Source organism: Gossypium raimondii, chromosome 5 (assembly GCF_025698545.1).
Source record: "Gossypium raimondii isolate GPD5lz chromosome 5, ASM2569854v1, whole genome shotgun sequence".
In the NCBI taxonomy this organism is placed as follows: domain Eukaryota; kingdom Viridiplantae; phylum Streptophyta; class Magnoliopsida; order Malvales; family Malvaceae; genus Gossypium; species Gossypium raimondii.
This window is the reverse complement of record NC_068569.1, coordinates 39,120,600-39,192,688: the sequence shown is the minus strand read 5'-3', so window position 1 is coordinate 39,192,688 and position 72,089 is coordinate 39,120,600. Positions and strand designations below refer to the sequence as shown.

Here is a 72,089-nt window from a genome sequence, read left to right as displayed (position 1 = left end):
ATGCTACTTTGACCATTTACAACAAAACATAACATTTCAATCGAACTAAACCATAAGAAAATAAGCGATTCTTGTATAGCTATTCATTACATATAACATCAAAGTACAACCTTCAAAATATTATCCAGCCTATACATGCCATAAGCTAAAATCTAAACATTTCATTACCGAGACAGTTGATAAGTGATGATTTTTCTAACGATCCTCGAGCTTGTAGCTTGATCTTTAAAACTATAAAACAACAGGACATAAACAAACGAAGTAAGCTTTTACAGCTTAGTATGTCTATAGCATAACTAAAAATTTATATAAAAAGAACATAACGCTTTAGTTTATTACACTAAGATTTCAATTAACACAATTAACTAATAGTTATACATTTGCTGAACTTAGACCATTTTATTTATGGTCAAATATATGTACTGTCGAATGTGAACAAATGAATATATATATAATTCAGCAAATATATATTTTCCATACACATATCATAACCGATTGTATAAGTATACTCATAATAAACTTAAATCAAATACAAATCTAATGTTTATGAAAGAATGCAACCATTTCCATCAAATTCTTATACATACAGATATACACATCTCGAATGCATATGTAGTTACTTATTAGATATATATTTATATACCAAATACTCATACATACACATTTATCAACTACATAATCCAAAAGCTTGTACGCATATTTTGTTAATGCATAGACTGAATATCTATAAAACTTCATTAAACACACTTAGCCGAATGTGTATATATATATATCAATTAAGAATAACCAAAATCATGTAATCGTACACTCAATCACATACTTAAAAACAGATTCACCGGCACTTAGCCTGCTAGGCATAAAGCCTGAAAATCTCAATTTCTCATATACAGAATAATTCCTCAAATATTTATTAATAGCAAACACATATTCACCGTAGTCCATTCTCAAGCATAAATGAGTTTGCAAATCATATTTTCAATCCAATTCAAGTACTCATAACTTATAATCATATAAATATTTATTCGAACCTCATTTATAGAAAACATAAACTTTTATGTCTTTAATTCAATCTAAAACTTGTACACAAATATACATATAGATATATTCAAACTCGGGTATACATGTTTAATATTTATACCTTTTAAATAAAAATTAAAAGCCTATACAAGTATGTTTATTTATATTCGAACCTATATGAATTTATATATAATCACATTCTTGCCTTTACTAGGTTCACAACTTATTCATGTATATGTAAATATACTTAACTAAATTTAATACAAATAATTTACATGTACTTATGTGTACACACCAATTCGAACATAACATATATATAATTTTATATTTAAGCTCAATATGGAAACATATTTATGTACATCCATACATATTCAAAACTATACATACATGCTTAACATTCATATCTTAAAATAATCAATACTTAATTATATATATATATATTCCATCTCACATATAATCATCTTATTTAAAAAAATTACCTATACAATTACAATATACATATCACTAATCAAACCCAAAATTTTTACATATATATGTATATTCAAAACCCAAGTATACATGAGTATAATCGTACCTTTAATCAAAGCAAGAATTTATACATGTATTTATTTTCTCATATTCGAATCTTATGTATATATATATAACCTTCATACAATCAATTAAATTCGAACATATTCATATAGATACATATATAAATATTAATACATTATATATTTATATATATATGCTTTATAGCATTCCTATTTTAACTTAATTCAAAAATTTATATAAGCATATATATATTTGAACACTTTATACACATATATATACCATTTATAATTCTAATTTATTCAATCAAACTACTTCAAATTAAAGCTCAACAACAACTACAATCGATATACATACATATATACTAATTTAATAACATTAAATAGCTAATAGACTTATCTCGGACAGTGAAAAATTGAAATCAGATAATTAGTCGATGATTTTTGTTTTTCCCCGATCTAGCTCCGATTTCTTTGGTTCTTAATCTTTAATTGAGCTTGACCATGGCCGAATATCACAAGCTTTAAACTTTCTTTTTCTTTTCTAGTTTTGATGGAAAAAAGATAAGTATGGCTTTATAAATTTTATGTTCGTTTATTTATTTACTTATTATAAATATATTATAATATAATATATATTATAACCTTTATAAAATATAAATAATATAAAAAAACTATACATTATACTCATAATGTCGTCCACTATCTTTTTAATGGTCAAGTTGCAACTTAAAACCTCCATATTAAAAGAACAACCACTATTCGGCCCTTTTAGAAATAATCACTAAATTTTCATTTTACGCGATTAAGCCCTTTTCTTAAATTGAGCACACAAATAATCAAATTTTCGGACGAAATTTTCACAAATAGTAATTCACATACTGAAAATGCCAAAAATAATTTTAAAATATTTTTTTGACTCAAATTTTTGGTCCCGAAATAACTTTGTCCGATTAGGGTCAAAATCGAGTTGTTACACATGAAAATTGTAATCTGTACCATTGTCAATTCTAAAAAAACTGTATCTTAGCATCGAATTGAGTACACACCATTTTATGAAAATATTGGAAGCATTTAAACATATCATTTCTGAATTTTACCAAAAACACCAAAGTCATCCTAGTGCAGCAATTAATAAAAGTAACAAACCATCGGTTACTAGATAATGGCGTATGTCAATTTGGTCTCGAAACATCAAAATGAATAGTCATAAAAGGAGTATCACTTCTATTATTTCTCAAAGGATAAGAATTTTTAGTGTGTTTAGCAAACTCACAAGCTTCACAAAAAAATGAATCAAACCAAGTCTTTGAAAATAATCTGAGATATAACTTTTCCATAATAAAAAATAATGGGTGTCCTAATCGCTTATGCCACTACATTATGTTTTGGTTGATAACTTTATTACCTCCAAAAAAGGCTTGAACAGATTTACTACTGCTCTCCAACATATATAAGGTATCATGTAATCTACCATTGTTAATCTTCTTCCTTGTTGAAGGTCCTGGAATACAAAATGATCATGAAAAAACTTAATTTTTTAGTTTAATGTATTTGTGATGACACTAACACATAAAAGGTTAACCGAAAAACGTGGAACATGTAGTACATAGGATAGTTTAATATTGGGTGTATTTGACAGAACCTGATCTAGTTAGAGGAGTAGTTTAAAAGAGTATTAAAGGCATTACTTGATTTACAAAATTGGATGTTGGATTCGAGGGGTTACCATAAAAAATATTTTTTTTTAATTTCTCCATTTTTTTGTCTAAAAAAAATACACCACAAGAGCCAATAATAGCAATGAAGACTAGATAAACACCAACAAAGCCAATGGTGGTGGTCAGAGAATCAAACTCAACGGATGCGAGTTGCACGCGCCGACATGTAAGCAAGTATGCTGAAGTTGTGGGTGTCACATGAGAGCCGTGCGCAGGGAGTTTGGTTACTAGATTTTGAAGTTTCGTTAGAGATGAGACTGTTGTTGCAATTGCAAAGAACCTTATCTTCCATGGCAAGAGAAAACACTTTAAAATCAATTATCACTTTGTGAGAGAAGTTGAACAAATGAATGAAGTGAAGCAGGTTCATTGCAGTTCTAAAGATCAACTTGCAAACATCTTGACCAAGTCTTTTGGAGCTAACAAATTTGAGAACTTAAGGAACAATATTGGTGTTTGCATAATAGAGGCTAAGGAGGAGTGTTGAATGATGGCCAACTTTGTTGGTGCAACTTGGTTACATGTTTATTTGGTTTTGTTTCAATGTATTTTAATTCTGATTAAGTTTGAACTAACGTTGTAACAACCCGTTTTTTAGTGGTGTCAGAAACAGTGGTTTTGGGGCCACAAATTCGACGAGTAAGTTCGTAAATATTATTATTTAAAATTTACGAGTCAAATATGATTTTAAAAAGGTTTTTGATATGGTAATTTAAGTTATATAAATGATTAATTAAGTTCAAGTGGTAAGGCCCTAAAGTCAAGTGGTTTTACAAAAAAGGTATCAGGACCTCGTTTCCATAAACTGAGCCATAAAATTTTTATAAATATTTATGGGGTGTCATTAAGGTTGTATTAAAGTTTCGTTAAGAAATTTTAATTTTCGATAGTTAATTAATTAAAAAGGACTAAACTGAAAAAAGTATAAAATTTAGTGAATCTTGAATTTCCATCGATTTGATAGTTAATTTTGTAATAAAAAGGGGCTTAAATAATAATTAGCCCATTTTTATATTAATGGACCATAATGGGTTTTTAAATTGTGGTTTTAAAAGGTTTTAATTAAGGGTAATTAGGTAATTTAGTAAATAAATTAAAGTTTAATAAATCAAAAGCCAAATTCATCATCTTTTCCATGTTCTTGCCAAAAACCTAAGGCATTTTTCACCATTTTTGGAAGCTTCCCATTCGGCTAGGATTGGAAGCTTGCATGTAAGTTCGTTTCAATTTCGTTTATTGTAATTTTTATGTTTTTGAGATTGTTGCAACTAGGTTCAGCTAGCTCGTACCTCCGTTTTTGATTCTGTTAAAAATTTTGAATGTTTCCATTGATGAATTTTTTTTATTTTAGATGTTAATGGATGAATTTGAAGTATTATTTGATATTTAAAAGTATTTTGTTAAGTGATTTTGATGAATTTATCGATTAGGGACTAAATTATTAAAATAGTAAAATTTTAAGGATTTATTATGAAATTGTTACATAAATGGGCTGAATTGGATGCCATCAATATTTTGCTATTATTAATTTGTAATAAAAATGGTTAATTTTCATGTTTTAGGCTCGGGGACTAAATTGAATAAAATGAAAAGTTGAGGGCAATTTTGTAAAATTCAAAATGACTAAATCGCATAAAATAAATTCTTGTACTATTTAAATTAATAAATTGAATGAATTTATTAATTTAGATCAAGATCGAGTGGAAAATCGAGGAAAATAGAAAATTACTAGAAAGCCCTTGTACTTTGATATTTCTGCAATTTAGTCAAGTAAGTTCATTATACGATTATTCTTAATTGTATTGAATATTTCATACTATTTCATTATTTGTTAAATCTTAAATGTCATTTTGCTATGTTTTAAGAAATTGAAACATAACATTAATTCGGGCTTTATGCCGGTATAATTCGGGCTTCGTGCCTAGCAAGCTTTGTGCCGGTGATATTCGGGCTTTGACCCTAGCAGGCTTTGTGCCAGTGATATTTAGGCTTTGTGCTTAGCAGGCTTTGTGCCGGTGATATTTGAGCTTTGTTCCTAGTAGGCTTTGTGTCTAGTAGGCTTTGTGCCGGTGATATTTGGGCTCTGTGCTTAGTAGGCTTTGTACTAGTGTAATTGTATCAGGTCTCGAGCCTAGCAGGCTTTTTTTTGGTGGGTTATATGGATAACTGGTACGATAAATATTGTTTCAATTATCTGATGTTGTTCTATTTGGTTTAATTGGCATGAAAAGGGAAAAGTAAGGTATGTGCCTTAAATGAACTATGTCATGAAATTATGAAAAGGATTGAAGCAGTAAGTTTATAATTGGAATGTAAATAGAATGGTTTATAATCTTATGAAAATATTGATGATTATGTATTACGACTTATAAATCTCGGTATGTTATATATGAAAAGTATATATGATCTTATTGAATATACTCAATTGTGAGTTGAATGGTGTTTAATAGGTTTACACTAAGTTTAAAGTATTAGTGTTGGATCATGTTTAATCTATGTATTGTAGTATTGAAGTGATAAGTTATGTTTCTTGTTCTACGAGCTTATTAAGCATTCATTGCTTACGCAGTTGTCTTTCTCTTACTTTATAGATTATCAGAAGCTCGATCGGGTTGGAAGCTCATCGGAGATCTATCACACTATCCAGTGATTATGTTGGTAGATTATGATGTTTTGATCAAGGTTATAATGGCATGTATAGGTGGATTTGTGTATAAATAATCTAGTGGTTGTTTTGGTATGTATAAGTATCATTATGGTTAATGAACTTATGGTATATGGATGGTTGGTGTTAATATGGTTAAGTTGATGCACGATTTTATGACCAAAGAGGTAAGTTTGGCATGTTTGCAATATGGTTAATTAAGGTATGCTTGAAAATGAAATTTAGTTAATTGTGTTTGTATGAAAAATGACCAATTGGGTATATGTTAGTGTAGTTCAATGTGGTCGATTATGGTATAACTTGGTATGGAATGAAGCTAAAAAGTATATGGATGAGTTATGATCAAATATGTATAAGTTTAGGTATATATGTGTTTGAGATGCATGAGAATAATGATTCAAATGGTAAGTTATATTGACATAGTATAAGTCAATTATGGTATGTTTTAAAAAGGTAGCAAGGGGACCAATTATGCATATGTTTGGTTAAGTTGAACGCTTGCTTTTGAGGTGCCTTATATGGCATATTGGTTCAATGAAAATTGGTCATTCGAATTGGTCTTATTATGCATGTTTTAGGTATGTTTTAATGCTTGATTGTGTGTACAAATGACTTGTAGGTGTGTACTTGAATTTGGTGAAAGAAATGGCTTGAATTTGGCCTATTTCTTGTCCACACGGCCTAAGACTCGGGTGTGTGTCTCAGTCGTATGTGACACACAGCCATGCAATACAATTGTGTGTCCCCCGTAAGTTTCAAAGAGTAGCAAGTCAGGCAATTACACGGCCTGGCCACACGGTCATGTGACCCCTGCAGTTTAAATTTTTCTAAGTTTTTCCTTAAGGTTTCATATGTTTCTAATTTAGTCTTGAATTATTTTAAAGTGTTTCTAAAGCCTCGAGGGCTTAAATAAGGGATGTTATGAATGTTTTTGAATGAAATTAGAATATGTATTGCATTGTTGTATGAATTAAATAGTTTACTATTATGTTTGTTCAGTAATGCTATGCAACCATGTTCCTGCGACGGATACGGGTTAGGGGTGTTACAAAGGCACTGATATTGTAAGTGTTGATTTAACATGTTTAGTTGTATTAACTTTAGTTCAAGTTATGTATTTTCAAGTTACATGAAAGGTTAGTGGTTGTAGTTGGAATTTGGTAAAGTTTTTGACCTAAAACTTTTAATGTTTTCTTATGGAAATGCAATCAAACTTGTTTTGCTTCTTCTCTATTTTTCTCTCTCTTTGAAACACCAACATTTAAATCATGGAGAAACATTTGAAGCTTCATATCAAACAATATCAGAAGGTAGGACTTGACCTAAACTCACTCCAGCTAAAAGAAAAGAAAAGACAAGACAAAGTGATTACAAGTATAGGTAAAAGCGCAAGGTATAAGATAATCGAATTGTCTTTCTCTCTAGAATTTAGCCTTTAACGTAATTAGTTACAATTAAAATATTTACTTTAAATGCCCTTTTTAACCAATCATATTGATATGATCATTTTTTTATGCTAGAGAGGGTGTTTTAAGAAAAAATAGCTTGTCAAGTGGTGTTAATTGGAATTAACTAATGGAATTATTAAATTACAAGACAAAATTATGTAAATTGATTTCTTAGATTCGTCTTGTTTGATATTAACATTTTTTGGTGTAGGTAACAGTAGATGAACAAATTCGTGAGATGAAATGCTTAAAAGAGGAAATTCAACGGTTCAATGTTGAGAATGGTATGTTGAAAGAACAAGTTGGATCGCTACTCTTTAATATGCAATTCCAAGCAATAACTCAATAGAAACAAAATGGTTACATTACCCAGTCAACCAACAAGCAGCTTCACCCTCAAATTGTTACACCTATGGAACAAACTCTGAACCTGTTGACAAGGTATGTCATATTAATTGTTCTACATGTATGAAAAATCTAATGCATGAACTGGAATTTATGTTTAGAATTCAATACCTTGGATTAACCCATATTAAGTTTCTAATAAATCTTCAAATTCTAGAATCCTGATTTGTTTTCCCTCGCAATTCATTGCCTCAACTCTACAATTTGGAGATGAATGAGATGCAAAATTTGCAAGGAACAATTCTTGTAAATGTAGTTAATGGTAATGATGGTATAACAAAAAATAAGACGAGTTTTGAAGCTGGAACATGCAGTAATAATGAAGCAGCCATTACCGACATTCTTATGAAACTTGAAGCTGATGATGAGAGCAAAGTGAAGTTCTCTCACTTCACTGGCTTACACGGTGAGCGCATAGTTGTAGGCAAATATAGTTTGGCACCAACCCTACTTACGATTGTAAACAACATCATCAAACTCACAGTAATTTTTCAGCAAAAAGTAAGATGAACCCTAGTACTATCGAGACCGTTTATATCATGTTTTGTGCTTTTGTCAAAGAGATAACAAATCTATGACATGAGCAAGTCACCGAGGGTCTGATGTTGAAGTGGAGGGATGCAATCAAAAATGTTTTATGCATCAATTTCAAGGTGGATTTTGAAATGGAACATTTGAAGAAAATTTCTTGTGCATACATTAGTTTAATGGAACGTCAAAAACTAGAAAATGTGGGATTAAGGATATCCAAGTTAGAGGCTAAGTTGACTGCTATGAAAGTGGAACATTCAAAGATAAGTGAGCGGTCCAAAGTGTTTATTGATGCTGCAGAAGAGTTTAACTGGAACCCTGTCCGCTTTGGTATGTTTAAAAGAACTGGCCAGATCAACGTTGAGCTAGAGCTAACAAATGAGTCGGATTCAAGTATCTTAATACTTTGATTTGAGTAACTATCAAGTCCAATCGAGTTTTGTTCTTTGTTAATATATATTTGTAACACCCCACACCCGGCCTAGACGTTATGGTCAGATTATGAAGGTTACTACTTTCATAAAAACATTGTCTATTAACTTACATGAAAACTTAGTTTTATTTCTAGAGTAATAAAGTCATTTAATTTAATTTATCAAAAACACAAGTCTTCAGAAGGGCGTGTGTGAGGACTTTCACAGAAACCTTTTTTTTATTAATTTTATAAAAACAATACAAATTTATTTAACCGACCGAGTTGTAAAGCGTTGTAATAAATTTCAAAACCTTGCAGCGGAAAAATACTTTAAAAATTATTATCTCTTAAAACCATAGGATTCAACCAGTTATGTCATCTTAGGTGAGTTTATGAGTTATAAATAGCACGTCCGCAAAAATAAATACCAAAACCAAAATTTAATGTTCCAAATTAAAATCTGAAAGACCGTAAAGTTTGGTATTAAAATCCAAAATATACTTAAATCACATTGTGAGAACCAAGCTCCAAAATCAGCGTCAGTCTTAAGTCTAAAGGTCACCTGAAACATATTAAACAAACTAGTGAGCTACAAGCCTAGTGTGTGACTCAGCCCACAAACATAATATTTTTTTTCCTTATAACATACACAAATGTAAATACCAACACAGAATTTTACTTATATTGTACGCATCTTACTAGAAACACTTATCAGATCAGAATGTCATATTTTCATAACTATATATCATAACAGAATTCATAATTTTAGAATAAAAAATCTCAAACACGTTCTCTTATATAGAATCAGATGTATTTCATCATCGGATACAAATGCACATTTAGATTTAGACTCATAATCATATTCAGATATAAATGCAAACGTAAATTCTGATACAGATGCAATCATAGATCCTAACCCTATCCGCTACACATTAATTCGGTCCAACCAATCACACTAGGTTGTGATGGTATGCCACTCATAATAGTGTAGCTGAGCTGCCAGATAGATATTGTTATTTAACCACCAAAATTGTAGTAAAACTGCCAGAAACCACTTCCTCCATCATATCCAAAACCCACTCAATGCGCATGCACAACCATAATAACATACGTACATATCACATAAATGGTACGATATGCATACCTAATCATATTTCTTATAGATCCTACATATCGAATTGCTTATACTAAAGTTATTCTACATACAAATGTTATACATATTTTTACACATAAATGTGCTTTCAAAGTTATGAAAACACAGATCATATATAGGTTTTTTACTTACCTTAGTCATATCACATACTTATAGATATCACATTTCGACGGTTCATAGTGTTAATTGGGAGCTTAGGAATAACCTAAACTCCTATCCTAAGTTCCAAGTGTAATCTTTCTATTTCCCTTGTTTTATTTTGGCGAAATGTATGATTATGTGAAAAATTATGGATTGATTATTACAATACGACATTGTGTCATGAGACATGTGTGATGACTATTGTGAATTGTGTTGAGTTGTAACCATGATACACATGCCAAATGACAGTTATAATGATATGCTAATAATGCAAATATGAAGCGGAAGTGAGCGGAATTTCAGTAAGTACATATGTGTTGAATTGTGGAATATGATATTATTATGATAGGTAATATTTGAGAATACTTGTATGTGTTATATGATGTACTAATTTTAATGCACACATATGTGGTAAGATATGTGATGGCTCAATAAGCATTGCCGTGGCACTTAAAGTGCAATTAAATTTGAATCCGATAAGCATGCATTGTGTACAAGTTTGTGATGTAAATTGATGAATATGAATAGAGATGATGTGCATTAAATTTGTAATTAAAATTGTGTAATTGTGGATATTTTGGCCTTATGATCTCTTGAAACCGTTGGATATAGTTGGCATGCCATAGGATTCTGAGTACTCTCCCTTGTGTTTTGTGATTTGGACATTGAGGCCCGGAGACAGTTTGGAAAGATAAGGGAATGTGAGCCAAGCTCTATTCACCGAGATATGTTGGTGTGTTGGAGAGTGTTAGCTAAATGCTACATTTTTTAGATAAGTTCGACTCTAAGAGACTTTTAGTGTGTTGGAGATTCGTGTATCCGATGTGTTGTGATGGAACCCACTTTTATGTTTCATAGCCTCAAGTGCCAAATTATCGTTTAAATGTGATCTTATATATTATGAAAATACAATGCGAGATGGATGCATAAACAAGTGAATAATATGCTAAATGAGTTTATTTAAGTTTCATAAAGATGTTAGTATGTTCTCATAGTATTTGTTTATGTAATTGTGGTTTGGGTAATTTTCATTTAACTTGTGAATGCATGTGAATATATAAGCTAGACTTGTGAGTTATTGTTAAATGAATTATATAGCAGGAAGTTAGTAATGTAGTTTGGTATTGATATCATATCACGAGTATCAATACTCGGGGTAATAAAACCGATACATTTTGAAATGTATCGATATTTTCTTATGTTTTGATTATAGACGGGAAACAAAATGTTGTTTTGGTACCGATTTTTCAATCGGTATCAATACCATATATGGAAATTATCGATACCATTGAATGAGTATCAATACTTGCGTGAATAACTCAAAATTTTCTGTATAATGGTTTAAAAGCATGTTTAGCTATGTTTTAAGTTTGCTTGATGAATGTTCAGCATGATTTTATGATGATCAGAATATGTATGACTTAAAAATTTTTATAAATGCTAAAATGGAAGATGTTTGCTTAATAATAAGATAATTTGTGTTGCGCATGATGTGTGACGGTGGTGTGGCATCCTAATATTCGGGCTCAGCAACTGGGTAGGGTATAGGGTGTTAAAATTGAGACATTTCCATATGTTACTGATAGTACAAGAAAGAACATATGTTTTCTCCCTACTTATTGGTTAATTTGTCCCCATTTAGTTATCTTTAGCACATATTTTAGCATTTTCAATTCAGTAAACTGCATTTTATAACTCAGTGGATCTTAGCTTATTTATCCTTACTTTTGTCATGTTTTGGTACTGATGTCGCTGCATGAGTATTTCCAGATTGCGCCTAGAATTATTGTCGTACCTAACAGCTGTCTGGATAAGAACAAAAGTGTGTGAGCTGTCCAGTCTAGTACAACCAACTTGTATGTACAAGGGCAGCATGATTCTGATGAAAGGACACCTGTGCTATTTGGATAAATATTAATATTCACGTGAAAACGAAAAAAAAGGGAGGCGTTTTTAGGGGTATTATCTTATTCAACCTATCTTCTGAAGCTTTTGGCTATGGTGGCATAAGTCTCCTACGGGTGAACCAACGTGAAAGGGACGCAGATCAGCTCCTGATGAGGAGCCCTGAGTACGCCACAGGAGGGAATGGAGAGATTCAAGTTGAGATTGTCTAGGAATAGTATTCTCCACTTGTTTCTTTAATATTTTTTTTTCTAAACGATGGAGATTACTTTCTGTTTCATGTTTGTAAGGAAGTACACATGATTTTTGGGTTGAATGTTATTTTATTCAATCTTGCTTCTATTGTTTAATCTTTAGGCTTGAGTGTTTTTAGCATAGAAGTGTTATTGCGGTCACTGACACTGGAAAGTGCAGCGACAGTTAAAGCTAACAAGCATGACAATAAAAGTTGCTTGAGGATTAGAGGAATTTAATCCACTTGTTCTTAATAGTGTTCCATTGCCATTATCGGAAGGTGTGGTTAATGTGCATTTTTAAGTCTTAAATTAAATATAGAAGTTAAGCTTGGTAAGATATTCATTGCAATTTAATCCATTGACAATCACCTATCCTTTTATACTTTGAAAGCACTTAGTATTCTATTGAATATTCACGTTAGGGATCCCAGTTTATCAGTATCATATTTTATCTTGTTGTTTTCAAGTTATTGCTTCGACAAATACTCTCACAATTTATCTTGTTTCTATCTATTTATTGCACTGACATTGATAGACAAAAGACAACCAACCTTATGGGATCGATATCCGACTGACTCATATCTATCTACTATACTTGCATCGACACTGTACACTTGCAGATTATTACTGTAACATTAAACAGTCGATGTCTTGGCGTCATTGCTGGGGATGGCATTTCTTTGATATTTTTTTTTTGCACTTTGTTTTTTATTATATAATATTTAGTTGTCACTAACTTGTTTTCTTTTTGCCGCTTACATTTTATTTTAGGTGTTTGATAACCCAAAGCAATTCAGAGTTTATTTCTAATTTTGATCTAGAAATTGAAAGAATCTTTTAGAGGAGACTTCAAGAACAAAGGAATATGGCTTTACCAAGAAACAATGAAGCCATACCCCAAGTGCAGCACCAAAATGCTAATGACCCACCGTTGCCACAAGATGCTCAAATACAAAACAAGACTATACGAGACTTTGTAGTACCTGTGTTGTTAGGCTAGCAATCCAAGATGGGAATTTTGAACTCAAGCCAGAAATGTTTCAAAAGTTGAATACTAATGGGCAATATGCTGGACTACTACATGAAGATGCACTAGAACATCTTAAATCATTTTTATTGATTTTTGCTTCCTTTAGTCAATAAGGAGTTCTTGATGACGCTTTGAAGATGCATTTATTTCCTTATTCCTTGCAGGGAAGAGCTCATACTTGGTTCCTTGGGCTACCTACTAGATCAATTACTTCTTGGAATGCACTAGCAACACAGTTTGTTTTACGCTTTAACCCGCCGACAATGAATGGTTGTCTCCAAAACGATATTACAACTTATCATCAGCTGGATGGTGAGAATATTCACACTTGATGGGAATGTTATAAATCTTTGCTTCGATGTTGCCCCATGCACGACATTCGACAGGAAATACAAATTGAAATTTTCTATAATAGGCTGAATTCACACACACGATGAATCTTGTTGACGCATTAGCCAATGGTCCTTTGTTGGGTTGTACTTATAATGATGATGTTGGAATTCTTGAGAGAATTGCTCAGAATGATTATCAATATCCTATCTCTAGAGTTGCACAAGGAAAAGCTACTCCGGGAGTTATTGAATTGGATGCAATATCTGCACTTAGTGCTCAAGTTTCTTCTCTTGTAAATATGATAAAAAATATGCAAGGGACTAGTGACGTTGCACCTATACAAGTCGCTCAACTAGTTGATGTTCCTACCTTTTGTTGTGAGATTTACAGGGACAACCATAGCTATGAAGATTGCCCACGACATGCAGAGAACACCTTTTATGTCAGTAACATCCGCAACAATTCTTATGGCAACTCTTATAATAATTCTGCACGTAATCAACAATCTTGGGAAACTCAGACTGCTAGACAAAATGTAGCGACATCAGTACCAAAACATGACAAAATTAATGATAAATAGGCTAAGATCCACTGAGTTATAAAATTCAATTTACTAAACTAAAAATGCTAAAATATGTGCTAAAGATAACTAAATGCGGACAAATTAACCAATAAGTATGAAGAAAACATATGTTCTTTCTAGTACTATCACACCCCCAAACTTGAGTTTTTACTTGTCCTCAAGTAAAATGGAAACTAGCAAGGCTACACAAGAATTCACTAAAGAAAATGATCATTCTAGCAACTTGAATCACCTAAAATCCCAATGAATGAGTCACATTCAGATGACAGAATATTGCACCGACAATACATAAGTATGAATGAATAATATTGCAACTTCATCAAAACCAGCATCATGCTTCAATCCTAAATTCTATCTACCAATACAACATTTATTGTACAATACTAAGTATATATGAAGATCATAAATATATGTATTTCATTTTTTTACAGAATAATTAGGTACCATTGTCAATGCACTTGGGTTTTATTGTCAACACAGTTCGTACTATTTTACAGTCATTTATGACTCATCAAGAATGAGGGCATATCAGAAATTTTAGATCTCACTGTTTGATAAAAAGTGACCTAACCAGAACCTTAGAAGCGATCTGAGGACCGTGCGAAGCCCAAAAGAAGAAGAGAAAGTGCTCCAAAGACAAAAAGCGCAAGAAGGAGGAGAAAATGTGGAGGAAGAAGAAAGATCATGTAGCCACATCTGTGGCTGAGGAAATTTGAATTAGTTTTTTTAGTTTTTTTTAGCTGTAGTGTTCATGCATTGCACATAGCTGTAATTTTTATTTTGTTAGTGCACATGGTTGTTGCATTCCTATTGTCATTGCATTTTAATTTTAGTGCATAGAGGACAATGTTAAAGAGACTCCAAAGTGGGTGTATTGTGAAATGTTAAAGAGGGAACACTCCAATGCAAGCGTTAGAAAGATGAATTTGGCCGAAGACTGTCACTACATGAGTGTGTGTCGACGCAATTACGTACTCCCTGAGGGGTTGTTGCACTCCATCGTTACTTCTCAGGACCAAGGGTACCGTAATGCAATGATTTCGCTTATTCACAAAGAAAGAAAGACATATTTATGATCTTCATAGATACCTAGTATTGTACAATAAATGTTGTATTGGTATATAGAATTTAGGATTTGAAGCATGATGCTGGTTTTGATGAAGTTGCAATCTTATTCATTCATACTTATGTATTGTCGATGCAATATTCTATCATCTGAATGTGACTTATTCATTGGGATTTTAGGTGATTCAAGTTGCTAGAATGATCATTTACCTTACTGAATTCTTGTGTAGCCCTGCTAGTTTCCGTTTTACTTGAGGACAAGCAAAAACTCAAGTTTAGGGGTGTGATAGTACTGGAAAGAATATATGTTTTCTCCCTACTTATTGGTTAATTTGTCTCCATTTAGTTATCTTTAGCACATATTTTAGCATTTTCAGTTCAGTAAACTGCATTTTATAACTCAGTGGATTTTAGCCTATTTATCCTTAATTTTGTCATGTTTTGGTATTGATATCGCTGCATGAGTATTTCCAGATTCTGCCCAGAATTGTTGCCACATCTAATAGTTGTCTGGATAAGAACAAAAATGTATGAGCTGTCCAGTCTTGTACAACCAACTTGTACGTTCACAGGTAGCGTGATTTTGATGAAAGGACACCTTGCTATTTGGATAAATATTAATATTCACATGAAAAGGAGAAAAGGGAGGCTTTTTAGGGGGTATTATTTTCTTCAACTCATCTTTTGAAGCTTTTCAGCTACGGCAACATAAGTCTTCTATGGGTGAACCAGCGTGAAAGGGACGCAGATTAGCTCCTGACGAGGAGCCCTGAGTGCGACACAAGAGGGAATGGAGAGATTCATGTCGAGATTGTTTAGGAATAGTATTCTCCACTTGATTCTTTAATATTTCTTTTCTAAACGATGGTGATTTCTTTCTATTTCATGTTTGTATGGAAGTACACATGATTTTTGGGTTAAATGTTATTTTATTCAATATTGCTTCTACTGTTTAATATTTTTGTTTGAATTATTTCAGTATGGAAGTATTATTGCAGTCACTGACACTGGAAAGTGCAGTGATAGTTCAAGCTAACAATAATGACAATGGAAGTTGCTTGAGGATTAGAGGAATTTAATCCACTTGTTCTTAATAGTGTTCTATTGCCATCATCGAAAGGTGTGGTTAATGTTCTTGTTTATGTCTTAGATTAAATATAGAAGTTAATCTTGGTAAGATATTCATTTCAATTTAATGCATCGACAATTACCTATCCTTTTATACCTTGTAAGAACTTAGTATTCTGTTGAATATTCACGTTGGGGATCCTAGTTTATCATTATCATATTTTATCTTATTGTTTTCAAGTTATTGCATTAAAAACTACTCTTACAATTTATCTCGTTTCTATCTATTTATTACATTGACATTGATAGAAAAAAGACAACCATCCTCGTGGGATCAATATCCGATAGACTCATATCTGTCTACTATACTTGCATCGATAGTGTATGCTTGCACATTATTGCTATGACGTTAAACAGTCGATCAGTTACTAAGTACAAACATGGTAAGGATAATGTTGTTGCTGATGCTTTATCTCGTCGATATTCTTTAATCATTACATTGAATGCTAATGTCTTGGGGTTTGAACACATCAAGGATTTGCATTTGAATGATTCTTATTTTTCATATATTTATAGTACTTGTGGGAATGACGCCATTGACAAATTTTATGTTGTAAATGGTTTCTTGTTTCGATTAAACAGGTTATGTGTGTCTCAATGTTCCATGCAGGAATTGTTGATTCGTGAGGCACATAGTGAAGGATTAATGGGACACTTTGGTGTCACCAAAACCTTCTACACATTGGGTAGATTTATCCATTAATTTTATACTTGGTTTGTAACACCCTAAAATTTGGGGCTTAGAAGTTTTGAGATTTGTGTTTAGGGTCAGTGAGTAGGTTGAGCAATTGGGTTGATTTCCGCGTTTTAATGTCAAAATGAGCCTGCTGGTTTGGTGATTGGATGTGTGTTAGTTTAACTCTGGGTTTTGAGTTCGAATCTTCATGTGTGTTTTAGGAATTAATTTTATTTGAGTTTTGTTTTTAATTTTTTTACTATATATTTATTTATGTTATTTATTTTATTGTATTTTTATTTTTGAAAAAATGAAGCTATTTTTAAAATTCTTTTGCACGTTCTCTTTCCCCATTTTTTTGTTTCCTCTCTTTTTCCACGTTATAGCGATATTTTTTTTGGTTTTTCTCCCTTTATCTCTTTCGCTATTGGCGAATTAATTATTGTCGTATTTTTGTTCTCCAAATGAATTCTGGGTATTAAATGTTGTTGGCTAATTTTCCTTTTGTGTTACGTTTGATTGGGTGTGAAATTGGGTTTCCGAATAGTTTGGTGGAGTGAATCAAGTAGTTCTCGATGCTTGTTATCACGTTCTAAGGTGTGTGTTTTGAAACTGTTCAATTTCGATATTGAATTGCTATTGGATTCTATGGAATTCGGAAACTTCTTGTAGGTTCTTGAAACTGTTGATTTTGGGTATTGGATTGCGTGTTATTCTGTAAATTCTAGTATAGTTCTGAGTTACCAAAGGTTAGGGGCCACTTTGATGTCAAAACCATGATTTTTAGCCTGTTTTAGTGTGGTTTCATGACCACACGGATGGCCACACGAGTCTGTGCCGCACATAGGCGGTCCACACGGCCATGTGAAATTAGAAATTAGGGTCTCTGGTAGATTTGTGGTGCCACACGGTCGTCTGGCTACAATTTGGGGATTTTTTCGATTCTCACAGGGGTGTGTGCCTTGGTCACACGGTCGTGTCCTTTAGCCACACGGTCGTGTCTACTTTGCTCTTAATTTTTGGCATTTTTGGAGAGTGAGTTACACGACTTACACTCACAGGCATGTGTCCCCTCCACACTAGCGTGTGTAGCTTCCACATAGGTGTGTAAGCTTTCACATGGCCTAGGCACTTCTACACGACCGAGGCATACGACTGTGTTGCCCTGCTTTGTAAATTTTAGTTTTGAGTAGGATTGTGACTGTTTCGTGTTCTTGTGTGTTCCGACCTTTGGCTAGGCCTTAGCAAAAAGTAGTTGAGACTCTATTTGGCACGAATTTATGTGTTAATTATTAGCATAGCACTCATTTAATGACTTGCCTAAGTGATGTTACGTAGTAGTAAGGCAAGTCACTTAATGACTTTCCTAAACTGAATTTGGTCATTCGATTATGTGCATTTCTAATTCTGTATGACTAAAGTATAACTGTTCGCAAGATGTGTGTATTGTTTCTGTAAGTTAGTTAATAATCTGTTTGCATACAAGCAATCACATAAAATTTCTATTTCTTTATGTCTTTCTTTAAATGGGGTGCATTTTTGCATTTGCATTAAAATTTTGGGTTTGATTGCAAGTCTGATCTGTTCTATTTTGGCAGTTTTAACCGCAACTCATCAGTACAACAGTTTACCGCATTGTTCTAAATAGTCAGCTTTGATGCATATTATTATCTGAGTGGCCCAGTTGACATATTGGTGTGTAAGGTTGGATAGGTCTTTTGAGGTCCTATGTGGTGTGCATGGTTGGTTCAGCTTCTTATAGCTCATTCGTGGTGTGAACGGGGGATGGAGAGGTATTTGGGTAGATGGGTGGGATTATTTTCTGACTTGTTACATATCATTTGCATCTGTTCACATGTTGTTTGTTTGAACGTTGGGGTCCATGTACTGTTTTGTATCCATTAAAGTACTTAGTCTTGTATGGTTAAGTATTGTGTGTGATTGGGATTTTGTAAACGCGGCTTGTAGATTTTGTATCCGTATTTTGTATTTTTGATCGGTTATTCAAGTAATGTTTTGAGAGCATTCTGGTTTGTTTATTCGTCTGTTGCTTCTTACGTTTAGTTTCAGACTCACATTGAGCTTGTGTAGCTCACCCTTTAGTTTTCTCTTTTTTTTTGGTACTCTTGTAATCTGAAGTTAGACTCGACATATCGAAGGTCTTGGGCAGTTGTATTTAAAAGCAAGTTAATAAGTCTTCTTTCAGTTCCTGTTTTGAAGTGTAAGAACTATGGTTTAAGTTTAATTTCAAACTTTATAAATTATAACCTTGGACTATTTTTGTAAAGTACCATTTTGACAAAACTTTGAAAACTATAGAATTATAACTCTGAATGTTTTTTGTCGTAATCTGAATTTTTCTATTTAATTCGAAAATAATTGAACGGTTTAGCGAGAATCAAGCTAAACCATGTTGAAATGAGACTTCAGCAACGTGTTTTGTAAAATTGTTTCTAGATCATTTCGGTGATCAATGTAACCTCTGAGATTCGATCAAAACTTCTGGGCCAGGTTTTAGGGTGTTACATTTAGTGGTATCAGAGCCAGGTTTACAAAAATTTGGCGTGTGTTTTTACGTATTCGTGTGCGCACGTGGTTGTTTTTAAATTTTTTTGAGAAACTTTACCACAATAATTTGAAATGATTTGTGTTTTGGAAATGTTTTACAAAAATAAAATGTCTGAGACTCCGATGCTAGTCCAAGTGGAAATTCAAAACTGTAAAATTAGAAATGTAGATTTTTGCATTTATTTTGTGTTCGTTTTCTGAAATTATAGATATTCTAACTTAGCCACAAGATCGATATGGATTTTGAGTAATCAACAATTTGGACTAAAATAGTTTTGGACAGCAGCAGTAGGTTAAACTTGAAAAATCACCATAAATTGTGAAAAATAGAATTAGAGTATGAATAAAATATGGAAATAAATCTTATTGTGTCTAGTTTCTTATAAAAGAAACGGTGTAAGTAATGGAATTGTAAATCATGAGATATAATAAATTTTGTGAGACAAGGTCAGAATGAATTTGGGTTCCCTATTCTGACTTGAAAAATCATTAAAATTGTAAAAACATAATTTTGGGTTATAATTTATATTTTAAAATCCTTAATGAGTCTATTTTCAATAGAAACAAATAGGAACATCATATGAATTATGTACAAAGAGATAATTAATTTTTAGTGAAGAGGGGTCAGAACTGTCAAATAGTGAAATAGGGAAATTTAAAGAATAAACTGTACTTATTGGCTAAAGAAAATATTCTGAAAATTTTATGGTAAGAATATATGTGAGTCTAGTTTTAGAGAAAATTTACGGATCTCAATTTGGAGTTCTGTAGCTTAAGATATAATTAATTTAGTGACTATGACTTAAGTGAACAACTTATTATGAGTAAACAAGTTAATAGTGGTAATATGTATGTATCAAGGATGTGGAATGGAGTGGAGGAGGAGGAAAATATACGTGAATATTCAGCTAATATGAGTTTATTTTAAAATAGCTAATTTACATGTTTTAGGTTTAGGGACTAAATTGAATAAAAGTAAAATTTTAAGGGTAATTTTGTAAAACGTCAAAAAGTGACAAAATTACATGAAATGAATTGTTTTATTATTTAAATTTATAAATTTAATGAAATATTAATTTATATCAAGATTGGGTGGAAATTCAAGGAAAATAGAAAATTATCAAAATGTCCCTAAATTTTGGTATTTACGCAATTTAGCCTAGTAAGTTCGTGTAACTTGAATTATATTCTTAGATGATTGAAATATATAATTTGGATTGAGAAATTGATTTGAATTGCGAACATGAGAAATTGTGAATTGAATGAAATGGAAATGAAGCTTTGAATTACTTGAGTAAATATTAGGTCTCGTAGGCCATATTTGTTATGAATATAATATTTCGAGTATATGTTGTAAAGAATTATAAAAACACGTTAAAAATTTGAAAGTTTTAATTCGGATGAAATTTTTTAACTCGGTTTAATACGTATGGAAATGTATGTCTTCTAGCAATGCCTTGTACCCTATTCTGGTGTCAAATACGGGTAAGGGGTGTTACAATGTGACATCGCCAGATTCGGTCATAACGTTTAGACTGAGTTTGGGGTGTTATAATGATAAACTATTTTGAACTGTAAGAACCGTGGTTTAAGTTTAATTTCAGACTTTATAAATTTTAACCTTGGACTATTTTTCTAAAGTACCATTTGACTAAACTTTGAAAACTATAGAATTATAAGTCCGAACATTTTTTGTCGTAATCTGAAGTTCTCTATTTAATCCAAAAACAATTGAATGGTTTAGCTAGAATCAAGCTAAACCATGTTGAAATGAGACTTTAGCAACGTGTTATGTAAAATTGCTTCCAGATCACTTCAGTGATTAATGTAACCTCCGAGATCCGGTCAAAACTTCTGACCCAGATTTTGGGGTGTTACATGGTTTACCACAAACTAAAATAGGTTGAGATAGTATCTTTGTCGTAGTTGATAGGTTTTCAAAGATGGCTCACTCTATCACTTGTCACAAAACAGATGATGTTACACACGTGGCTAACTTGTTCTTCAAAGAGGTTGTGTGCCTACATGGTATATCTCACATCATTGTCTTTGATTGAGATGAAAAGTTCCTAAGTCACGTTTGGAAAGTATTATGGGATAAGTTTGGAACTAAATTACTATACTCTACTACTTGTCACCCCTAAACTGATGGCCAAACTAAGGTGGTCAATCAGGTCTTAGGTGCTTTACTTAGAGCCATTGTGGGTAAGAATCTTAAAAATTGGGAGGAGTGTTTACCATTTGTTGAGTTCTCTTATAATAGATCTTCATTCTACTACCGGTTATTCTCCTTTTAAAATTGTTTATGGTTTTAACCCACTTACTGTACTTGATCTTTTGTCTTTGCCCATTGATGAAATTTCTAGCTTAGATGGTATAAAAAAAGAGGAGTTGGTAAGAATTATCCATGAGAAAGAAAAACAATGAATTGAAAAGACAAATTTTACCAATGCTACCGAAGCTAGTAGGGGGCGCAAGCAAGTTGTGTTTGAATCTAGTGATTGGGTTTGGGTCCATATGTGAACAGAAAGGTTTCCAAGTAAAAGAAGGACTAAGTTGGACCCATGAGCAGATGAGCCTTTCCAAGTGCTTGAATGTATCAATGAAAATGCATATTGCATTGATTTGCTTGGTAAGTATACTGTTAGTTCTTCATTTAATGTGGTTGATCTCTCTCCCTTTGATGCTTCAGATTCGGGGACGAATCCTTTCGAGGAAGGGAGGAATGATGCAAGAATCAAGGTCTAATCAAGGGAGCACGAACATGATGGGCTGACTTTACCTCAAGGCCTTATTACACCATCGAAGCTAAGCAAATCAAGTCCAGATTGAATGTAGTAGTCCAAGAGTTTGTGACGAAAACCCTACAAGCTTATTCAAAGGAAAAAAGGATATCAATATTCACTTTCTTGGCCCAATTCCATCATATATATGAAGATCCAAGAGTTTAAAGAAAACAATATTTTGAATCTTGGTTTAAGAAACCACATTTTGGGGTTGGAACAAAATGGATCACACTGATGAGTTTAAACAAGCCCAATCTTGCAACGAATGGATCTAACATGCAAAATCAACCTATGGGGACATCCATAAACCCATCTTGAAATTTCAACTATAGTCTACTTGGATCACTTTAGGACTTAGTTTACTTTTCAGTTTTAGTTTGGCCCAATCTGTTAATGGCCCTATTAATAAGCTTAGTCAAGTCAAGTTGTCTTCTAAAATTTTTAGGGATTGGTTTCTCTTTTATCCAACCTCCTTGTAGTATAAAAAGAGTGCTATCCATCATCTTTAGGACACATTGTGTTTTTGATTAATAAAAAAATACTCTTTAAGTTTCTTTTTACAAGATTTGTTTCTTGTCTACTTTAGAAGTTGTTCAACACAATCTTCTTTGATTGTTGAGGATCGTCTTCAAGTTTTGACTTGCCAAGAATTTTTTTCTTGGAGGGGAGATTAGAACCGATTGAAGGGAGTTGTTGAATCTCTTATTCCAAGGGCTTCTTAGGGCGTCTATTCAATCATCCATACTCCATCTTCCATTTTCAATTTCATCCATCCATCATCTTTTTTCATCTCTTCTTTAGTTTTACTTGTTGTTTATTTGATTTATTTTCTTTCTTGAATTTAATCACTTCAAGTTTTTTATTTTTATTTTTTTTAGGTTCAAGAATTTGAAAATACATTTGGTATTAAGGCTACAATTTTCCATTCAAGTTAGTCTAGTGCCTTAAGTTAAATCTGCAACTTGAAAGCTTTTCTATCCTAATCCGCTGCTTATATCAATACAGAGCCTCCTTGAGCACTTAGTTGGCAGCTCTTAATGGTGGATCCTTAATCGTGATCTATGGATAATTTGTTTTCTCTTGCCTATTTATAAGGATTTATTGGCATGTCATTTCCTATGTCAGATTCTTACTTGGTAACCACCCGTATGCCCTACCGACTTCTATGGTTACTGTTGGGCAGGCTTTTCCCATTTCTATTGATTTTGTTCCTTTTTGGCAGTTTCCTCAAATCTGTTGGTTAGCTATTGCCTGCGAAGACTTGTAATTCTCCTTGTTTATGTGACTTTCCATATTCACAGTCTTGGTGAAGTACCTGCATTTATCATCCCGACGGACTATCCTATGTTTAATTTCTTTCCAGACTCACTGTACTGCTAGCCAAGCTATGGTATTATGCAATATACCCCATTTTTAACGTCTTGGCGAACTACCTTAAGTTTACTGTCTTGACGAACTGCCCCGCTTTTATTGTCCCAACAAACTCTCTCTATGTTGTCATAGTCGAGTGACTTACACACTTTACCCTATGTTTAATGTCTTGGCGGGCTTTCTTGTGTTTACTATCTTAACAGAATTTCCTATGTTTACTGTCCTGGTGAGCTCCTTTGGTTGCCATAGTCGAGCCTTGGTCTTACAACTTGAACCTCTTTGAGGTGTCACCTTGAAAGACCTTACCGTCGTCACCGGGTCGCCGCATAGAGTCTACTGACCACCTTGAAAGACCTTACCGCCGTCACCGGGTCGCCGCATAGAGTCTACTGACCATCGTTGCGATGTTGCTATATGGACCCTAATAACCATCGATATTTATTCATCTCATATCTAACCTTGATGGTTGAACAATGAAGTGTCCCCCTCGCAAGGCCCAGATCTTCGCACATCACGATTTACACTTAACAACCTTCTATGGCGGTATCTTACCAGAATTTGATTTCCCTATTCATCCGCCCATACCTTCAATTCATCATTTCTATCTTGATGCTCAAACATCGCAATGTTTCCTCCGCAAGGTCCGGAGCTTCGCACATCATGGTTTGCACCCAACAACACCTTATGACAGTATCTAATAGAAATTTCCATTCCTATATCCTAGCTTCATCTATCCCATTGATACTTTCCCTCTGTACTTCACAATTTATAAGCACGCAAGCACATGCATATATAAGCACGAAAACATAATAACATAGACCTCGCCAAACTTAGTTATGTATTACCATAACCCTTTTAAGCATATTGACACACTTCTAGATACTCAATTACCTACTCAACTATGTGCATACATAGCACTCTCAACCAACAGAGATCATAGAACTCATTTTAGACTCGACCTAGATTCATGCCAGTCATACTATATCCTAGAAAGAATTTAGAAACTCACCTGGTGCTTCTTCGCCTTACCACCTTAGCTTTTCTGAATGCCAAAGCTTTCATTCTCCTGATAGCTAAGCATAACAACCAAAGCCTTGAGTTAATCTCAGCATTTTTAGATTAAAACTCAATTTTCCAGAAATATGCAGAACCCCTAAAAGGGTTTCTAAAAATCTTTAACTTCATTTTCTTAATCTTATGTATACAAAATGACTAAGAATCTTACTAGCTTGCTGGATTATGTATGTTTTCTACTCAAACCTCATGATCACCACTCCATGTAGAGCTTCACATAACTATCTCTTTTTCAAAAAAACACAATGAAAAGTATAAAGAGGATGAGAGAATGAAACATAATTTAGAAGAATTTTCCCTGGGATTTTACTTCTCGACTATTTATAGCCCTTCACATACTATCTTCAACCATATAGAAACCATCCATTGATAATCATTTTGTCTCCAACGAAGGAACCAACTAGTTTTATCCAACTGAACCAGAATTAAATCTCAACCACATCCAAAATCAGTCACTAAGTTTTCCTTATTTTTCAATAATGGCTACTATGTGTGATAGAGGCATGATGGGATCACCTCACAAGGTGGTAATGTGTGACGGGATCACCTAACGAGATGGTAAGGCACGGTGGGGTTACCTCATGAGGTGGTGAGGTGTGATAGGATCACTTAGTGAGATGGTAAGGCATGGTGGGATCATTTAGCGAGATGGTGTGGCATGGTGAGATCGCCTCGTGAGATGGTGGAGCGTGATGGGATCACCTCGTGAGTTTACCCTTATCGGTGGTGTATGTGGAATGCTCACACGTGAGATATATTGCGAGGTGGGTCAGATTCTTGGTCACAAAGACGAGTCTAATTTCTGGTTGTAAAGTATTCTATAACAATTTTTCCCTCATTTTATTAAAGAAGAGCTATAAAGTGACTTTTGTAAGATAGACTTACACGCGTGAATCGTGTAGTTGGGTACTTGTTACATTAGTTTTGTAACAATCTGTTTTCAGTGAAATCGGAACAATATTTTTGAGACCACAAATTTGATGTTGAAATATTTATTTTATTAATATATTAAGGTTATGTTAGTAGTATCGTATGAAATTTTTTAACAAATTTTAACGTTTGCATGCTTAATTTGATAAAAAGGAGTAAATCGTGTAAAGTGCATAAGTTGAGTTCTATAAGTCAAAGGGATTAAATAGCTATGAAATTAATTAGTAAAGGGGTTTATGTTGTAAATATACCAATGTTGCTTTGAGTGGAAAATTACGGACATCATTAATGTGATTAATTAAGGTTATATAAGAAATTTAATAATTAAAAATCAAAAGAAGTAAAAGAAAACCAAATTCTTTTTGTTCATCTTCTTCTTGCTGAAATTCTAAAGAAGAAACACCACCATTTTTGAGCTTCAACATTCGGCCATATCTCTCTTGTGCATGTAAATGTATTTTTATTTTGTTTTTAATGATTTCTATGTTTTTGGAGTTGTTGTAGCTTAATCTAATTAGCCCAGGGTCTAATTTGCAAAACTGTTAAAAGTTTAGGGTTTTACCATGAATATATGTTAGTTTTTTTTTATGTTTGATGGATGAAAATGAATTTTTGATGATAGTTGAACAACTTTTGTAAAGGAAATTTTGATAAATTTATCAATTAGGGATTAAATTGAAAAATAGAAAATATTCATGGTGAAATTGCAAAATAAATGGAATTTAGGGCTTGCTAGGGGCCTAAGTAAAATTTGGCTATATTGGGTTGGTACCAAATTTCATGAATTTCATTTTATAAGCTTAAGGACTAAATTGTAATGAATTCAAATTTATAGGGGCAAAAGTGTTTTGCCAAAATATGATTTTTTGATTGAATTGAATAGAATGAAATTTGATTATTTAGATCAAGAAAAGCAACATACGGATTTAGATCGGGCAAAGTAAAAAGTGTTGGATTAATCGATCGTATTTCTTCGTTTGCGATTGAGGTAAGTTCGTACATTTAATTAAAGTTGTATTATGCTCGATTTACATGCTTTTATGATATATTATGGTATTATGTCTCTACAAAAATCCAACGAAGTTTTAGTGGCTTTCAGATCCCGTTTGAACCTTAGGAATATATAGGATACAAATGACATATCATTAGGGGTTACTGTATTTCGGGTGCTAGTCTTGTACGTCCTACCGATGGCTGAGTTATCGTCATGTGTTGTGGTTACTTGAAAGCTTGTGTGAGCAGCACTGCGTAGCTACGTCCTGACTGATAGCTTGGGTGAGTAGAGCCATTTATGGCTCGAGAGAGAGCATTTATATGAGATAAGAGAAAGTAATGGTTTCGACCATATTTTAGCACATAGTATGTGAGATTCCCGCGTATCCGATATTATTCTAGTGGTTCAACGGGTATACAAAAGGAAAGAATTGATAAATATTTTGTTAAGTAATGCTATGAAAGTATGAAACATGTATGAAATGATGATGCTTTAAATATGTTTAGCCATGTTCATGAAAGTATGAATGCATATAAGTTATCTGCATAAAAGCTATTATATTTTGTAAGGAGTTGGTAAGTTACGTGATTATCTAACTTGAAAGGTTGTTATTGCTTAGGCTTGTGCCAAGCTATGTTGGATTATCTCATAAATTTCTTTTAAGATTATATATATTGAAATGGTAAGCTTTGTTTTTGAATTACGAACTTACTAAGCATTATATGCTTACTTCGTGTCATTTCTTTTATGTTTTTAGATAATCGGAAGCTCGTTCGGTTTGGAAGCTTGTCGAAGATCCATTACACTATCCATTAGTTATATCAGTAAATTTGATGATTTTGAGTCATGGTTATAATGGCATGTATAGGTGTTTTTGATTGATGAAATTAGCCATTGTGTGTGGCTTATATATATGTTATTTTGGTTAATGATATAATTGATATGTTATCATGTATATATATGGTATTTAAAGTGATTGTCATCTTGGCATCTATGTACATAGTGATGGTAGTTGAATGGATGAACATTAAGGTATGCTATGAGATGTTGTTTTGGTATGATATAGATAGTGCCTTGAAGTGTTAATGGTTAGTTTCGTTAGCCTTGAATGTATATTGGCATTTGATATAGTTATTAAGATTAATGGTATATATAGAAATGGTCATAATAGTATTTGTTGTCCATGTATTTGGTATATGTACATTATGGCAAATGTGGCATTGAAGTGTTTAATAGGTTGATTGTATCATGAAAGAATTTGGTAGGTATTTAATCAAGTTTAATTGTTGAGATTGAGGTGTCATATTGGCATATTGGTTGAATGATTAGTTTCTATAATGTTTAAGCTTGTATATAAATATATTAGGTGTTTTGAGTGCATGATTGTAGGTGCAATGGGGTTGTGCAAGTGACTAGATTTTGGGTGAGAAAAATGGCTTGGAAATGACCTACTTTTCATCCACGTGGCAAGAGGCACGAGCATGTGTCTCAGCCGTGTGTGACACAGAGCCAAGTGACACAGTCGTGTGTCCCCACATGGACACAAACATGGGCTGGGACACCGCCGTGTGTCCCTACTTCGAATGTCCACATGACCCAAGATACGGGTGAGTCTCTTGGACGTGTGACCCCTGCATTTTGAAAACTTTTATCTTTTTTTTTGAAAAATTTGAAAAGTTTCTGATTTAGTCCCAATTCATTTCTACTGTCTTGTTAGGGCCTCGAGGGCTCATAAAAGGAATCTTATGTATAATTTTGGATGATATTGCTATGAATTATGTTGTGATTTGTTAATGGTAATAAAATGTTCGTTGTATGATGTTGTGTTATGGTAATACTTCGTAGCTCTAATTCGGCGATGGATATGGGCTAGGGGTGTTATATTTATTGGTATCAGAGCTACGGTTTAGCCGATTCTCAGACTAAACATAGCGTTTATGAGTCTAGAAATACATGTCATTATATAACCTGTGATAGTGTGATAGCTCTTGAGACATTTTGAAATATGTTTTCATATAGTAATGAATTCCAACCGAGCCAACTCCAATGAAGTAGAAAGCAACGTGCAAGCCTTTGTTCACAGAGCAGCGTCGAGTGGTTCAAGTCCCGTATTTGAGGGCCGAGGAGGAGAGGCTAAGGAAGCCTTCTTCCAAATGATTAACGAGTGGTTCATTGAGTTTATTCAAAAGAATCTGACTACTCAACGACCTCCAACCCTACCTATTCCCCAATCGGCTCCCGTTATTCCTTAAGGTTTGGAACCTTTACGTGTGAATAAGCCATATGTTGATAAAATTCGCAAATATGGCGCCGAAACATTTAGGGCTACAGTTGAAGATGATCCTGAGTGAGCAAAATTTTTGTTAGAGAATACAATCTGAGTTTTTCATGAGCTATTCACCGGCTGAATGTGTTAAATGTGTCGTATCTTTATTGAAAGATTTAGCCTCTCAATGGCTGAATACGTTGGTCTCTGTTGTGCCAAGAGAATGGGTAGATTGGGAATTATTTCAAACTGAGTTCAGAAAGAAATATATAAGTCAAAGGTTTCTCGATAAAAAACGTAAAGCATTTCTTAAGCTTAAACAGGGTCGTATGACAGTATCCAAATATGAAAGAGAATTCGTCAAATTGAGCAAGTATGCCCAATAATGTATTCCAACCAAGGTTGTTATGTGTAAACGGTTTGAAGATAGGTTAAACGAAGACATAGAGCTTCTAGTCGGGATTCTTGAGCTGAAATAATTCGTTGTTTTAGTGGACAGAGCACATAAAGTCGATGAGCTTAGTAAAGAGAAAAGAAAAGCTAATTTTGAAGCTAGAGTTTCAAGAAAGATATTAACTGGGAAGTTGTATTAGTCATCGTCAAAGAGATCAAAAGAATACCATAATCATTCGACTGCTTCAGTGGGATATCCTAGTAGAGATCAGGGTAAACAACAAGTGAGTTCTAAAGTCAAGATACATTAGTTGCGAGCGTTGGTAGTGTTAAAGCCAACAAGCCTGATTGTCAGCGTTGTGGACGATGACACTTTGGTGAGTGCCGGATGAAACACGGAGCTTGTTTCAGATGTGGTTCGCGAAAACACTTTATTTGGGATTGTCCTGGGTTACTTAAAAAAGACAAGATTCAGACTGTCCGACCGAGTAATACAGCTGCGAGAGGGAGACCGCCGAAGAACCCTAGAAATATGGATAATAGCCATAATGTGACTAAAAACTCTGCTGTGAGGTTTGAGGCACGAGCACCATCTAGAGCCTATGCGATCCGTGCGTGAGAGGAAGCTTCTACTTTAGATGTTATTACAGGTACTTTTTCTATCTTTGACACTAAAGTTACTGCTTTGATTGATCCTGGATCAACTTATTCGTATGTATGCATGAATCTAGTGTCAAGTAAGAGTTTACCTGTTGAGTCCACTGAATTTGTGGTTAAAGTATTGAGCCCCCTAGGTCAGTATGTGTTAGTTGATAAAGTCTGCAAGAATTGTTCTTTGATGATTCAGGGTTATAACTTTATGGCCAATTTAATGATATTGTTATTTGATGAATTTGACGTGATTCTGGGTATGATTTGGCTGACTCTGCCTGATGCTATTGTGAATTGTAGACAAAAAAACTTATTATATTAAAATGTCAAAGTGTTGAAAAGCTTCAAATTGAATCGGATAGTTTGAGCGTGTTGCCTATGGTTATTTCGGCTATGTTAGCACAAAGACATGTGAGAAAAGGTTGTGACGCTTACCTTGCATATGTACTGGATTATAAAGTATCTGAGTTGAAACTTGAATTAGTGCCAATGGTTAGTGAGTATCTTGATGTGTTTCTAGAGGAATTACCCAGATTACCGCCGATCAGAGAAGTTGAATTTGCATTGAGTTAGTATCGGGAACATCACCGATATCAATAGCACCGTATAGAATGGCTCCTATAGAGTTGAAAAGTTGGAAGCACAATTACAAAAGTTGACAGATAGAGGTTTTGCTCGACCTAGTTTTTCACCTTGGGGTGCACCGATTATGTTTGTTAAGAAAAAGAATGGATCAACGAGATTGTGTATTGACTACGTTAGCTCAACAAGGTTACGATTAAGAATAAGTATTTTTTTGTCGTGAATTGATGATTTATTTGATTAGTTGAAAGGTGCAACGGTATTCTCAAAGATTGATCTATGTTCTGGTTATTATAAGCTGCGAGTTAAAGATTCGGATGTGCCAAAAACTGCATTCAGGACCAGGTATGGACACTATGAATTTCCTGTGATGCCATTTGGTTTAACTAATGTACCTATAGTATTTATGGATTTGATGAACAAAATCTTCAGACCATACCTAGACCGTTTTGTTCTGGTTTTTATTGATGATATTTTTATTTACTCTCAAGATGAGTCTGAACATGCCGAGCATTTGAGAATTGTATTGCAGACCCTGCGTGAAAAGCATTTTTTTGCCAAGTTTAGCAAATGTGAATTTTGGCTTCGGAAAGTTGGTTTTCTGGGACATATCGTATCAGCCGGAGGCATTAGAGTTGACTCGAGTAACATTTCAGCAGTTATTGATTAAAAACCTCCAAGAAATGTGTTTGAAGTTAGAAGCTTTCTAGGATTAGGTAGTTATTACCGAAGATTTTTCAAGGGGTTCTCTATGATTGCTACACCAATCACGAGACTTCTACAAAACGATGTGAAGTTCGAGTGGTCTGAGAAATGTTAGCAAAGTTTTCATCAGATGAAAGCAGTATTGACTGAGGCACCAATTCTAGTTCAACCAGAATCGAGTAAAGAATTTGTGATCTTCAAGGATGCATCTTTATATGGTTTAGGTTGTGTTTTAATGCAAGAAGGCAAAGTGATAGTTTATGCTTCTAGACAGTTAAAGCCACACGAATTAAGTTATTTGACACATGATTTAGAACTAGTAGCTATTGTATTCACGTTAAAGATTTGGCGACACCATTTATACGTTGAAAATTTTCATATTTTCACAGATCACAAAAGCTTGAAGTATTTAATGTCACAGAAAGATTTGAATCTGAGATAGCGCAGATGGCTCAAGTTGTTGAAAGATTATGATTTGATTATTAATTATCATCTGGGTAAAGCGAATGTAGTTGTGAATGCTTGGAGTAGAAAGTCTCTATTTGCTTTGCGAGCGTTGAATACGCGATTGACGATGTCTATTGATGGTTCGATTTTAGCTTAATTAAAAGCTAGACTGATGTTTTTGTGACAGATTTGTGAGGCTCAAAAATTTGATGATGAGTTATCAACTAAACGAAAATTGTGTGGGTCAACTCCTGATTCATATTTTCAAATTAGGTCCGATGATTGTTTATTTTATAGAGGCGGAGTTTGAATACCAAGTAATTCAGAGTTAGTCCGAAAGATTCTGCATGAAGCTCATTGTGGTAGTTTGTCCGTTCATCCTGGTAGCACTAAAGTGTACAATGATCTAAAATAGATGTACTAGTTGTTGGGTATGAAGTGAGAGATTTCAGATTTAATATCGAGATGTTAAGTATGTCAGTGAGTTAAAGCTGAACATCAAGTACCTTCTGGTTTGTTACAGCTAGTGATGATATTGGAATGGAAATGGGAGCGAGTTACAATAGACTTTGTATTGGGTTTACCCTTGTCTTTGAGAAAGAAATATGTTATTTGGGTTATCGTAGATCGTTTGAAAAAGTTTGCATATTTTATTCCGGTACGTATAGATTTTTCTCTTGAGAGACTAGTTGAGTTATACGTTTATGAGATTGCCAGATTGCATAAGGTGCCAGTTTCTATTATTTCAAATAGAGATCTGTAGTTTACGTCGTGATTTTGAAGAAGTTATAAGAAGCTCTAGGTACGCAGTTACATTTTAGTACTGCATTCCATCCACAGACAGATGGTCAATCCGAGCGAGTAATTCAGATACTTGAAGATATGCTTCATTGTTGTGTGTTAGAGTTCGAAGGCAACTGAGAGAAATATTTATCGTTGGTTAAGTCTGTGTACAATAAAAGTTAACAGTCGACTATAAAGATGGCACTGTACGAAGCTTTGTATGGTCCTAAATGCCAAACTCCTTTATATTGGACTGAGCTAAGTGTGAAAGAGATTCACTGGGTCGATTTAATTCGAGAGACTGAAAAAAAGTGAAAGTAATCTGTGATAGTTTGAAAGTAGCTTCAGATCAACAGAAATCATATGCATATTTGAAACATAAGGACATTGAATTTCAAATCCGTGACATAGTATTTCTGAAAGTATTGCCCTGGAAGAAAGTTCTTCGTTTCGGTCGCAAAGGGAAGCTTAGTCCGCGATTTATCGTACCATATGAGATTATCAAAAGAATTAGACCAGCAGCGTATCGACTAGCTTTGCCGTCAGAGTTAGAAAAGATTGACAATGTGTTTCACATATCTATGTTACGACGGTACCGATCACACCCTTCACATGTCATATCACCAACTGGTGTCGAGATTCAACCAGATATGTCATATAGCGAAGAACAGATCAGGATTTTAGCTCTACGGGTTAAAGAATTAAGAAATAAGACCATAGCTTTAGTAAAGGTTCTTTAGCAACATCATGGTTTTAAGGAGGCCACCTGGGAACCTGAGGAAGCTATGAGGAAGCAAAATCCGACCATTTTTTCTGGTAAGATTTTCAGGGACGAAAATTCCTTTAGGGGGAGAGTTGTAACAACTCGTTTTTAGTGAAATTAGAATAGTGGTTTTGGGACCACAAATATGACATCAAAATAATTATTTTATTAATATTTTAAGGTCTACAGCATGTTAGTAGTATCGTATGAAAATTTTGTTTAGAAATTTTATTGTTTGCATGCTTAATTTGATAAAAAGGATAAAATCGCACAAAGTGCATAAGTTGAGTTCTATAGGTCAAAAGGATTAAATAGCTATGAAATTAACTAGTAAAGGGGTTTATGCTGTAAACATGCCAATATTACTTTGAGTGGGCAATTATGGACATCATTAATGCGATTAATTAATGTTATATAAGTAATTTAATATTTAAAAATAAAAATAAGTAAAACAAAACCAAATTCTTTTTGTTCATCTTCTTCTTGCCGAAATTCTAAAGAATAAACATCACCATTTTTGAGCTTCAACATTCGGCCATATCTCTCGTGTTCATGTAAGTGCATTTTTGTTCCGTTTTTAATGATTTCTATGTTTTTAGAGTTGTTGTAGCTTAATCTAGCTAGCTTGGGGAATAATTTGCAAAACTGTGAAAAGTCTAGGGTTTTACCATGAATTTATATTAGATGGTTTTGATGTTTGATGGATAAAAATGAATGTTTGATGATAGTTGAACAACTTTTGTAAAGGAAATTTTGATAAATTTATCGATCAGGGATTAAATTGTAAAATAGAAAATATTCATGGTGAAATTGTGAAATAAATGGAATGTAGGGATTGCTAGGGGCCTAAGTAAAATTCGACTATAGTGGGTTGGTACCAAATTTCATGAATTTCATTTTATAAGCTTCAGGACTAAATTGTAATGAATTCAAAATTATAGGGGCAAAAGCATAATTTTTTCCAAAAGATGATTTTTGGATTGAATTGAATAGAATGAACTTTGAATGTGTTAAATTTGATTATTTAGATCAAGAAAAGCAACATAAAGATTTAGATCGGGGAAAGGAAAATGTGTTAGATTAATTAATCGTATTTTTTCGTTTGCGATCGAGGTAAGTTCGTACATTTAATTAATTTTTTATTATGATTTATTTACATGCTTTTTTGACATATTATGGTATTATATCTCTACTAAAAAATCCAATGAAGTTTTGGTGACTTTCAAATCCCGTTTGAACCTTAGGAATATATAGGATACAAATGACATGTCATTAGGGGTTATCGTGTTTCGGGTGCTGGTCTTGTACCTCAGACCAGTGGCTGAGTTTCTGGCATGTGTTGTGGTTACTTGACAGCTTGTGTGAGTAGCATCACATAGTTACGTCCTAACTGACAGCTTGTGTGAGCAGACTCACTTATGGCTCGAGCAAGAGCATTTATATAAGATAAGAGAAAGTAATGGTTTCGACCATATGTTAGCACATAGTGTGCGAGATTCCCATGTATCTGATATTATTCTACTGGTTCAATGGGTGTACAAAAGGGAAAAATCCATAGATATTTTCATAAGTAATGCTATGAAAGTATGAAACATGTATGAAATGGTGATGCTTTAAATATGCTTAGCCATATTCATGAAAGTATGAATGCTTATAAGTTATGTGCATAAAAGCTATTATGTTTTGCAAGGAGTTGTTAAGTTATGTGATTATCTAACTTGAAAGGTTTTTGTTGCTTAGGCTTGTACCAAGCTATGTTAGATTATCTCATAAATTGCTTTTGAGATTATATATATATTGAAATGGTAAGCTTTGTTTTTGAATTACGAACTTACTAAGCATTATATGCTTACTTCGTGTCATTTCTTTTATGTTTTTAGATAATCGGAAGCTCGTTCAGTTTGGAAGCTTGTCGAAGATCCATCACACTATCCATTAGTTATATCAGTAAATTTTGATGATTTTAAGTCATGGTTATAATGACATAAGTAGGTGTCTTTGTTTGACAAAATTAGCCATTGTGTGTTACTTGTATATATGTTATTTTAGTTAATGATATAATTGATATGTTAGCATTTATATATATGGTACTTAAAGTGGTTGTCATCTTAGCATCTAAGTACATAGTGATGGTAGTTGAATGGATGAACATTAAGGTATGCTATGAGATGTTATTTTGGTATGACATAGATAGTGCCATGAAGTATTAATGGTTAGTTTTGGTAGCCTTGAATATATATTGCCATTTGATATAGTTATTAAGCTAATGGTATATATAGAAATGATCATAATGGTATTTGTTGTACATATATTTGGTATATGAACATTATGGAAAATGTGGCATTGAAGTGTTCAATAGGTTGATTGTATCATGAATTAATTTGGTAGGTGTTTAGTCAAGTTTGATTGTTGAGATTGAGGTGCCATATTGGCATATGGGTTGAATGGTTAGTTTCTATAAAGTTTAAGCTTGAATATGCATATATTAGGTGTTTTGAGTGCATGATTATAGGAGCAATGGGGTTGCGCAAGTGACTAGATTTTGAGTGAGAAAAATGGCTTGAAATGGCCTATTTTTCATCCACACGGCCAGAGACACGCTCCCGTGTCTCAGCCATGTGTGACACACGGCTAGGTGACATGGTCATGTGTGACACACGACTATAGCTTTAAAAGGTTTGCAAGTCAGGCTCTTAAACGGCCTAGCACATGGCCTGGCACATGGGCATGCGGCTTTGCCGTGTGTCCCAAGTTAGAGAGTTACGCGGGCACAGACACAGATTGGGACACTGCCATATGTCCCTACTTCGAATGTCCACATGGCCTAAGACACGGGCGTGTCACGGCCTAGCCATATGGCTGTGTGACCCTTGCAGTTTGAAAATTTTATCTGTTTTTGAAAATTGCATAAGTTTCTGATTTATATTCAATTTATTTCTAATGTGTTTTTAGGGCCTCGAGGGCTCATAAAAGGGATTGTATGTATGATTTTGGATGATATTGCTATGAATTATTTTGTGATTTGTTTGTGGTAATAAAATGTTCATTGTATGATGTTGTTTTTCGGTAATACTCCGTCGCCCTAATCCAACGACGAATACGGGCTAGAGGTGCTTCAAGTTTTAATTGCAAACTTACTGAGTAAGCTTTATTGTGTGATTGGTGAATCATTATTAACTTTGAGTTTGCAAAGAATTTTTAGTATCACACAACTATATGAAACTTAACTTTTCGAAGTAGAACTGGTGGTTTATATCGGTGAGGCGTATGGCAAAAGTATGACAAAGCATTTGACATCACATAACTTAAAAATTGAAACTTATTTTAGCAAGTAACGTTAGGAGAATTGGTGATGTAGATTGGTGGGTAATGGAATTGGCGAGTAATGAGGAGGATTCGATCTTAAATCGGTGGATAGCAAGATTGCAAAACTCCTGTAAGTAAAAGTGTAACACCCCTAACCCGTATCCGTCGCCGAACTAGGGTTATTAGGTATTACCGGACATAACATAACTCAGAATAGTCATAGATTTTTTTTATGCTCCATAGCTGAACACATATTAAAACCAAACATATTTATTATCTATAATTCTTAGCCGAATTCATCCTTAACATGGTCAAATATTTATTAACATTTTAATAAAACATAATAACCAAATTAATTATACACTTCACGATATAAATTTTTAAGTATATTATATGTCATGACCAAATTATTATAATTCTAACATAATGAGCACATGATTAAATCTAATATTACATAAAATTTCCATACACATGTACTATTGTTCATAAATACAAAACTCAAATCAACCTATGCATAAACCATCATATCATAGCCAATTAGATTACATATATATGTTATATTTATCACTTCCAATTTATACACAATCAACATAATTCACTACATACACATTCAGCATGTACTTTTACCTTATAATCAAGTCAACCATCCTAACATCGTATATTATATCCGTAATCCAAATAATTAAGCCGAACATACAATTTACTTAATCATCTCAATCCAATATGTCAAAGACAATAAAACCAAATATAACCTTTCAATAACCATACCATAGCCGAATATATGACATACTAAAATCCAACAAACCATGCACAAAATAACATGAACATATACGACATCTTAGACCATTAAAGCATATGCATTAATACCAAATTCAAACCAAAAGAGATAAGCCATTTTCGCATGGCTATTAATTACACCTATATACATTGGTTCCAAAATCAACATTTCAACTATGCTATACATGTCATTTATTCGAAAGACAACTTAGTAAAGTACCAAAATATAGGCAATAGTGTGACAAGCTTCACAGACGATCCCCGAACACGTAGCGATCACCAAAATCTATACATCAAAACAATTATCCACATTGTAAGCTAATTTAGCTTAGTAAGTTACAAACAAATAAACTCTACAATTTAACTTGATAACTCGAATAATATTTAACCAATTCATACTATCAAATCATCTTACCTCTAGCTTACCATATCATAAGACAATTATTAACTTAATACTATGATTCAACTAAAATCAATATAATTACTCAACCATAAACATTTCTTCAAATTTAAATACAAGGCCAAATACATTATGGCATTTCATCATCATGTAATATAAAGCTCCACTTAGGTTTAATACTTACAAAGCTCCACTTCGACTACAACCATAACGGTTATTACTCAAGAACTCAAAGTATTTACTCATTTTACTAATCATGATTTCTCAATAAATCGTACACTCAGTGCTAATAGTTATTCGAAAATATTTAACAAGTTCGCACACTTAGTGCTTAATAGTCGAACTCGCACACTTAGTGCTTTACAATTAAACTTGCACACTTAGTGCCAATCTCATTATCATAAATTTTTATACCCGCACACTTAGTGCCGAAAGTCAACAACTCAATACATTTTATTTCAATAATTTTATCACTACATGTATATATATATACATATATATACCATTCAGTCCAGTGTAATTACGTAGATACTAAGGTGATTTAAAACGATACAAAATATATGCTTAATAACTTACCTCGAATGTCGTCGACTAATAGATCGGCTACTGAACTACTTTCGATTTCCCCCAATCTAAATCCGGTTTCTTGGTTTCTTGATCTAAATATATTCAAATAAATCTCATTTAAACATATTTTCATTCAATTTAATCTAAGAACACATAAATGGGAAAATTACATTTTTACCCCTAATATTTCACATTTTCACAATTTAGCCCCTATTGCACAAAGCACAAAATACACAAAATTTGGCCACACTCCCTAAGGGCCGAATCTTCCTAGTATCCATACAAGTCCATAAATTTCATTTAGTTCACATTTTAGTCCTTTAAAAATTTATTTTTTTGCAATTTAACCCTAATTACGCAAAATCATCAAGACTCCAATACAAAACATATTAATCTAAAACATATCTTTAATATTTCATCATCAAACACTACAAACAGATATATATTCATCAATGGCATAACTTAAAATCATCATAAATTTCAAAAATTCAAGCATGGGTTTTGTAGTACTCAAATCAATGATCTCAAAAACGTAAAAATTATCAAAAACCAAACAAAGAACTAACCTTAATCAAGTTCCTTCCAATGGCCGAATGTTTAAATTGAAAGAACAAGGATTTCTTTTCTATTTTTTTGGTGGAGAAAGTGATGATAATGGCTTTCTCTTTTTTTATTTTTTATTTTTGATATAACATATATAAATTTCATTTTACTAATTTAACCTTAATAATAAAATATATAAAACATATACTTCATGGCATTTAAGTCTTTATGCCGTCCACTATCCCTTTAATGGGCTAATTTCCTTTAAGAACTTCAAGTTAAAAATATATATCAAATAGATATTTTACACTTTAACTAGCAACTTTCATATTTAATGAAATTTAGTACTTTTATCAAATTTGAACACACAAATGGAAAATTTAATTCACGAAAATTTCACACAATAAAATTTAAATATCATAGACACAGAAAATAATATTAAAATATTTTTTTGGACTCGAATTTGTGGTCCCAAAACCACTATTCTGATTAGGGTCAAAATCGAGCTGTTACAACTCTCCCCCCTTAGGGATTTTTGTCCCTGAAAATCTTACCGGTAAATAGGATGGGATGACGTTCTTTCATCGAATCTTCTAATTCCCAAGTTGCTTCTTCAACCCCATGTTTTTGCCACAATATTTTAACCAAAGGAATTTTATTATTTCTCAATTCTTTTATTTCACGAGCCAGGATACAAATCGGTCCTCTTCATATGTCATATCGGGCTGAATCTCCACTTCTGTCATACTAATCACATGTGACGGATCAGATCGATAGCTACGATACATCGAAACATGAAATACATTATGGATCTTTTTCAGTTCAGGTGGTAATTGTAATCTATAGGCAACCGGCCCTACACATTCTGTAATCTCATATTGCCCAATGAATCCCGGACTCAATTTTCCTTTACGACTAAATCTGAGTACTTTCTTTCATGGTGAAACTTTTAAAAACACTTTGTCTCTGATCTGAAACTCTAGATCTTTACGTTTCAAATCCGCGTATGATTTCTGACAGTCTGATGCTGCTTTCAAGTTTTCACGGATAACCTTTACTTTCTGTTTAGTTTTTTTGATCAAATCAACCCCATGTATCTTATTTTATTTGAGCTCCGTCCAATACAACGGTGTACGACATTTACGTCCGTATAAAGCCTCGTAAGGTGCCATTTTGATACTAGATTGAAAGCTATTATTATAAGCAAATTCAATCAAAGACAAGTATCATTCCCACGTACCTTGAAACTCGAGAACACAACATCTCAACATATCCTCAAGTATCTGAATGATTCGTTCAGATTGACCATCTATTTGGGGATGTCTGAAACAATAGACAATGGCACAACGTGCAATCTCACAATTTCAAAAATATAAAGCTCGGCTAATTTATCAAGTGGATAATCAGATCGTACCGGAATAAAATGGGCAGATTTCGTCAATCGATCTACTATTACCCAAATTGCATCTCTCTTTCTCTGAGTCAAAGGTAACCCAGAAACAAAATCTATCATCACTCTATCTCATTTCCATTCGGGAATGAAAATCGGTTGTAGCAAACCAGATGGAACCTGATGTTCAGCTTTTACTTGTTGACAGACTATACATTTCGAAACAAAGTCAGAAATGTCTCATTTCATTCCAAACCACCAGTAGTGTTGTTTCAAATCATGATACATCTTTGTACTTCCGGGATGAACAGATATGATTATTATGAGCTTCTTTCAGGATCAACTGCAATAGATCTGGATTTCTTGGAACACAAATTAGATCTCGAAATCTCAAGTAATCATTATCATCAATTCGAAATTCAGAATTAGAATTTGAATCACACTGAGTTCGTTTTGCTAGCATATCACTATCAATCTTCGGTGCAACACATATTTGTTGTAAAAACAACGGTTTCGCTTTCAATTCTATCAAAACTGAACTATCTTCAAACAGATCTAAATGAGCATTCATAGCACATAATGCGAACAATGATTTTCGACTCAACGCATCAGCAACAATATTTTCTTTACCCGGATGATAATCTATCACAAGTTCATAGTCTTTCAACAGCTCTAACCATCTTCTCTGTCGTAAATTCAAATCTTTTTAAGTCATCAAGTACTTCAAACTTTTATGATCTAAAAACACATGGCATTTTTCACCGTATAGATAATGACGCCAAATTTTTAATGCAAAAACAATTACAGTTAGCTCAAGGTCGTGTGTCGGATAATTCTTTTCGTGCGACTTCAATTGTCTCAAAGCATAAGCCATAACTTTGCCTTCCTGCATCAAAACACATCCCAGACCATTCAATAAGGCGTCACTATAAATGAAAAATTCTTTACCCGATTCAGGCTGAATAAACACTGAAGCTTCGGTCAAAATAGCTTTCAACTGATCAAAACTTTTCTGACATTTTTCTGACCACTCAAATTTAACATCTTTTTGTAGTAAATTTGTCATCTTAGTTGCCATCATAGAAAATCCTTTTACAAACCGTCTATAATAACATGCAAGTCCTAGAAAGCTTCGAACTTCAGAGACATTCTTCGGAGGTTTCCAGTCCAATAAGCTGAAATCTTGCTCGGATCAACTCGAATACCCGATGTTGACACAACATGGCCCAGAAAACTGACTTCACGTAACCAGAATTCACATTTACTAAACTTTGCATAGAGCTGTTTATCTCGTAAAGTCTGTAATACAAGTCTCAGATGCTCGGCATGCTCGGTTTCATCATCAGAGTATATCAGAATATCATCAATAAATACAAGTCTGTAATTCAAGTATGGGTTTTGTAGTACTCAAAGCAATGATCTCAAAAACGTAAAAATTATCAAAAACCGAACAAAGAACTAACCTCAATCAAGTTCCTATCAATGGCCGAATGTTTAACTTGAAAGAACAAGGGTTTCTTTTCTATTGTTTCGGTGGAGAAAGTGATGATAATGGCTTTCTCTTCTTTTCTTTTTTTTGATATAACATATATAAATTTCATTTTACTAATTTAACCTTAATATTAAAATATATAAAACATATACTTCATGGCATTTAAGTCTTTATGCCGTCCACTATCCCTTTAATGGGCTAATTGCCCTTTAAGATCTTCAAGTTAAAAAAGCACTATCAAATAGGTATTTTACACTTGAACTAGCAACTTTCACATTTTATGAAATTTAGTACTTTTATCAAATTTGAACACACAAATGGAAAAATTAATTCACGAAAATTTCACACAATAAAATTTAAATATCACAGACACGAAAAATAATATTAAAATATTTTTTTGGACTCAGATTTGTGGTCCCAAAACCACTATTCTGATTAGAGTCAAAATCGGGCTGTTACAAAAAGATTGCAATCCTAGATCGGCTAGCTACAAGATTATGAAATTCTTGTAAGCAAAAGGTTGCGATCTTAAATCGGTGAGCCGCAAGATTCTGAAAACCTTGTAAGTATAGGTTGCGATCATAAATTGACAAACGACAAGATTCCAAAAATCTTGTAAAAGATCACGATCGCAAATCGATGAACCACAATATTTTGAAAATCTTGTTAGTAGGAAGTCTCGATTGTAAATCGACGAACCGTAAGAGTCTGAAAATATTTTAAGTAGGAGGTTGTGATAGTAAATAGACAAACCGCAGGATGCTAGTGCTATCAACTAACTTGAAACTATAATAAATGATGGAAACAAGCCTAATTCATTTAATTAATTTATAGTGCTTACACATAGTATTTCTTTAGATGACGAGCGTTCCAAGTGCGAGAATGTATCTAAAGGAAATGAATTCAGGAAAATTAACTAATTGAAACTAAGATAAAGATAGACTGAATATCACATAATGAAATTGTGAAATACCTTGCTATTTTGTGATGTGCATTGGCTAACTCCTTTTTTCTCATTTCTCTACTCTCTCCTTATAGAGCTCTAACGATTGGGGTCATCCATATTTGTTCCTATTTTATATTACGTACTTGTTGCTTACCTAACTTGCCTATCCTCCCGGTGAAAAGAACTACGAGTTGACCTTTTTATTTCTTCCACTTCTATGAACTCTTGAGCCTTTTCATAGAGGTCTGCCAGGTTTTGTGGCTTGTTATCTGTGAATTAATACTGAACATGCTTATTCAACACTCCCATGATAAAAGCATCAATGGCCCATGATAAATGTGGTGCCCCAAACCTGGCCAGGATAGCCTGACCTAAATTTCGAACGCCACATTAGATACCGAAGTGACTTTCCATTTAAACTACCACAAAACACACCAACTGACCAATCACACCATACAATTAATCATGGAATATTTAATAAAAACCTAATATCATGCTTCCATTGCGCTACTTTGATCAACAATCAACAAAAAGAGTAATTCACAATTTAATAATTAATAAACAATTACCTTGAAAAATTTTAATTAAACATACATGCATGCAGTAGGGTATTTTTAAAAGGGCTATATTTGTAGGGACTTGAAAAACCATTTTGTTTAAAAACATATAATTAGATTTAAATCGTAATATAGTAAAATATCGGAAAACTCAATTTCATAAGGTTTGAAAATAGTATTGTAGATTTATACGTATAAGTATTGTTTCTGAAGATCAATTAAAACATTACACACAATTTCATAAAATTTTCCATTTAATTAGTTCATAGGCAACTAACAATTTACGCAATTAGTCCAATTTTACATTCATGCATACTAAACATTCAATTGTTTTCTTAAACACACATTTAACATTTACGTCTTACCTTAATGTCCAATGACTCTTCCACCTGCACTTACGAGTTAGTCGATAAATTAATCAAAGCATTCATCAAGCAATCATAATCTACCATTCAATCATCTATCTAAAGCATTAGTAAAAATTCCAAATTAAACCAATTAAAAAGTCCATAATGTCTAATTACAACCCGACAATCATACCTAAGTCTAATTCTAAATCCCATAATTTGGTCCCACATTGTCTTCCTCATTGGGTTTGGGAACACAATGACATACCCAGGTATAACCTCGATTTGGATCACTTGGATGACTCACTCCCACACCTCTTCACAAGCTAAGTCACTGCAATATTATAAAAGAGTGGGTGAGCTTAGAAAGCTCAGTGAGTGCTCAAACATACTACAAATAAACACATTAATCAGGTTAGGTGAAATAAACATACTTAAGTGATTCACTTTTTATCGCAACTCACACAAGATAACAGTTCACACAAATTAAACGTTCACATAGAATAGATAGTTCGTATAAAATAACAGTTCATTCAATATAATAATCCATTCATACCACATCTTAACTCATATATCTTAAATAATGATAAACTGGCATTTTTGTGTTTATGAAACATATAGGGGACACTATCACCACTTATAAGTGGACTCTATCACCATACATTGGATAAACGGATCTCCTTATAATGCCTAAATTTTGGACTTAAAGAGCCCTACACTGTTTTCGATATAAGTGTAGCACGAATTCTCACACTTCCCAACACTCTCAAATCATAGAGCCCTGCACTGTCTTCGTTGAATGGAGCTATGTTCAACATTCTCTTATCTCTCCAACACTATCTCCAGGCACAATGCCCATCGCAATAATGAGAGTGAGTACTCACAATCCTATGGCATGCCAACTATATCCAATGGTTCCATAAGGTCACAATGCCAACATATCTCTTTAACACATTCACAATATTCAGTTTAATAGGTCTCGCAATTAAGCAAAGATCACACATTATAACATAGTTCGCAATTCAAAATTCGCAATAGAGCATGGTTCGTAAATAATATAACTTTCATGCAACATATATTGCACACATAACACAGTTCACATATAATTCATGACATACCTCACATAAATCAGTGTTCGCATATTTTATTTAGCATAGGGCACATAATAGCTTAGCTTCCATACAATACAACTCAAAATCTCACAATACACAATTTGACAAATAAATGAAGTTCGCCATATTAATACAGATCACCAAATTAACACAGTTCGCCATAATAATATAATTCATCAAGTTAACATGGTTCATTATATAACACAATACACAAATATAATTGGCTCGCACTACAGTTGAGCTCGCATTTAGCATTTCACGATAATATAATTTTGCACTAACCAAAGTTCACAATATCGTAAAACTCATAATTCCCTTACGAGTTCGTGCATGCATAAATGTACATTATCAATAAAATTTACATTATTATAGAAGTCCACATTATATTATTGATTATTATTCTTATATTTGTTCATAAGCATTACAAAACCATATCTGAATATATTATATATATACATACCTATTTAGTGGCCTTTGTCTTGTCAAATTTTAGCATACATTAAAAGTCTCATATATATTTATATATATTAGATAATACAAAACCTATAACGCATACATATTATATATAATAAAACCTACACATATATATTATATGTAGCAAAACCACACATATATATATGTCTTGTGTATATATGAGACCACACATATATATTATACATATAACACCCATGCACCCAAATATATATTATATATAACACCCATGCACGCATATATATATTAAAACCTCACTCATATATATTATATATAACACCAAAACCCATATATATTATATATAAATAACAAAACTCCTGTACGTATCTATTATATATATACACGTACCTTTTAGTACTTCAACTCACCTTTAATATTTAGCTCACACACAAACGCAATAATTAGATGCACAATTCACACACACTTACCACAACAACTACATGGTTTATAGCTATGGCCTACCTATTTTATTCTTATAACTACATGCACATTTGGCTCACTTTTCTCATATCGAAAATTTAACTAGTTTTGTCGAAATAGGTGTTTAACCACTCAAATCTCATTTCTAGGCCTGAATTTTGATTCTAATATTCCTAAATACCATCTTATTTCTCTTTTAAACCATTAATTCTCTCTAATCTCACGAATTTAAAATTTCTGAAAAAACAAGCTTGTATGAACACACAAAAGGGGGAAATTCGAAATTCATTAAAATTGGATATCAATCTATCAAATTGAGTTCAAATACCTTCTATTTAGTTAAAAATAGATTAAAAATAAATTAAAAATAGTAAGTATACTCGTTATTTTGGATTTCACCATTACTGAACCGAAATTTGATTAAAAAGCTTTAAATCTTAAAAACTCTCAACACACTCAGTTAAATTCCAAATTAGAAAAACATCAACCTTAATCTAATCATAATAAGTCAAGACATTACCTCAATTTGAAGAAAACATGTTGTTGATCTAATTCGAAGTTGAATATGAGAAGAATAGTTACGAATTTGATGAGAATTTAATGATTTTTCTTTAAAATTGGAAGGTGTTGAGGTGTTTGGATAGCTAGGAAATCACCAAGGATAAGTTAATTTTAAGAGAAAATATCATATTTGAATTTGGAAATTTTTTTGAATGTGAAACTAAATGGGAGGGAATGAGACATGGGGGTTTTTAAAAAGGAGAAGATGAACAATTTTTTTTAAATAAGGGGAAATTGCCTTTTAAAAAATCTTAATTTTCCTTTTTTTTCAAATTAGTCCTTAGTTTAATTAAAACACATTTTCTCAATTATTTTCAAACTGATTTTATTCTTAAAATTTGTTTTAAGTTATTTAATAATCGACCACCTAATCCAAATTTTCACCACTCAATTTTAGACCCAATAATTATTTTAATATTTTATTATTACCATTATTATTTTATTAATCATTTTATCCTATTTTAATTTCTATGATATTAAACCCAATTTTTCTCTCGAGCCCACAATCTAATACCCAATTCTACTAGCTCGGTTTTTAGGATGTGAAAATTCAACACTCCCATGATAAAAGCATCAATGGCCCACTGATCTTCCAGGTTTTTTGTATTCAAGGTTGCTGCATGAAAATGCTTTATGTACTCCTGCAAAAACTTTCATTCCCTCTGCTTGACTAACATTAAGCCTATTAGCATGCTCATGATTGTCCCATGAGCGCGAAATCTTCCCAAGAACATCTATCCTAGCTGCGTGAAGCTCCTAACAGAACCTTACGACAAAGATAGATACCGATCTTTAACACTTCCTCTCAAAGTCGTAGAAAAAGCCTTGCACTTCACAGTATCTGAAGCTTCTAAGACATTCATATAGTCATTGTACTACATTAAATGCGCTCGTGGATCCCTTCTTCCCTTAAAAACTTCCTTTGGCATCTTAAATTCTGGGAGTAAACTTGTGGTTGCAATTTCTGGAGCCAAAAGATTGTTGGAACAAAAAAAAAATCCAATCCATATCTTGGGCATCCAGTTGTAAAGCCTAGACATCCCAACGCAAAGCATCCACCTGATGTGGCCACGACCTTGCATGCCTTCCATAGCTCTGCTCTTGCAGAGGCACGACGTTATCATGATGGTTTGAATGATCCGATTGCATCTTTTGTATTATCTTTTCATTCCACCTGATGGGAAAGTTGCTGCTGCTCATATCTGGTGTTTTGTTAGGCATCACAATCACTGGTTACTTTCCCTCTCTTGACTATATTTAAAAATATGATCGCAGTAAAAAAAAAGATATGATCTACTTTTTAAGGGAAAATATTTGGTTTAGTGAAATTTCAAAAAATAGGGTTAGAGTTAGTTTTCTCTTTGCTCCCAAGAGTGCTTGGCTGAGAAACCCTAGAGATAGCAGTAACTACTGTGGCTGGGGATGGAAGCAAGTGGTGGCGACGATAGAGAGGAAGGGGATGAGATCGATCTTCTTGCTGAAGAATTAGTTCAACTATCAGTCAAAGGATCGTTGGTGGTACCAAGTTCCAAACCTACATTGATTTGTACGGTTTGGACAGGGAAATTATATAACCCAGATAGTTTTAGGGCTCATATGAAAAGTTTATGGAAAACAAGGAAAAAGTTTGAAATCAGACTAGTGGGACAAAACTTATTTCTAATAATTTTTGAGATTGTAGAAGATCTGGAGTTGATTTTGGAGGGGAGACCTTGGCTCTTTCGTAAAAATTTAATTTTATTTGACAGGTTACACCAAGCGGTGGAAAGAGATCAGATAAAGTTAACTTCATCCCCGTTTTGGATAAAAATTGAATCGTGTTTCCCAGAGTTTGACAAGAAAGATTTATTGCATGCCATTGGTTCTACGTTTGGTGGGGTCCTCAGATCTGAAATTAGTGAAGATTTCTGCCGACTCGGAGTTAATTTGGATGTTCAAAGACCACTTAGAAGAGGTATTTTTGTTTCTAATGTTTATGTTAGTAAAGTTTGGATACCCTTCAAGTATGAAAATTTGCCAATATTCTGTTTTGAATGCGGAAGAATGGGGCATGGGATGAGTAATTGCACCCAGCTATTACCTGCAAGGAAAAATAAAATCAGTGAAAATCCCCCTTATTCTGTGGCCTTAAAAGCAGAATCAAGATTAATTGGAAAAGAAAGTGTGAAGTTTAATAGTTTGAAGAAACAGACTGGGGTTCAGAGTTCTTATATCGGAGAAGAGAGAATTTCACACAATAGTATTAAATGTGCTGAGAAAGGAAGCAATGAAGAGGGGGGCCCGCAGGAGAATTTGGAATTAAAAGAAGGGGAGGAAATGCCAGAACAGGAAGGTATTTTGGAGGTAGAGGAAGCTGAGAAGGTGAATTTAAAGGAAAGAGGGAAGATGCTAAAAGAATATGCAAGTGAGAAGGTGAGTAATTGTAATAGAGAGAAGAGCCAAAATCCAAATCAAGAGAAACAAGAAAAATGGATAAGCATTCAATATGGCACAACAACGACAAAAGCTGGAAATAATACGAGGAAGAGGAAGCCCACTGATGTAGATTTTACCAGCGATCATACAGGAAAAGGAGACAGAGAAGAAATTAAAAGGTTGAAACAGGATACTTCAGACTACTACAAAGGCCCTGTAGAAATGGTGACAGACACTAATGAGCAAATTGAAGTTCAAGATTTATTGATATCGGCGGCTGCCAATAGGCAAGCCGACCGGACGCAACGAAAACCATCAGCTGGAATGTTCGTGGATTGGGGAGTCCACGAGCTGGAAGAAGACTGCGTTACTTCCTCAAGCAGCACAATCCCCAAATGGTCTTCTTAATGGAGACCAAAGTTGATAGACAGAGGATGGAAAAAATCAGACGGAGATGCGGTTTTATGAATGGTATTGATATAGAAGCACAAGGTTCGAAAGGAGGATTATGCTTAGCATGGAAATGAGACACCAAAGTAAGTTTACGAAGTTTTTCTAGGAATCATATTGATGTTCTGGTTGAAGAGGAACAGGGTAACAAAAAGTGGAGATTTACAGGTTTCTATGGCTCTCTATATGTCCACAATAAGAGTGATTCGTGGGATTTGCTGATAAAGTTGGGGCAAGATAAGAGCCATCCATGGTTAGTAAGTGGTGACTTTAATGAGATCATGTATTCTTTAGAGAAATGTGGGGGTGCCCCAAGGGAAGAGAACAGAATGAAGGCATTTCGAGAGGTCTTAGAGAATTGCCATTTAGAAGATTTGGGTTTTTCGGGAGTATGGTTTACATGGGAAAAGGGAAATTTACCAGAGACAAATATTAGAGAAAGACTTGATAGGGGGTGGTAAATGATAAATGGAGGCTCCTATTCCCAGCAGGTAGAGTTAACCATCTACCCCACACAATGTCAGACCACTGTCCACTTCTAATTAACACAGATGGCGAAAGTATTCATAATGGCAATTTAAAATTTAAATTTGAAGCGTGGTGGTTGATGGAGGAGACTTGTGCAAAAATAATTAAAGAATCTTGGGAGTCAGGAATAGGCCCAGTAGCTGAGAAACTTGGAAAGTTGCAAGCAGATTTATTGGACTGGGCGAGAAGGATTAAGAAAGGTCAGGAGGGGCTAAAGAAAAAGTTAACAAAGCAGCTGGAAGTGTTAATGGGGAAAGAAAGGAATGACAACACAATGGCAGGCATTATAGACACTAAGATCCACCTAAATATGGAAATTGATAAGGATGAAATATATTGGGAACAAAGAGCAAGGGCAAATTGGCTGAAAGTGGGTGATAAAAATACAGCTTTTTTTCACAGGTTTGCTACTTCTAGAAGACATATAAATTCAATATCCAAATTGGAGAAATCTGTGGGCAGAGAAGCAACTGAGGAGAGTGAGATTAATGATGTGGCCACCTCCTATTTTCAGGAACTTTTTACGACAAAAGGAAGGGCGGAATGTTCATATCTCCTATCGGGAATAAAGGAAAATATTTCATCTGATATCAATAGAGAGCTAATGTTAACCTTTACAGCAGAAGAATTGTATGCGGCATTAAAGGAAATGGGACCAACAAAAGCTCCAGGATATGATGGTTTTCCAGCCATTTTCTTTCAGAAATTCTGGCATATCGTAGGTAAGGAAATAACCAATCTTTGCTTGGAAATTTTAAATAACGGTGCAAGTTTTGGTAATTTAAATCACACCGACATTGTGCTGATTCCAAAAATTCCAAATCCCACTAGCATAGTTAATTTCAGACCTATCAGTTTATGTTCAGTAATCTACAAAATGGTGGCAAAAACAATTGCAAATCGACTACAAGCAGTTATTGGAAGATGCATTGATGCTGCTCAAAGTGCGTTAAGTCCGGAAGGCTAATAACAGATAATGTGATACTAGCTTATGAGATCTTACATACTTTTCGGCAAAAGCGCACAGGAAAAAAAGGATACATGGCAGTTAAACTTGACATGAGCAAAGCCTATGATAGGGTTGAGTGGGGATTCTTGAAGGAAGTGATGTTACGAATGGGCTTCACATCAGAGTGGGTTAAGCTGATTATGACTTGTGTTTCCACAACATCCTATGCAGTTAATACAAATGGTAGAAGTGGAAGAGTTTTTTCACCATCTCGAGGCTTACGTCAAGGAGATCCGCTGAGCCCCTTTCTTTTTCTGATTTGTAGTGAGGGGTTATCATCTTTAATGAGATTGGCTTCAGAAAAGGGACTGATAAAGGGTGCAAAAGCAAGCAGAAGAGGACCAGAAATTTCACATCTACTCTTTGCAGATGATTGTATGTTGTTTGGGGAAGCATCTGATAGGGGTGCCAGTATACTAAAGGAAATTTTGAAGGAATATGAAAAGTGTTCTGGACAGTGCGTTAATTTCAATAAGTCTACCATATTTTTCAGCACCAATACGTCAGAAGGAAAAATAAATGAAGTTTCGACAAAATTGGGGGTTAGGATCTCAACAAACTTAGAACGATATCTAGGGCTTCCAAACATGGTTGGTCGACGAAAGAAAGAATCCTTTCAGCATTTAAAAGAAAAGATTGCTACTAGGATTGATGGGTGGAGTACTAGAATGTTATCTCAAGGAGGTAAAGAAGTCTTCATTAAATCGGTGTTACAGGCCATTCCAACGTACGCTATGTCATGCTTCTTATTACCAAAGACTCTTTGTGGAGAATTTGAAAATATTTTTGCTAAATTTTGGTGGCAAAAAACGCATGGTAGGAGAGGTATTCATTGGTGTCAGTGGAAGTACTTATGCCGCCCTAAACAAGAGGGTGGATTGGGCTTTAGAAATATGGCTCAATTTAATGTTTCACTTTTAGCTAAGCAAGGATGGTGTATTATAAACAATCCAAATTCTTTAGTAGCGCAAGTATTAAAAGCGAAATATTTTCCAAGTGCTGATTTTTTAAACTCACAGTTGGGGAATAATATATCGTATACATGGAAAAGTATTTGGGCTGCTAAGGGCATTCTAGTAGAGGGCTTATGTTGGAAGGTGGGTCGAGGTACAAAAATTTCAATCAGTCGTGATTATTGGATTCCAGTTTTACCGCGTGATAGATTACCAGTTTTAAGTTCAAATTTGAATGATAGTAAAGTTGCAGAGCTAATTGATTCAAGTAGCAGAACATGGAAACAAGAGTTGGTAGAGCATACCTTTCCGGAGGATGTAGCAGAGAAGATCCTCAGTATCCCACTAGCTGAAACACCGCACGAAGATTTCCAAGTTTGGAGCGTTGAGCGGCGGGTGAGTTCACAACACGGGCGCCTATAAACTATTACAAAGCATTGAAAATAACCACAAGCTTATGCTTTACAAAATGACTACAAGGACTTCTCTGAGAAAACTATGGCTACTTGATCTTCCTTCAAAATTAAAATTACAGTTTGGAAGATATCTTGGAATTTTCTAGCTACGCGAGCTAATATGCTACTTAGAAGACCAGCGAACACGGCGGTATGTCCTCATTGTAGTTTAGGAACTGAAACTATGGACCATCTTTTAGGAATGTCTGCTACAATAACAGTATGGAGAGAGTTATCTTTTCATAGGTTTTTGCAAGACAATCAAATGGGGTTTCTACAGTGGCTAACCTGGGTTTTCTCACGAAGCTCGACTTCTCAGCATCGAATCTTTTGTGTTGCAGTATGGGCCATCTGGGGAGACAGAAACAATAGATTGCATAAAAAAGATGGTAAATCTGGAAAAGAAGTAGGGAGATTTGTTCATAGCTATATTTCAGATCTTGATGCAGTTGGTAAAAATAGGTTGCAATCTTCCATACCTGTAAAAATATGGACAAAGCCAGTGGACAAGGTAGTCAAAATCAATTTCGATGCAGCGTACGACGGTAGACAAAGTAAAGCGGCTATTGGGGTTGTGGCCCGCGATAAGGAGGGTTCAGTTCTTCTATCATGTACGGAGGTTCATCAAAGAGTTCCCTCAGCCTTTGGGGCGGAAGTAATAGCGTGTCGGAAAGCCCTCCAGATCGGCGTTAACATGCAGTGGGAAAGAGTTATTATTGAAGGGGATTCTTTATCAATAATAAGAAAATGTAAAACAAAAAGCCCCGATAAATCATTGATTAGTGCGTATTTACATGATATTCATCAACTTCTGATTAAATTCAAGGAGTGTAGGTTTGAGCATATCCCAAGATTAGCAAACAACCTTGCGCATATATTAGCAAATGAAGCGCTGAAGAGTAGTAGAGGAGCCTACCTGGTCGGACGAGTCCCTGAAGCGGCAGAAATCCAAGCAGAAATTGAGAGGGCAAAAGAACCAGATTGAAGGAAGAAAGCGAGAAATGAAGGGATGAGAGTATAGAGAAGGGCAGACATCAAAGTTATTTCAGCAGCCCTAAAGTAATCTCAAGCGTCTTGGAAAAGTAAATAAAATTGAAGAGATAAGACGTTTGTAGTCTTTTAAGACTGATTGGGCAGGTAAAATAGTAAACATTTATTAGAATCACATTTTGTTTCCTTTTTCATTTCTTTAGGAGATTTGGTTTTTCAATTTTTGTCTTTTAGTTTCTTTTGCTGGGCTCAATTTTTTAATTGGGCTCGTTGGTTGTTTTTTTCTAGGATATTATGTGTAACATTTATTTATTTTAAAATAAAGCCCAATCTGAAACTTATTTCAAAAAAAAAAAAGGGTTAGAGTGATAACAAATGTATGTAAAATATAGTAAAAAATGGTAAGTAGACCTCTCTAGTCCCTTTCAATTGAAAAAATGAGCAAATTGGTCCATTTCAAAAAATTAGAGCAATTTAATCCTTGTCAATTTCGAAATTGAGCAACTAAGGACAATTAATCATGATGTTAATGTTTTCCATCAATTGCACATGATTTTGATTGGTATAATAACAAAGTTATCATGTAACATTTGTATAAATGTATAAATGTTGTGGTTGAATTTGTTGAACTTTTTAGAATTAAGGTTAAAATGACAATATATAAACATTAAAGGCTAAATTTTTTCTAGCAATCAAAATCATATACAATTGATAGAAGACATTATATCACCATGATTAATTATCCTTAGTTACTCACTTTAAAATTGATGAGATTAAATTGTTCCAATTTTTTGAGAGTCACTAATTTTCTCAATTTTGAAATTGAAAGGACTGAGAAATCATTTTACCAAAATAATTTAAAATAAATATATAAATAAAATGAGATAATGACAAAATTTAAACTCTACTTGTGAAATTTAAAAAAAAAACTCTTAGACATTTACTAAATACTCACTTTTAAAAAAAAGACAAATCTTAATTAATGGACTAGCCATTACTAATATACTTTCCATTCGTTTAAACGCGATTTATCATTAAATTGGATTTTAAAACCCAATGTTTTAAACCGCAATAGTGTTTAATTTACCAAGAAATAGTGATAGTGTATACAAAATAGATATGAATTTATTGTAATATTCACAAGTGTTTACAAATACCACATATTATGAATTTATTTACTATTAATTATGTATGATGTAGTGTTTTGTCATAAATGTCACGTTATTTAATTCACAACATCAAAGAGGTATCACACTTAAATAATCTATTACATATTATTATTACTATTAATATTACAATTAAAATATATAAGTCTTTGTATTCTTTGTACATTTAGAATTTAGTCTTTATACTTTTATTTTCAAGTATTGAATCCTCTACTTTTAGATTTTAAAATTTAAGTCTAATTGTTAACACTGTTAAAATTCTTTTGTTAAATTAATTGATGTGAATTTTGAAATTAAAAAACTAACTTAATATATATGTAACTAAAAATAAATTGACATTTTGTAATTAATCTAAATTTAGCATAAGAATTTTAACATTCATAATAAGATTTGAATTTTAAAATTTTAAAAATAGAACTAAATCCTTCAAATAAAAATAGAGAAACTGCAATACACCGTCAAAATAAATATGTACCTGAATATAAAATAATAATATTTTTTATACATGTTATATATTTCTATTAAATATTTATTCTAACTATAATTTTACTTTATATTTCAGGAAAATGTTACTCGGGAAGAAAATTAAAGATTTTTAAATAATTACAAATCAAGTTAGATTTCAATTTTATATTTTTAATTTCATGTCATTTTATTTTTGTGCAACTACTCATTTCTTTTCCATATATTAAAACCTCCTTTCATTGTTTTATAAATTATTTTCAACACTCACAGATGACATATATATTCTCCATCACTACTTATTTATTTACATAGTCCAAGTATCACACCATAATAACTTCATTCATAAACATTAAAGAATGTATTATCTTTGCAATATTACAATTATATAATATCTCATTAAAATTATACACTCAATTAATCTATACATCGCATGAAAATATAAATTAATTAAAAACTATTTAATATTATATCAAAATTTCATCATTACAAACATATGAGCATTCATTCCAAATCAAATCTTGTATTTCCATTATACTCTAATATATTGGCTTATTATGATTTAAATAAATAATGTAAACCCTAATTAAAACCAAAATTTGAATGAATGCTGGTTTACTATAACATTGTAAACCCTATTTAACATAACATTTTTATGTGTTGTATTCAATTTAAATGAATTTAACTATATACGGTAGAAGCTTATCAGCAATTAATCAAAACGTAGTTGTTGCTTCTGTAGTAAACAATGAATCCATATATATATATATATATATATATATATATAGGTTGTGCTGAAATGAGTAATGTGAGGCGTCCTTTCGAATATAATTTGCCGAGTATTTTAATAATTCAAGACACTGTAATTAGGTTGATAAATTAATGCACCATGAATTAATTTACAAACCTACTTAGTTATTGGATAAAAAAACATACATAGTTAAAACAATAATTTATTATGTAAAAATAGCTTTTTATTAATTTATAAACATGGATAATTAAAACAATTGAAATAATTGAATAATACAGTAATTTTATATATTCATTTGGAAAAGGAAATAGTAATTCATATAATTGAATGAAATCATTGACTATGACTAATCATTTTAAAAGGCAATTTTAGAAAAAAATTTAAACTGAATTGAAAATTTTAACATAATTATTTAGGGTTTTCAACATTTAAATAAAATTTATGAAAACTATGAATGTTGATCAAAATTAAGATAAATTTTGATGTACCTTAAATTTTAATAGTAACTAGAAGTAGAGTTATATTTTATTTATATTTCTTATGCCTATAAATAGAGACTTTAAACAAGCTTTGTAAATATTCTGATTGATCAATAAAATACTATTTCGTTTTCTTTGTTCTTTACTCTCTATCTATTTATTTTATAACACGTTATCAGCACGATTCTCTTTTAATTGTTTTTCTCCATAAGTCAATTTTTTTTCCCTTTCATCAAGCTTTACCCCTTTCAAGCAGCGACCAATGCAATAGTCGATCACTCCAAATTTGTTGCTTAAGCTATTGTCGATTGCCTTCTAGAGCTACTACTATTTCAGTCTTCAATTGGGGCCTACATACTATGGGTAATAATTATGCAAAGAAATTTACATAATCCCTTACGTGTGCTCGTGATAATAGTCAGGGTGATGACGATGACGTTAAAGAATCTCAGGTATATTTTACTATAATTTATTATATCATGTTTATTATGATTAGAGACTAATCATGGCAACATGAATAGATAGATTTTGGTTTGAAATCCACGTACGTTTGCGATGGTGATTATAGAATAAAGAATCAATGGAGGTGTTTAGAAGTTTGTTCTACTAGGTTTGTTGCATTCCTCGAAGTGAATACAAACATAAAGAAAATAAAAGATATAATTATGGACCACTAAAAGTGGGAACATAGTAATAAATAAGATAACAATGATAGTTCTCAAGATAACTCTTTAAAGGGTAAAGAGAACTTATGTTATCAATGTGGTATGAAAAATTATTGGCCACATATGTGGCGTACGCCCAAATATTTTTTTCTGTTAATATTCTTTGAGGAAGGATATGACAATGTAGTAATGAATTCTATCATTACAGATAGAAAATATTTATCTTATTTGGTATTGAAACAAACAAATATTATTTTAACATTTGATAGTACAAAATTAGTTGAAAGCTCCAAAATAGGTAATATATCAATATCTAAAAAGCACACAATTTGTAATGGTTAATGCATTAGTTTTAAAAGATATTCATTATAATGGATATCATATTGAGATTGTGAATGAAGAAAATATTATATTTCAATCACTATTGCTATAAATATCTATTTTGAATGGACAAAAAAAGGGAGGATTGAGTTATTGATTACTCTTGTTATTAAATTGAATTGCCTGTGAATATCTTTGTGATCTTCTTTTGTCATCATCTCCATTAAGGGATTGAAAGAAAAGTATTTGATTGTGAAAGATCTACTTATGAGCAATAGAATATGGTAATTATATCTAAAGCTTGCTATGGTTGGATGCACCTGAAGTTGCAATTTTATTTTATTTTGATATTTGAAGATTTTAGCATATTTCTTGAAGCGAATATTGCATATAATTGTTTGGAAATTATATTTATTTTTTGACTTAGTGGTATTATAAACTTCACATTGATTTAGACATTTCCAGATTAAATGTCACAATAGTACTTATATGTGGATACAAAGTAAAAGAAATGACAATAAAATTATCAATTTGTCACAATTTATATTGACATTATTAGTACAATTGAAATGTATGTTAAAGTAAACCGAAGTTTACTAATACAAATATATTTACTACTTGGCGGGACCAGTTAGACCATCCAAATCATATATGATGCGAAAATTAATTGAGAATTCTTATGGACATTCATTAAAGAACCAAAAGATTCTTTAATTTAAAGAATTCTCATTTGTTGCTTGTTCTCAATGAAAATTGATTGTTAGAAACTCACTAGCTAAAGTTGAGATTTAATGTCCTAAACTTCTGAAATGAATATGGGCACATTCATCCACCATGTGGATGGTTTTGATAGTATATGATTTTGGTAGATACATCTACAAAATAATCATGTATGTGCTATCAACTTGCAACCTATTATTTGCAATATTGTTTGTTTAAATAATTAATTTCAGATTATGCAATTAAGATAATTCATATTTCTAAAGCTGATGAGTTTATATCTCAGTCTTTTATTGATTGAGTTTGAAAAGCTTTCGTAAAAGCTTGTTATTTATACGCATAATGGTTTAGAGAAATTATTGATTGAACGACTCTGATTAATATCTAAATCATTACTTATGAGACCTAAATTTCTTATTTCAACATGAGATTATGTTGATTTATGTGTTATACGCATCAAGCCAATAAGTTATAAATACTCTCCATTACAATTGGTTTTTAGTTAAGAGCTAAATATTCTCATCTTTGAATTTTTGTATGTGCGTATATGTTCCAATTGCTCCACCACAACGCATAAAGATGAGTGAATCCTCAAAGAAAGTTGGGAATATATATTAATTACGAGTCTCCTTGTATTATTGTATGTTTTAAATGTATTGGATATTCAATTATGACATGATTTGTAATTATTATTTTGATTCGATAGTTTTCCCGACATTAGGGGGAGAGAAATAATAACTTGTAATGAGTTATGAGAGAGTAATTTGAGCTAGAATTTCAACAAGGATAACTCATTACAAGTTCTAAATATGAAAATTCTCATAAAAGAAAATAATAAATATAAATGGTCATATAGTGAAGGCAGGTGCTCTAGAAGAGATCCAAGACATAACTAATAAGTAAAACTCTAGAAGAGATTCAGGTACCTGAAATTGAAGATTAAAATAGTGGAAATAAATAAATCTTTATAAGTCATGTCAATTCAAGAAAATGTCGAACCGATAATAAAAGTGGTCGACAATGGTTTTGCATGCAATATTATTATTGAAATAATGAAATAAAAGGAGGATCTTGAAAAAATCTGTTCAGAAATATAAATATGAAATAAATTGGTTAAAATATAAAGATGCATCTCAAGTACAATTAAATTTGTAGAGTTTTTGGACCAGTAGTCCAAATATCTAAAGGTATAAAGCTAGTGAAGGTGCAAATGAAGTAGTTTCGCAAAACGGAATAATATATAAGTTTTTGCTAAGTCTTGACATTGGTTATGAAAAGATATAATATTCTCTTGTGGTGGATGTAATAACCTTTAGATATATTATTAAACCGACAATTCAAAAAATATTTAACTTACATCTAATGGTTGTTGTTACAACCTTTTATGAATCAATATATAGTAAAATTTATATTAAAATCCTTGAAAGATTTAGAATGCCGAAGCATATTAAAATTATCGGAAATTGTTCATTTACATGAATTGAAATAATTTGAACATATGTGGTAAATTTGACTTAGTGAATAGTAGTTGAAGAAGGATTATAAATTAATCCAAAATTCCTATTTGTGTTTTATAGAAGAATCATGATTAAAGTTTGTTATGATTATTGCGAAACTCCTAAAGAAATCAAAATATATTTCCCCAAATTTTCCCTCACTCATGACTTTCAATAGAATAGTGATATAAATGCTTAGTAAATATGCTCAAATAGTCATTTGAAAAACTAGTATTCAAGATTAAATACGTAGAATATGAGATATTATGTGATGTTTTCATAAATGAGAGTAAATATGCGCTATACTCTTTTTTCCTTAACCAAGGTTTTGTCCCATTGAGTTTTCCTGGTAAAAGTTTTTAACAAGGCAGCTTATAATAGAAGATTGTGTACTCTTTTTCCTTCATTAGGTTTTTATCCCCTTGGGTTTTTCCTAATAAGGTTTTAACGAGGCACATTATCTACCAACGGACATCTAAAGGGGAGTATTATAAATATCTTATTAAGTGGATGTCCATCAAGATCAAGATAAGTTTTGATGTACCTTAAATTCTAATACTAATTAGAAGTAGAGTTCTATTTCATTTATATTTCTTATGCCTATAAATAGAGAAGAGAAGCTTTGTAAATATCCCAATTGATCAATAAAAATACGCGCTCTCTTTGCTCTCTCATTCTCTTTATTCTTTATTCTCGACTTTTATTTTATAGCGAAAGCAGATATATTGGTAGATAGACTTATAAGCGTTATAAATGATTTTTTTAATTAATACATCATTCTTATTTCGTCATTTAACCAACTTTAAATCTATAAGGTCCAATACGTCAATAAATAGTTTTCATTTATATTAGATTCGTTTTTGACTAATGCATTATGGTTCTAATAATCAAATTCAATAGAAACGATTGGTTATAAAATGTGTTAAATTCTTATGGACGGAGATTGAACTACTAATCTCATGATTAAGAAATAGAATAAGCAACCACCATGCCACATATCATGATTGTAAAAATTATGAAGTATTTCTTTATTATCATTGAAATACTATTAATGGTGACCTTACCATAAAAATGTAAGAATATCGAGTTTGAAATTGTTAAACATACATAAGGAAATTCTACGATGATCAAAGGTTGTCTACATCGCATTATAAAAATGTAAGAATATCGGTGTTTGAAATTGTTAAACATACATAAGGAAATTCTACAATGATCAAAGACTGTCTACATCGCATTATCGTAATTAATTTATTTTAGAAAATTAAAACAAATAAATCAAATCTGAATGAATGATTGTAAAATCTAAAATGTTTGCAAAATAAAACCTATACAATTTGTCAATACATGAAATGTAATAAAATAAACAATTAAGTCGAAAATAACTGCTAACGTAAATTTCTTTTCCCCTAATGCAGATGGTGTATATACATAGGAAATGAGAGAACATTCAAATATACATATTAGATTTCTTTTATGCCAATAATTAATGGTGAAGAAGACTATCATACATTGTTTTAGCTAAAATTATTATAATTTATGTAAATGAAGAGCTGACCATCATTATTAGTCCGTGTGTTAAGAAATAACATTAGACACTTGAAGTGATTTAGAAGTACTGAAACTTTTCATGCATGCAAGAAAACATTGCTATAGAATGAATCTATATTACTTTATTGGAATATTTAATCTAAAAGAATTTTTGTGCTCATGTAGTTTAATTTTAATTTAAAACTCAATTTATATTGATATTATTATCAGATTTGAATTTAAGCGTGTTAAAATACGTTTATTCTTTTATTTATGAATTAGAGAGAAATTATAGTTAATTTTAGGCATTACAATTACAAAAGAATTTATGCGTGCAAATATAACAAAATTCAAACGCCCATTTTAAAGATAATTTTACTTAAGGAAGAAAGGGAATAATAGTTTTTATTGTGAGAGATTGGAGATTTAAAAAACTGTTTTATTTCCACTTTTTATACCCTGAAACTGGAACAATTTGGGTACCCATATATTTTCTTAACTCGGAAATCGATTGGTTTATAAGTTAATTAATGAATATATACATGAAAAGTTGACACTAAAATGTTCGATTTTAAATGACAAAAGTCCAAACTTAGAGTGTAAAAATGGTAATGGATTCCCTTTATGTTGATCCATCAAATCTTAAATAATAATAAAAACAAAACAGGCATCACTCAACATTATTTTTTAGTGTTCCCTACATCGTTTTAACAGCTTGCAAAGATACAGCATATCAATAGACATAAAGCGAACGGATTTAAAGCCAAAAATTAAATGAAAAATGGTTCAAATAATTATTAATAACTAAATGATCGCCCACCTACTATTTAGGTGGAAAAATAATGGATATATATTTTTTAAAAATGAATAGACAAGTCCACCTTTAATTTTAATTTTTAGTTTTCTCAACTGATTTACTGTCATTTGATCTGTATATGTTGAATGATTCATGAAGAAAGCTTAAAGTTGAAGCAAATCATTGCCTCTATTAATTCAATTAAGTAAGTGCTTGATAAATTGTGAACATGAATATTATGATTTGACCCCTAATGTTCCCAACCATTTTATCAACTTGTGGGTACATAATTAACTTAATTTACCTATTACAATTTGCCTCAACATCTCACTATTGCGTCCAAATTTTGTATTCATTCCTGTCGAAAATAATCTTATTGCGTAGTGAACAGATTCTGTCTCATCTTTGAAAAAAAAAATGAAAGGAAATTTGTATGCATAAATTTTGAGTTGAAAAGATTCAAAGAATTTTAATTTATAAAATTATAAGTTATAATATTTGGATAACTTTTTTTACCTTTCTTTTTAGTGGAGATTTGATTTAAGGATCTTTTAACCTTATTTTTTTATGGATACAGATTACTTTAAAGGTCTTCAAGACTTTATCTTGAAATAGGGTTTAGAGAGATGTTTGTTTGAGAATTTGTTTTGATTTGGATTCAAGGATCTTTGAGACTTGATCTTAAACTATGAAGTCCTCCTCAGGGGTCGCCAACACTTAATCTTGAAAACGGGTTTGAAGAGCTTGGATCCAAGGGTCGTCAAGACTTAAAAATGAGTTCGAAGAGTTTGGATCCATTGGTTTTCAAGACTTGATCTTGGATGGTTGAGTTCGCTTCAACAACCTTCTAGACTTGATCTTGTCTAATCCTTTTTTGTAGGTTGAATGGAATTGGAAAGCAACTTTGTTCAAAACTAGTGTGGTGTTCTTCAAATTTTCTTTGAGTTTTTCGATTTTTTTCAGAGATTTCTTATAATCTTTTAGAGAACTTCTAATCTTCAAAATCTTCTCTTTATGCTTTGATTTATGAAGTTTTGAACTTGTGAAACTGTTTTGAATGTATTGGAGACGATCACCTTATCAATCAATCAAGTAAAAAGAAGATTCTTATAGAATATAATCACTATATTTGAGTGGTCTACATTTATTATTTAGATTGCATATTAATTTTAATTAATTAGAGATATAAAATAAACTTTAAAAGTGTGATTTATAATAGATTTCTAAAATGAATAAATTTCCTCATGTATTTCTTAATTAATTAAATTTAATTAGATATAAATAATGATGACAAATGATAAATTTAAGTTGATCTAAAATTTCTGCTTCTACAATATAATATATAATTTATTAAAAACTATACATTAGACTATTAAAATATACATGTCAAAAATATTTAAGACATCAATAAACTCAAAAGAATATATCAAAATATACAAGAGCACTGATAGATACCAATAACATAAAATATATGACAATATCTTTTATCGGAATGCAATAAAACAATATTCCAACCTTTAAGCTAATCCGATCATAAATAATGATTTCTTTAATCGTACAGCAATTTTAGTAATTAGTTTTATAATCTTAAAATTAAACATTAATTTCAAAGTTTTACATGAATAACCCACTAATCTAATTTTATATATATAGATAGACTTCTCAAAACCCGAAACTTTTCAAAGGATCAAAATTGATGTATTCCCCTAATTATTAGAGTTTTGGTTGTTAATCACATCAAAGGTCTTTGATTTTATAGATAATTTATTGAAATATACTTGCATCTAATCGAATGAAATTTTCTATAGTTAATTTGTTGTTCTCCTCAATATGATGAAAATTGTTTTAATATGATTGTATAAATGAACTGAATTAAAATTAAAATTACAATTTATTATGGGGAAATTCATGTACTTTATTGTACAGTTTACATAATTTTTAGAATTTGAATTCCGTAATTCATTGTTAAGAAATAGTTAGATAGAAAGATTTAGAAAAGAAAACTCACACCAAATGGATAACAAGTTAACCTAATTTATTGGAAGGCAAGAAGGTCATTGAGTGGACTATTAGATGAAGATTTCCACTGACTTTTCGAAGAATTGAAGCCAAGAATAGTTTCATTAGTTAAGATATTGAATCTTCATTAAGTATTTCTTAGACTTAAATAATCATATTTTGACCTAACCAACATTACTAACCTTCCCTTGATAGCAAATACAATTTGTTTCTAGTTAGGGATTAGCTATAAATATTTTTGGTAGGCACAATATACATAATCTCTAAAATGTGATGTTGCTAATTTCTTTAGGTTATTATGAGTTCTTGGAAACAATGATTTTACTAAACGAAGATGGAGATGGTGATGATTCTCGATCTTTCGAGAATCGAAACACCAAAAAAGTGAGGTTTAAGGATGTTTCAGATGCACCTGAGGTGGACATGGCAATGGATCTTGATCCATCTCCGAAAATATCTATGTCATGGAAGGACAAACTTCTAGGGGTAGGATCAACTAGTTCTGACAAGGAATTCATGGAATCTAATGGTGGAAGAGATGAAGATCTTATTTTATTAGAAGATGATGTAATAAGAACCACCGTTAATGGGATTCGGGCAATAGATTTCTCAGACCAAGTCAAGCAGATTGTAACACCCCAAATTCGGCCTAGAAGTTAAGGTCGGATTATGGAGGTTACAACACTCATAAAAACATTGTGGATTAATTTACGCAAAAACTTAGTTTTAATTCCAGAGCAATAAAGTTATTAATTTATCTAAAACACAAGTTTTCAGAAGAACGCATGTAAGCACTTAGACGAAAATCTTGTTTTATTAATTTTATAAAAGCAATCCCGAATGTTTAACCGATTGAGTTGTAAAAAGTCGTAATTAATTTAAAAACCTTGTAGCGGAAAAATACTTTTAAAATTCTTATCTCTTAAAATCATAAGATCCATTAGTTATGTCGTCTTGGGTGAGTTTACTAGTTTTAAATAAAACATCCATGAAAACAAATACCAAAACAAATTAAATTTCAAAGACCGTAAAATCTAAAATTAAAAACCAAATCAACTTATACCAAATTGTGTGAACTGAGCTCCGGAGTCGCCACCAAGTCCTAAGTCGGAAGTACACCTGAAATGAATCTAACAGATGAGTAAGCTAGAAGCCTAGTGTGTGACTCGGCCCACAAACAGATGTACATAAATAACAGACACATTATCAGTTACAGATTTAACATATACTCATATACAAAATCAGATATATATTTCTATAATCAAATACAAATGCAAACACCAATATCGAAATAGATTCTTACTCATAACGTACACATATTCAAATAACATATCAAAATGTCACAATAGATCTAGACACATATATCGTGTTGGACAATCATAATTTTTAGAAATATATATATCGAATCATAATTTCATATCAGAACAGAACAAATCTTACCCCCATCCGTTGCACACCAACTCCATCCAACCAATCACACCAAATAGGACTACAAGAGTCCAACCATCCAATCACACCGGGTCGTAGTGGTATGCCACTCATAATGATGCAGCTAAGCTTCTAGATAGATATTGCGGTTTAACAACCAAAATTGCAATAATACTGCCAAAAAACACTTCCTCCATCATATCAAAACCCACCCCGGTGCAAATGCAAAATCATATTAACTTACATACATAACACATAGGCGGTATGCCATGCATACCTAAACACATATTTTACAGAGCATAACACAACACATAACTTATATAGATTGTATCATATCTTATTTCTTATACTAACAGTTATTCCACATAAATATGTCATGCGTAATCAAACACATAATTACGTTTTTAGAGTTACCAGAACAGAGATCGTATTTACATTTTTCATGTACCTTAACCATATTATGTACTAACACATATTGACAACTGTCACATCTCGGGTCTTATATAAGTCAAACGAATCCCACGAAAGATCTAATTACACATTTCTATGTCAAATGGGCTTAAATGAAACTTTTTTAAATAATGGGCCCACATTGCCTAATTGGCCAGCCCATGTGGTCCACACGGCTTACCTAACCAGCCCATGTGCCCCACACGACCTACCCAAGTTGCCTGTGTAATCGCACATAGCCAACCACACGCCTGTGTAGCGCACATGACCATATGATGCAAACTGGCACTGCACCAGAACAGGCTTTTAGCGGCATTTTTAGCGGCATTTGGATAAAAAACGGCGCTAAAGATCAAGCATTAGCGGAGCTTTTTGGAAAATGCCGCTAAAGATCGAGCATTAGCTACGTTTTCCAGAAAGCGCCGCAAAAAACTTAAGCCCAACGACGCCGTTTTCTGAGCTTTCGGGTGCTTTAGCGGTGTTTTTGAGAAAGCGTCGCTAATGCTCAGGGCTTTAGCGGCGTTTTTGAGAAAGCGCCGCTAATGCTTAGGGCTTTAGCGTCATTTTTGAGAAAGCACCGCTAATGCTCATGGCTTTAGCGGCATTTTTGATAAAGAGCCGCTAATGCTAATGGCTTTAGCGGCGTTTTTGAGGAAGCGCCGCTAATGCTCAGGGCTTTAGCGGCGTTTTTGAGAAAGCGCCGCAAATTCTCTATTTTTAGCAGCGTTTTCTAAAAAGCGCCGCTAATGCTCAGGGATTTAAAATAATTTAAATATTTGTTAAAAATGGAAAAATTAAAATACAATTATTTAAAATAATTTTAAAGTTTCTTGGATACATTACTGATTTTTTTAATTTATATATTAAATAATTTCTTATATAATCGTAAAAGAGATAGTATTAATTTTAAAATATTGAATTAATTATCACTATAGTTTAGGGTTTTTGGTTTAGGGTATATGATTTAGAGTTTAAGGTTTAGGTGTTACCATTTTAAGGTTTATGAATTATGAGTTTAGGGGTTATGGTTTATGGTTTAAAGGCTGGGGTTTAAGGTTTAGTTACGTGTTAAGGGTTTATGGTTTTAGGGTTTATGGTTTAGGGTTTAGATTAACTAGTGTTTTCTAATTTTATATATTAATTAATTTCTTATATAATTGTAAAAGAGATAATATTAATTTGGTTCTTCAAAATCGATATAAGCTATATCCAAGGATATCCCTATCTCATCCCATCCCGATTCAGTATTTTTAGTGCTCGGTTCAGTTTTTTTATCCAGTTTTTTGCGTGTTTTGCCTTGCCCCCGCAGTGATCAAATAATTATTTATGGATTTAGGGATTATGGATTAGGTATTATGGTTTAAGGGTTGGGATTTAAGGTTTAGGGGTTAGGGGTTAAGAGTTAGGGATTTAGGGATTCAAAAGTCGGGTTAGGGTTTAGGATTTAGATTAATTAGTTTTTTTAATTTATATATTAAATATGTTCTTATATAATTGTAAAAGAGATAATAATAAATTTAATATATTAAAATTATGAGTATAGTTTATATTATTTAAGAGATATATAATAGATAGACTTTATGTATATTGAATGACTAATTTAGGGTTTAAGGTTTATTTGAGATTTGTTAAATGATACAATTTTATACAATTAATTAATGCTTTTATATTTAAAATAATTTAATCTAAACCATTTGATATATTTGATATGGATATATAGGTAATTATTATTTTTAAATAATATGAAGAGACACCTAAAAGCTTACTATAATTGTAAAAGAGATAGTATTAATTTTAAAATATTGAATTAATTATGATTATAGTTTAGGGTTTATAGTTTATGGTATATGGTGTAGGGTTTAAGTTTTAAGAGTTACTATTTTAAGGTTTATGGATTATGGGTTTAGGGATTACGGTTTATGGTTTATTGTTTAAAGGTTGAGATTTAAGGTTTAGGGTTAAGGGTTTAGGGGTTATGTTTTATGATTTATGGTTTAAGGGATAAGGGTTTAGGGTTTAGATTAATTAGTGTTTTTAATTATATATTAAATAATTTCTTATATAATTGTAAAAGAGATAATATTAATTTTAATATATTAAAATTATGATTATAGTTTAAATTATTTAAGAGATAATCGATAAACTTTATATATATTAAATGGTTTAGGATTTAAGGTTTACTTGAGATTTGTTAAATGATGAAATTTTATACAATCAATTAATGCTTTTATATTTAAAATATTTAATCTAAACCATTTGATATATTTAAATATTAGATTTAAAAAAACATTGATAAAAAAAAAAATATGATTGATATGGATAGGTAACTATCTATTTTGGATAGGACCAAATTATAACAAATAAAATGAAAGACAAAAACTAAAATTATAATTTTATCTAATTCTTTTAAATATTACTTAAAATTTTAAAAAAAATATTTATTTAAAATTTATATGAAAGATAAAGTAATTTAATATAAAAAATTGTAAAAATGTTGAGCTTTAGCGGCATTTTTGCAAAAGGTAAGCAATACTGGCGTTTTTGATGAAAACGACGCAAAAAAAGTTGAGCAATAGTGGCGTTTTTGTTCCAAACGCCGCTAAAAGTCGAGCAATAGTGGCATTTCTGTTTCAAACGCCACAAATATTTATTTGCAAAACGGCGACGTTTTGTAATTATATTTTTTTAAATGAAAATCTTTCTTTTTTTTCCCCTTCTTTTTCCCAAAATCGATCCCCCCAATTTCCCCCCCCCCCCCCCCCAATTTCCCCAAATCGGCAGCCCTTTGCAGCCCATACCAGCTAATTTTGTTCTTTCTTCTTCCTGATTTTTTATTTTCTCGGTTGTGGCGGTGGTTTTATTTTTGAACGATTTCACGATTTCGCGATTTTTTATTTGGGTTTTTATTTGTCGAGAGCTTTCTTTGGTTTCCCCATTAAAAATTGTTCATCTTCTCTTCTTCTTTTTTTACCCTTTTCATTTTCATCGTATCCATTTGTCTGTCATCATGCACCTATTTTCCATCTTAGCTAAGACGGTAAGTTCTTATACATTTGATCTTTCTTTTTCCTCATTTGGATTTTGGTTAAATGGGAAGTGTAGGAAAAAAGTAGCTGAAAGTTCTGGGTTTTGCTTGGTTGATTTTCTTTTTGTTTCACATTTTCCTACTGACAAAACAAAGGGTAAAGATAGAAAGTTATTTTCCAGTATCTATGAGGATTTGCATATACAATTTACTTAAGTATTTTTCTTCTTCTTCTTCTTCTTCATATTATTATTATTATTTAGGCTGCGATGCCGGTTTTTTTTTTGTGGAAATTTGGATTTGAATACTGTATTTTAGATTTCTAAAGTTTCTTTTAGTAGTGTAAATCTGCAATTCGTTGTGATGTTTGGATCGGGACCGGGGATGAATTTCATGTTTGCTTCAATATCTTGCAGATTTGGGATGTTCTTTCAAACAAAAAAGTGATAGATATTATAGAATCTGCCCCAGCTTGTTCGTCTGCTGCTCGAACCTTGGTTCAAACAACAGTTCGAGCATGGAGATACAAATATCCGACTTCAAAAGTTGATGACTATGCTGTTGTAATAATAAGGTTTTCTGTTGCAACGCATGAATTATGAAAGGTAGAGAAAGATGAGAAAATTATGACTGTGATGTGATGTTGTATTAGTTAAAAAATGGGATTTCTTGGAAATTTTCTAGTTAAGTGGCATCTTGATTGCATCTTGTGATTTTGGTTAGAGTTTGCTAGAATTTTGGTTTAGTGTCGTGTGGAAATATTAAATCAACATAGTACTCTCCGAGTCTGTCTTACATGAAACTTAAAAGATGAGAAAAGAAAAGAAAATAAACTCTTAATTATTGTTGTTGTTCTCGAGTAGCAACAATTATTTCTATTGTTCTTGATTAGCAAAAAAAGGTGGTTAATGATCTGAATTTATGTTTCTGAACTACTGAAATGGATGAAGAAATAGAAGAAAATATAAATTCTAGGTTTAAGAGCTAAAGCTCCTCGAATATCCGGAGTTGATTGCTTCACGTAATCTATATCTTTTACTTGCTGTATAGTTTCTAAATTTTAAACTCCTAGTATGATGGTGGACTCTGTTTAAATAGTATATGATTTATTGCAGAACAAATTAAGACCAGATTAACATCAAAATTTATGTAATGTCAGCTTAAATTTTCAGCAGACTTCTAAAATTGAACTAAAGCTCGGTAAAAATGGGATCTACCTTCTACCTACAAATATAAAATTAGTATTGTTCAATTAGTAGAAGTATACAAGTTTCATAAAATTCCTCGTCCATGGACATGTGCTAAATTAGAGGCTTCAGCATTTTATCTTCCTTTTCTATCTTGTTTTAAGATTCTTTGTTGCACTTAACGGCATGAAACCTTGCATTAGTAATTGTCATTGTTCATGGGTTAGAAAGACAAGTGCCAAAATAGGCTTTGAGAAGTTTTAAACTATGATACAAATATGATTAGGTTTATATGCATATAAATAGCATTCAGATAGGCTTCAGAAGAACAAATAGCAAAAGTCTTAACAAGGTTGCAATGTCTCTGCTGATTGTTCTGTGGTGGATTATATGATAGGAAGTTGACAACAGTTGCATATGTTTAATATTTGAATACTCTTTTTTTCATCGAAGATGTTAGTATCTTGATTTCTGTTTTCTTTTTCTAATATTTCATTGTTGTCTATTACAGGATCAGATGCAATGGGTTGTATGGAAGAGGCTTTTAGCTTTTGAGAAGTAAGACGCACAGCATTTCTTCCCCACCCCCTTTTTTATGATTTAAATTTCAGCCATGGTAGAAGGTTCATCGAATTGGGCACTACCACTCTAGGAATTTACTATTTTTTAATTAAGAAAATATGATCTTTTGATTTATGGTACAAGAAATGGTTTCTTAATTTTAATTTCATTATTTTTGGATATTGACATTTTTGGTTCTAATGAGTATAAATATCATAGGAACTGGAATAAGTTGAGCAGTTACGTGGACTGCAATCAATATGCCCAACTCCAATATGCCATCAATATTGTTTTTCGTGTTCCAATGTTTGGAAGCCGAGTATTGGATTATAGCTTGACTTTTATAAATTATATGACAAAATAATGTTTCTGGTGCATATTTTGGATCTCAAGCACTTTGGTGTGAAGTGCATTCATACAATAAAATTTCAGTTTAAATCTGAATGCAATTATTTATTATTGTTAACGGATATGTCTTGTTTTTCCGTGAACAACATGAGAGCTTTTCATCTTAGTGCGGGAACTAAAGGTATATAAATAGATTTCTGTCGTTCATAGCTCCGTTGATTGGTGTAGTTTCTCGTTCTGTCTGCTAAACTTGCATATTCCTTTGTTCTCTTCAAAACTTTAGGAAAACGATATAGTTTACCTAATTCACGGGTAATGATACATCAGCCTCTTGGTGGAGCTGAAGGAGGTCAAATTGATATTGATATTCAAGTATTATGCTTTTTTTCTCAACCAGCCTTGTGTTTAAATTTTGTACTTCCTTCCTTACCCTCTGTATGAATATTAAACATGATTCTCAAGCAAATGAAATGCTGCACATAAGGCTGACTTAAATTTAAACATTAGCTGTAATGACACTTATACATACCAAAACAATAATTGGATCATTTATACACGAATCCACCTATACATGCTGTCGAAACAATTTTTTTGATAAAAGGGGGTCAACTTAAATTTTGAAAAAAATGAAAATGGAGTCGCCACTAATCATTTTTATTTAGGTGTGATCGGATCACCTCATAATTAAATCATTTTAATAAAAATTTAAATTTACTAAAACGATAATTTTTGGTCTTACAAAATCTACAAAACGGGTTCGGAAGTCAGTTACGCACGAGGAAGGGTTAGTACCCTCGACAGGCCCAAAATTGGTACCTTGTTGATTAATTAGTGTCTTAATATAAAAAATGTGCAAACATTTAAAATACAATCCTTTTATTAAAAAAAACTTGTATAAATCAAATTACATGTTAAGACCCTCTCAGTTCGGAGAGAGAAAATGTCACACCCAATGGGTTAGGGTATGATATTTCACATCCTCAAAAATGAGCTTGTTCTTTAAAAAACTCATGCAATGAAATTTAAAAGGGTATTCAATTGTTTAAGTCAGATGAAAAAATCGAAGCCCAATAAGGTAGGGCACAATTTCTCAAAATTCCAAACATTGAATATTGCCTTAATTATTTTTTAGAAAAAATCCTCATCTCGAGAAAACAACATGTCATATCCAATACGTTAGGACACAACGTATCGAATTCCCGAGAATGAGCTTTTTATTTATGTGTTTTGATTAAAGAATATTCTCGATTATTTAGATTCAACGAGTAAAATTGGAACCCAATACGTTAGGGCTCAATCCTCTCGAAGATCCCAAATACCGAGTATTGCGTTATCTTGAAAAAATTTGAATAAAATGATTCACAAAACTTAAACCATATTAAACAAAACTTTAAACGAATAAAGCGTAATGTGATGACAATGCATACCGCGAAAGAATAATTCGTAAGCCAACATACATACAAATGAACGCAAATAATCAATCAATACAACCAAGCAATATAATGTACATAATAACAATAATCTCAAATCACATGTAAATATTAACACCAACATTTGACAGCTAATGACCTAAAAGCCTATCACAAGTGAAATAAAAAAAAATTAAAAAAGCTAAAAACCAGTAGCATGAGAAAAAGAAATTTGAAATTATTAATGTATATACACAAAATTACACGTATATATAAAATTAAAAAAAGTAATTAATGT

The 72,089-nt window shown here is 32.3% G+C and overlaps 2 protein-coding genes and 1 long non-coding RNA gene across 3 annotated transcripts; 2 read left to right on the top strand and 1 right to left on the bottom strand.

Annotated features, from left to right (window-relative positions):
• Positions 1–40,552: 40,552 nt before the first annotated feature.
• LOC128041062 (uncharacterized) lies at positions 40,553–47,044 on the bottom strand. The gene is made up of 4 exons (XM_052630368.1): positions 46,968–47,044; positions 41,515–41,653; positions 41,081–41,161; positions 40,553–40,960 (listed from the first exon to the last, which is right to left on the bottom strand). Exons 1-4 carry the CDS (start codon positions 47,042–47,044, stop codon positions 40,553–40,555), a joined length of 705 nt encoding a protein of 234 aa, XP_052486328.1.
• A 5,068-nt stretch (positions 47,045–52,112) lies between these two features.
• Positions 52,113–52,976, top strand: LOC128041061 (uncharacterized). The gene has a single exon (XM_052630367.1). The coding sequence runs from the start codon at positions 52,113–52,115 to the stop codon at positions 52,974–52,976; it is 864 nt and encodes a 287-aa protein (XP_052486327.1).
• Positions 52,977–68,021: 15,045 nt separating this feature from the next.
• On the top strand, positions 68,022–70,313 carry LOC105766056 (uncharacterized). The gene is made up of 3 exons (XR_001124962.2): positions 68,022–68,298; positions 68,703–68,891; positions 69,985–70,313. It is a non-coding gene; the product is annotated as an uncharacterized LOC105766056 (long non-coding RNA).
• Positions 70,314–72,089: the final 1,776 nt, after the last annotated feature.

Excerpts from the sequence above, each read along its gene's own strand:
- LOC128041062 (XM_052630368.1), bottom strand. The coding sequence starts at position 47,044 with ATGAATGTCTTAGAAGCTTCAGATACTGTGAAGTGCAAGGCTTTTTCT. Across the intron at positions 41,162-41,514 it reads GTGAATTCTGGTTACGTGAA|GAAGGCAAAGTTATGGCTTA; the intron begins GTCAGTTTTCTG and ends GTTTTGATGCAG. Across the intron at positions 40,961-41,080 it reads CACACGACCTTGAGCTAACT|AGAAGATGGTTAGAGCTGTT; the intron begins GTAATTGTTTTT and ends AATTTACGACAG.
- LOC128041061 (XM_052630367.1), top strand. The coding sequence starts at position 52,113 with ATGCTACTTAGAAGACCAGCGAACACGGCGGTATGTCCTCATTGTAGT.